Below are 72,089 nucleotides of genomic sequence, written 5' to 3'. Positions count from 1 at the left end.
GTCCTAAGACGAGGGTTAACGAGGTGGAAGAATGAGTGAGTGACATAGAAGACAAGTTGATGGCAAAGAGGGAAACTGAGGAAAAAAGAGACAGACAATTAAAAGACAATGAAGAGAGATTAAAGGAAATAAACGACAGCCTGAGGAAGAAAAACCTACGTTTAATTGGGGTTCCCGAGGGTGCCGAAAGGGCCAGAGGGCCAGAATATGTATTTGAACAAATCATAGCTGAAAACTTTCCTAATCTGGGAAGGGAAACAGGCATTCAGATCCAGGAAATAGAGAGATCCCCCCTTAAAATCAATAAAAACCATTCAACACCTCGACATTTAATAGTGAAGCTTGCAAATTCCAAAGATAAAGAGAAGATCCTTAAAGCAGCAAGAGACAAGAAATCCCTTTTATGGGGAGGAGTATTAGGGTAACAGCAGACCTCTCCACAGAGACCTGGCAGGCCAGAAAGGGCTGGCAGGATATATTCAGGGTCCTAAATGAGAAGAACATGTAACCAAGAATACTTTATTCAGCAAGGCTCTCATTGAAAATGGAAGGAGAGATAAAGAGCTTCCAAGACAGGCAGGAACTGAAAGAATATGTGACCTCCAAACCAGCTCTGCAAGAAATTTTAACGGGGACTCTTAAAATTCCCCTTTAAGAAGAAGTTCCGTGGAACAATCCACAAAAACAAGGACTGAATAGATATCATGATGACACTAAACTCATATCTGTCAATAGTAACTCTGAATGTGAACGGGCTTAATGACCCCATCAAAGGGGCAGGGTTTCAGACTGGATAAAAAAGCAGGACACATCTATTTGCTGTCTACAAGAGACTCATTTTAGACAGAAGGACACCTGAAGCCTGAAAATAAAAGGTTGGAGAACCATTTACCATTCAAATGGTCCTCAAAAGAAAGCAGGGGTAGCTATCCTTATATCAGATAAACTAAAATTTACCCCGAAGACTGTAGTGAGAGATGAAGAGGGATACTATCTCATACTTAAAGGATCTATCCAACAAGAGGACTTAACAATCCTCAATATATATGCCCCGAATGTGGGAGCTGCCAAATATTTAAACCAATTAATAACCAAAGTGAAGAAATACTTAGATAATAATACACTTATACTTGGTGAGTACAATCTAGCTCTTACTACGCTCGATAGGTCTTCTAAGCACACCATCCCAAAGGAACGAGAGCTTTAAATGACACAGTGAACCAGATGTATTTCACAGGTATCTACAGAACTTTACATCCAAACTCAACTGAATACACATTCTTCTCAAGTGCACATGGAACTTTCTCCAGAATAGACCACATACTGGGTCACAAATTGGGTCTGAACCGATACCAAAAGATTGGGATCGTCGCCTGCATATTCTCAGATCATAATGCCTTGAAATTAGAACTAAATGACAAGAAGTTTGGAAGGACCTCAAACACGTGGAAGTTAAGGACCATCCTGCTAAAACATGAAAGGGTCAACCAGGAAATTAAGGAAGAATCAAAAAAACTCATGGAAACTAATGGGAATGAAGGTACAACCGTTCAAAATCTTTGGGATGCAGTAAAAGCAGTCCTGAAGGGGAAATACATCGCAATACAAGCATCCATTCAAAAACTGGAAAGAACTCAAATACAAAAGCTAACCTTACACATAAAGGAGCTAGAGGAAAAACAGCAGATAGATCCTACACCCAGCAGAAGAAAAGAGTTAATTAAAATTCGAGAACTCAACGAAATCGAGACCAGAAGAACTGTGGAACAGATCAACAGAACCAGGAGTTGGTTCTTTGAAAGAATTAATAAGATAGATAAACCATTAGCCAACCTTATTAAAAAGAAGAGAGAGAAGACTCAAATTAATAAAATTATGAATGAGAGGGGGAGAGATCACTACCAACACCAAGGAAATACAAACGATTTTAAAAACATATTATGAACAGCTATACGCCATTAAATTAGGCAATCTAGAAGAAAAGGATGCATTTCTGGAAAGCCACAAACTACCAAAACTGGAACAGGAAGAAATAGAAAACCTGAACAGGCCAATAACCAGGGAGGAAATTGAAGCAGTCATCAAAAACCTCCCAAGACACAAGAGTCCAGGGCCTGATGGCTTCCCAGGGGAATTCTATCAAACGTTTAAAGAAGAAATCATACCTATTCTACTAAAGCTGTTTGGAAAGATAGAAAGAGATGGAGTACTTCCAAATTTGGTCTATGAGGCCACCATCACCTTTTTTTTTTTTTGAGGCCACCATCACCTTAATTCCAAAACCAGACAAAGAGCCCATCAAAAAGGAGAATTACAGACCAATATCCCTGATGAACATGGATGCAACAATTCTCAACAAGATACTAGCCAATAGGATCCAACAACACATTAAGAAAATTATGCACCATGACCAAGTAGGATTTATCCCCAGGACACAAGGCTGGTTCAACACTCGTAAAACAATCAATGTGATTCATCATATCAGCAAGAGAAAAACCAAGAACCATATGATCCTCTCATTAGATGCAGAGAAAGCATTTGACAAAATACAGCATCCATTCCTGATCAAAACTCTTCAGAGTGTAGGGATAGAGGGAACTTTCCTCGACATCTTAAAAGCCATCTATGAAAAGCCCACAGAAAATATCATTCTCAATGGGGAAGCACTGGGAGCCTTTCCCCTAAGATCAGGAACAAGACAGGGATGTCCACTCTCACCACTGCTATTCAACTAGTACTGGAAGTCCTAGCCTCAGCAATCAGACAACAGAAAGACATTAAAGGCATTCAAATTGGCAAAGAAGTCAAACTCTCCCTCTTCGCCGATGACATGATACTCTACATAGAAAACCCAAAAGCCTCCACCCCAAGATTGCTAGAACTCATACAGCAATTTGGTAGCGTGGCAGGATACAAAATCAATGCCCAGAAATCAATGGCATTTCTATACACGAACAATGAGACTGAAGAAAGAGAAATTAAGGAGTCAATCCCATTTACAATTGCACCCAAAAGCATAAGATACCTAGGAATAAACCTAACCAAAGAGGTAAAGGATCTATACCCTAACAACTATAGAACACTTCTGAAAGAAATTGAGGAAGACACAAAGAGATGGAAAAATATTCCATGCTCATGGATTGGCAGAATTAATATTGTGAAAATGTCAATGTTACCCAGGGCAATTTACACGTTCAATGCAATCCCTATCAAAATACCATGGACTTTCTTCAGAGACTTAGAACAAATTATTTTAAGATTTGTGTGGAATCAGAAAAGACCCCGAATAGCCAGGGGAATTTAAAAAAAGAAAACCATATCTGGGGGCATCACAATGCCAGATTTCAGGTTGTACTACAAAGCTGTGGTCATCAAGACAGTGTGGTACTGGCACAAAAACAGACACATAGATCGATGGAACAGAATAGAGAACCCAGAAGTGGACCCTCAACTTTATGGTCAACTAATATTCTATAAAGGAGGAAAGACTATCCATTGGAAGAAAGACAGTCTCTTCAATAAATGGTGCTGGGAAAATTGGACATCCACATGCGGAAGAATGAAACTAGACCACTCTCTTGCACCATACACAAAGATAAACTCAAAATGGATGAAAGATCTAAATGTGAGACAAGATTCCATCAAAATCCCATAGGAGAACACAGGCAACACCCTTTTTGTACTCGGCCACAGTAACTTCTTGCAAGATACATCCACGAAGGTCAAAGAAACAAAAGCAAAAATGAACTATTGGGACTTCATCAAGATAAGAAGCTTTTGCACAGCAAAGGATACAGTCAACAAAACTAAAAGACAACCTACAGAATGGGAGAAGATATTTGCAAATGACGTATCAGATAAAGGGCTAGTTCCCAAGATCTATAAAGAACATTTTTTTTAATTTTTTTTAATTTTTATTTATTTATGATAGAGAGAGAGGTAGAGACATAGGCAGAGGGAGAAGCAGGCTCCATGCACCGGGAGCCCGACGTGGGATCGATCCCGGTTCTCCAGGATCGCGCCCTGGGCCAAAGGCAGGCACCAAACCGCTGCGTCACCCAGGGATCCCTATAAAGAACTTCTTAAACTCAACACCAAAGAAAGAAACAATCCAATCATGAAATGGGCAAAAGACATGAAGAGAAATCTCACAGAGGAAGACATAGACATGGCCAACATGCACATGAGAAAATGCTCTGCTTCACTTGCCATCAGGGAAATACAAATCAAAACCACAATGAGATACCACCTCACACCAGTGAGAATGGGGAAAATTAACAAGGCAGGAAACAACAAATGTTGGAGAGGATGCGGAGAAAAGGGAACCCTCTTACACTGTTGGTGGGAATGTGAAATGGTGCAGCCACTCTGGAAAACTGGGTGGAGGTTCCTCAAAGGGTTAAAAATAGACCTGCCCTACAACCCAGCAATTGCAGTGTTGGGGATTTACCCCAAAGATTCAGATGCAATGAAACGCCGGGACACCTGCACCCCGATGTTTCTAGCAGCAATTTCCACAATATCCAAACTGTGGAAGGAGCCTCAGTGTCCATCGAAAGATGAATGGATAAAGAAGATGTGGTTTATGTATACAATGGAATATTACTCAGCCATTAGAAACGACAAATACCCACCATTTGCTTCAACATGGATGGTTCTGGACGGTATTATTCTGAGTGAAGTAAGTCAATCAGAGAAGGACAAACAGTGTATGTTCTCATTCATTTGGGGAATATAAATATCAGTAAAAGGGATTATAAGGGAAGGGAGAAGAAAAGGACTCCTAACTCGGGAAACGAACTAGGGGTGGTGGAAGGGGAGGAGGGCAGGGGGTGGGGGTGAATGGATGACGGGCACTGAGGGAGGCAGTTGATGGGATGAGCACTGGGTGTTATTCTGCATGTTGGTAAATTGAACACCAATAAAAAATTAATTTATTTAAAAAAAATAATTTAAGACAATTATAAAGATACTAGCTGGGTTGGAAAAAACATAGAAGACAATAGAGAATCCCTTACTGTAGAGACAAGGGAAATAAATCAAGTCAGCCCAAAATTAGAAATGCTATAACCAAGATGCAGTCACAAGTGGATGGCATAAAAAAGGGATGAACATAGAAGAGTGAGTCAGTAATAGAGAAAATAAAATTATGGAAAATAATTCAGATCAAAGGAAGGGGGAAAGAAAACTATTAGATTATGATGATAGACTTAGGGAACTCAGCAATGCCATAACGCAAAGTAATTATCGTTATTATACGAGTCCCAGAAGAAGAGTGGGAAAAAGTAGTAGGTTTATTTCAATAAATTATAGTGGAACATTTCCTTAATCTCTGGAAGGAAACAGGCATTCAAGTCCAAGAAGGAGAGAGAACTCCACTCAAAATCAACAAAAATAGGTCAATACCTCAACATTTATAGTGAAAATTATAAATTACAAAGATAAGCAGAAAATCCTGAAAGCAGCTCAAGACAAAAGGTCCTTAACCTACAGCCAGTATCATCCTCACTGGGGAAAAGCTGATGTCTTTTCCTCTAAGCTTAGGAACACAACAGGGATGCCCACTCTCTCCACTGTTACTCAACATAGCACTGGAAGTCTTAACCTCAGCAATCAGACAACAAAAAGAAATAAATGCGTTCAATTTGGCAAAGAAGAGGTCAAATTTTCATTCTCCCAGACAACATGATACTCTACGTAAAAAAACCTGAAAGACTACCAAAAAAATTGCTAGAACTGATACAAGAATTCAACTAAATCCTAGGATATAAAATCAATGCACAGAATTCTGTTGTATTTCTATACACTAAAAAGGATGCACCAGAAAGAGAAATCAAGGAATTGATCCACTTATAAAAGTGTACCCAAAACTATAAGGGATAAACCTACCCAAAGAGGTAAAATATCTGCACTCTGAATACTAAAGAACACTTGTGAAAGAAATTGAGAAAGATACAAAGAAATGGAGGAACATTTCATGCTCATGGATTAGATGAACAAATATTGGTAAAAGCAATACCCAAAGCAATCTACACATTCAATGCAATCCCTGCCAAATGCCATTAGCATTTTGTCACAGAGCAGGGACAGACAATCCTAAAATTTATATGGAAATGAAAAGAACCCAAGTAGCCAAAGTAGTATGTAAAAGTAAAAGAGGCATCACATTTCCAGACTTCAAGCTGTATTACAAAGCTGTAATCAAGACAGCATGGTACTAGCACAAAACAGAGACACAGATCAGTAGAACAGAACAGAGAACCCAGAAATGGACCCTCAAATAGTTAACCTCTATTATCAACTAATGTTTGACAATGCAGGAAAGAATATCCAATGAAAAAAGAAAGTCTCTTCAACAAATGCTGTAGGGAAAACTGGACAGCCACTTGCAAAGGAAAGAAATTGGACCACTGTCTTATACCGTATAGAAAAATAAACTAGAATGGATGAAAGACCTAAATGTGACATAGGAATCTATCACAATCCTAGAGGAGAACACAGGCAGCAACATCTTTGACCTTAGCTGCAGCAACTTCTTCTAGCCATATCTCCAGAGGCAAGGGAAACAAAAGCAAAAATTAAATATGGGTACTTCATCAGGATAAAATGCTGTTACACAGCAAAGGAAACAGTCAACAAAACTAAAAGGGCACTTACAGAGGGGAGAAAATATTCACAAATGATGTATCAGATAAAGGGCTAGTATCCAAAATTTATAAAGAACTTCTCAAACTCAACAAGCTCCAAATAATAAATCCAGTCTAGAAATTGGAAGAAGACATGAACAGACATTTTTCCAAAGAAGAAATGCACATATGGCTACCAGACATCTGAAAAGATGCTCAACATCACTCAGCATCAGGGAAATACAGATCAAATCCACAATAAGATACCACCTCATACCAGTCAGAATGACTGGAGTTGACACTCAGAAAACATCAGATGTTGGTAAAGATGCATAGAAAGGGGAACCCTCTTACGTTCTTGGTGGGAATACAAATTGGTGTATCCATTCTGGAAAACAGTATGGAGGTTCCTCAAAAAGTTAAAAATGGAACTACCATATGACCCAGTAATTGTACTACTAGCTATTTATCCAGAAGGCACATAAATAATGATTCAAAGGACCACATGCATCCCAATGTTTATAACAGCAATGTCCAAAATAGCCAAAATATGGAAAGAACCCAGATGTCCTTTGGCAGCTGAATGGATAAAGAAGAAGTGGTATATACACACAAAAGAATATTACTCACCCATCAAAAAGATTGAAATCTTGTTATTAGTAACCATGTGGATGGAAGTAGAGGGTATTATGCTATGTGAAATTAGAGGAACACAAATATCACATGATTTTACTCATATATGTATTTTAAGAAACAAAACAGATGAACAGAGGGGAAGGGAAGAAAAAATAAAATAAGGTATAAACAGAGAGGAAGGTAAACCATAATAGATGCTAATATAGGGAACAAACTGAGGACTGCTGGAGGGGAGGTGGGTATGGGTATGGGGTAATTAAGTGACAGGCATTAAGGAGGGTACTTCATTTAATAAGCACTGGGTGTTATATGCAAGTGACGAATCACTAAATTCTACCTACCCCTGAAACTATTAATACACTATATGTTAACTAAAATTAATTTAAATTTTTAAAAATTAATACAAGATGAAGAGTGCAAGAAATTAGATTAGAAACAGTCTTGATGCAATGAACAGCAGCCTGGAAGAAGGAGAGTAATCAATTAATGACCTAGAAGACCATGTAATTCAAAGAAATGAAGGTGAACAAAAGAGACAAAGAATTATGCAAGAGGAGAACAGACTAAGAGAACTCAGGATGCCATAAAATGTCCCAGAAGAAGAAGAGAGAGAAATGGGAGCAGAAAATTTATTTGCAGAAATAATAGCTGAAAATTTCAGAAAGGAACAGACATCCTGATCTAGGAGGTATAGAGAACATCTATCAAAATCAAAAGCAGGCCAATACCAAGACATGTATTAATTAAACTTGCAAAATAACGATTTTATTTATTTATTCATGAGAGACACAGAGATAGAAAGAGGCAGAGACACAGGCAGAGGGAGAAGCTTGATCCCAGGTCTCCAGGGTCACACCCTGGGCTGAAGGCGGCGCTAAACTGCTGAGCCACCCGGGCTGCCCAGAAAAAAAATCTTAAAAGAGTTTTTTAAATCCTTAAGATCTTAAAAGTGGCAAGACAAAAGATATTGAAAAACCCATAAGGCCAGCTAGAGATCATGATCTTTCAATAGAAAACTAGTATGGCAGAAGAGAGTGGCATGATTTATTCAAAGTGCTGAATGGGAAAAATATGCAGCCAAGAATACTTTATACAGCAAGGCTATCATTCAGAGTAGAAGGAGAGAAAAAGAATTTCTGAGACAAAATCTAAAGGGTTTCATAACCACTAACCCAGTTCTACAAGAAATATTAAAGGGGACTATGAGTGCAAAGGAGAGACCAAACTGACAAAGATAAAAAAGGATTAGAGAATATCTCAGAAAGGACAAGTAATAAAATGACAATAAATACCTATCGACTAATATTAATTTGAATGTAAGTGAGCTAAATGCTCCAATTAAGAGACATAGGGTATCAGAGTGGATTAAAAAAAAAAAAACATTTATGTCCTGCCTAGGAGAGATGAATTTTAGATCTTAAACTACCTGCAGTTCAAATGCGAAGGGGAGGGCAATAAACATTTATCATGCAAATGGATGTCAAAGAAAGGTGAAACAGCAATACTTATACTGATCAAACTAGATTTAAAACAAAACCTGTAACAAGAAGACACTATATAATAATAAAAGGGACAATCCAATAAGATATAAAGATTATAAATATTTTTGCACCCAAGACTGGAACACCCAAATATATAAAACAATAAAAAAACATAAAGGAACTAAGTGATAATAATAATAACAGTGGATTTTGACACTCCACTTATATCAAAGAAAATATCATCTAAGTAGAAAATCAACAAGGAAACATTGGCTTTGAATGACACACTGGACCGGATGGACTTAAGAGATATATTCAGAAGATTTCAGCCTAAAACAGCTGAATGCACATTCTTTTCAAGTTCACATCTGACACTGTTCAGAACAGATCACATATTAGGTCACAAAACAGGCCTCTATGAAATACAAAAACATTGAAGTCATATCTATCTTTTCCGACCACAATGCTATGAAAGCAGAAGTCAATCATAAGAAAAAAAAATCAAGAAAGGCCACAAATACAAGGAGTTTAAACAACCTGCTACTCAACAATGAATGGAAATCAAAGAAAAAATTAAAAAATACAGGATGCCTGGGTGGTTCAGTGGTTGAGCATTTGCCTTCAGCTCAGGGCACAATCCCAGGATCCCAGTATCCAGTCCCACATCGGGCTCCCTGCAGGGAGCCTGCTTCTCCCTCTGCTTATGTCTCTGCCTATGTCTCTCATGAATAAGTAAATAAAATCTTTTAAAAATTAAAAAAAAGGGACGCCTGGGTGGCCCAGTGGTTGAGCACCTGCCTTTGGCCGAGGGCGTGATCCTGGAGTCCCAGGATCCAGTCCCACATCGGGCTCCCTGCATGGAGCCTGCTTCTCCCTCTGCCTGTGTCTCTGCCTCGCTCTCTATCTCATCTCTCATGAATAAATAAATAAAATATTTTAAAAAAATTTTAAAATACATGGAAACAAATGAAATGAAAACAAGAATCTAAAACTTTTGGGATGCAGCAAAAATGATCTTAAGAGGGAAGTATAGCAATACAAGCCTATCCCAAGAAGCAAGAACAATCTCAAAGACACAACCTAACATACATTTAAAGGAACTAGAAAAAGAACAAATGAAGCCTAAATCCAGCACTAGGAAGGAAATAATAAAGGAGCAGAAATAAATGATATAGAAACTAAAACAACAGAATAGATCAATGAAGCTGGGGGTTGGTTCTTTGAAAAAAAATTAAAATTGATAAACCTCTAATTAGACTTATCAAAAAGAGATTGGATCCAAATAAATAAAATCATAAATGAGAGAGGAGAAATAACATCCAACAGCATAGAAACACAAAAAGTATAAAAGAATATTTTGTAAAATTCTGTGCCAACTAATTTGATCACTTAGAAGAGATAGATAAATTCCTAGAAACGTATAAACTACCAAAACTGAAACAGGAAAAAATAGAAAATTGAACAGAATGATAACCAGCAAAGAAATTGAATCAATAATCAAAAAGCTCCCAACAAAATTCAGGCCCAGATAGCCCACAGGTGAATTCTAAGTATTTAAAGAAGAGTTAGTATCTATTCTTCTCAAACTATTCCAAAAAATAGAAAAGGAAGGAAAATTTCCAAATTTACTCTATGAGGTCAGCATTACTCTGATACCAAAATCAGATAAAGACTCCACTAAAAAAGAGAACTACAGGTCAACATCCCTGATGAACATGGGTGCAAAAATTCTCAGTAAAATAATATACTGAATTCAAGAGTACATTTAAAAGATCATTCACCACAATCAAGTGGTATTTATTCCTGGGCTGCAAGGTGGTTCAATATTCACAAACCAATGTTATATACCACATTAATAAAAGGGTAAAAACCCCCAAAAAGGGTAAGAGCCATATGATCATTTCAAAAGATAGATGCAGAAAAAGCATTTGACAAGGTACATCCATTCATGATAAAAACTCTCAACAAAGTAGGTTTAGAGGGAGTATAATTTCAACATAATAAAGGCCATCTATGAATTTCACAGAGGAAGACATAGACATGGCCAACAAGCACATAAGAAAATGCTCCGCATCACTTGCCATCAGGAAAATACAAATCAAAACCACAATGAGATACCACCTCACACCAGTGAGAATGGGGAAAATTAACAAGGCAGGAAACCACAAATGTTAGAGAGGATGCGGAGAAAGGGAAACCCTCCTGCACTGTTGGTGGGAATGTGAACTGGTAGAGCCACTGTGGAAAACTGTGTGGAGGTTCCTCAAAGGGTTAAAAATAGACCTGCCCTACGACCCAGCAATTGCACTGCTGGGGATTTACCCCAAAGATACAGATGCAATAAAACGCTGGGACACCTGTACCCCGATGTTTATAGCAGCAATGTCCACAATAGTCAAACTGTGGAAGGAACCTCGGTGTCCATTGAAAGATGAATGGATAAAGAAGATGTGGTTTATGTATACAATGGAATATTACTCAGCCATTAGAAATGACAAATACCCACCATTTGCTTCGACGTGGATGGTCATGGAGGGTATTATGCTGAGTGAAATAAGTCAATCGGAGAAGGACAAACATTATATGGTCTCATTCATTTGAGGAATATAAAAAATAGTGAAAGGGAATAAAGGGGAAAGGAGAAAAAATGGGTGGGAAATATCAGAAAGGGAGACAGAACATGAGAGACTCCTAACTCTGGGAAATGAACTAGGGTGGAAGGGGAGGTGGGCGGGGGGTGGGCGTGACTGGGTGACAGGCACTGAGGTGGGCACTTGATGGGATGAGCACTGGATGTTATTCTAGATGTTGGCAAATTGAACACCAATAAAAATAAATTTATTAAAAAAATAAAGGCCATCTATGAAAAACCCACACCTAATAACATCCTCAGTGGGGAAATAATAAAAGCTTTTCTCCTAGGGTTAGGAACAAGTCAAGGATATCCACTTTTCCTCCTATTTTAAAAGGGCCCAAAGAAGGAGAGGTTAATTTATGCTCACAGTAACCCAATTCTGGGGGGAACATCATAAATACTGAAAAACTGTTTAAATTTGATTTAAATTCTTCAAGCTAGAATTTTATTTTATCCTCAATCTGCTGTTCATTGTATGCTGTAATAAAGCTTTTTATTCCATGTGCCAACGCCCCAGTGAAAACAGGAGTAAGACAGGTAAACAAGCATGTGGTTTACTATTTGCACAGTAACCAACACAGTGGGAATATCACAAGTACAACACCTGGGTGCACCTCAAACTCTCCATTCTGAGTGGACTTTTATTTTTTTATTTTTATTTTTAAAGATTTTATTTATTTACTCATGAGAGACACACATAGAGAGAAAGAGAGAGAGAGAGAGAGAGAGAGAGAGAGAGAGAGACAGGCAGAGACACAGGCAGAGGGAGAAGTAGGCTTCATGCAGGGAGCCCGACGCGGGACTCAATCCCGGGACTCCAGGATCACGCCCTGGGCTGAAGGCAGGCACTAAACCGCTGAGCCACCCAGGGATTGTTTTTTTAAGATTTTATTTATTTATTTATTTATTTATTTATTTATTTATTTATTCATTCATTCATTCATTCATTCATTCATGAGAGACACAGAGAGAGCTGAGTGGGCTTTTAAATTCAGGAAGGCCATATAATTTAAAGGTTAAAGTTAAGTGCACAAGCTATGGTGTTAGATTACCTAAGTTCAAATCACAGCCTCACCGCTACTGCATAATTGGGCAAATTTTTTATTCTCTCTGGGTCCATCTAAAACAATGGAAGAGATAGTACTCACCTCAAAAAGTGCATGTGAAGATTAAATAATAATCTTCATAAAGCATTTATAGGCTGACACTTAGTAAATACTCAACTAAAGATAGCAGTATTTCCATGTGGCAACTCACATAAATTTTTATGATAACCTATTGAGGTAGAAAATAAACCTGATTGAAACTGAGAAAAGCTGGCTCCCTACGTAAATCACTTCCCATACTTTATGCTTATTATGGTTTCTATTTCCAACATATTACTTATAAATAGAAGCCTCCTAGTCATTATGTTTGTCTACAACTGTGCTTCACAAACTTTTATATCACTTTGAGAATCAGTGGTCTACACTATATATATTTTACTTAGTATAATGCCTTCAACTTATCATAATAAACTTAAGTGAATATATGTTGTCCTACTCCTGCTTCTACTCTACATTTCCTCTTTACCTAAAGCAGTGGTTCCTGAAGTATAGTCCCTGGATCAGTAGGATCGATATCAGATTCACCTCCAAACTTCTGAGAAATGCAGATTTCTGGGCTCCACCCCACCTACAGAATTGAAACTCAGTGGTGCATGTGGGGTAGCAGTGTGTCTTAACAATTCCCTTTCAAGTGATTCTGATGCCTGCTCAAGTTTGAAAACTATTGCCCTAGCCTACTAACATCACTAACATAGTCTATAAAAAGCATCATTTCATTCTATCACTAATCCCATAATTTTCACATCTCTGGTTTTTATTTCATCTTTCCATTTCTGTGTATATGCTTTCACTGTGCACTTGTGTTTAATTCAGTTTCTAGGCAGTTCTATATTTGGACAGATATCTATTTCAAAATATTTTTTTGTATTCAGTGACAAAAAAGACTGGCTGGTCATTACAATGATAAAGATTAAGCCAAATCAGAACCTTATTTTTCTAATCTTTCATTCTTTTATGCATCCTGTAAGTCCAAGTTGTAACTAGAATCTGAGCAAAGGTTAGACCAAGAGCAAATAATGATAAAAGCATATTTTTTCATGCTCATCTAATTTAATGTCTATAATCTCTATCTGTTCACTTTCTAAAAAAGCAAAAAGCAAAAAACCTGCTTTTGTGTAGTTCCTTCAAATCTAACCCCAGATACTGAAGATAATGAGAACATGTCAAATCATGACTCATATTAGTCACAGAACAGACCTCCAGTTCATTTGCTTTTTTCATTCTCCTAAATATTAAGATAAAGAATAAGAAAATCTACTAAGAAACTCCTTTTTTGCAGAGGGTTAATACAACTGTTGATAAAATTAGTTCCATGAGCTTTTATTTTTTTAAGATTTTATTTATTTATTCATGAGAAACACACAGAGAGAGGTAGAGACACAGGCAGAGGGAGAAGCAGGCTCTCTGTAGGGAGCCTAATGTGGAACTCGATCCCAGGATTCTGGGGTAATGACCTGAACCAAAGGCAGATGCTCAACCACTGAGCCACCCAGGCACCCCTGTTCCATGAGCTTTTAAATGAGAATTTTAATCTACATAACGTAGGCTACCTAAAAACCATGTTCTTCACTGCTTAGTGAAAACTGTTTCTCTCAACTGGGGATGATAAGATTGGGAAAGGTGAGGTTCTGTTGGTCTGAATATTTCTTCATGACATAGAGACAAGGGAAATGAGATGAATATACTGTGCCATAGATTCCCTAAATGCTTTTGTGTTCTGTTATGACATCCATGGAAACTGAAAAAATTAGGGTTTTCAGTAATTCTAGTTAGTACTGCCAAGCTCCATTTCTCCGAGTTTACAATGCTTCATTTTTTCTTTAGGGGATGAAATAAAACAAAACTTATTGAAAAAAAATTTACTACTACTTGACTAGCATAATGAAGGCATTTCCCATTAGGTGTAATGTAATATATAAAATTAACCATTCCTGGATCATAGAGAAAGACTTGTATCTTGTATCTCATAAACCTTATCTCTTTTCTCTCAACTTTTTTATTCATGCCTTCTCCAGATGCATCCTGGAAGAGACTTTTCAACACACCTCAGGTCTACATTGTTGCCACAGCTTCCCTAACTGTCACCAGTCAGGCCATACAGTCTAGGTTAATTTTCTTTCAAAATTCCTTTCACATAATTCCCCTCCCCAAAAGCCTATAATGGTTTTTTATTTCTTATCACATTATACCTAAACACCTCTACCTATCTTTAAGGCTATAATCTGGCTATATCCTTCCTATCTAACTTTATTATGTAATATTTCCCAACAAGCAGATACCCTCCCCTAGGGTAAACGTGAAATTCATTTGCTCTTTCTTAGGGAAAGCTGAAGAAATAAGGAAAAGAAAAACAGACGCTGAAATCCCTAACAGCCTTAGTTTATTTATAATTGAAGGTAAGGAATATTTTTAATGCATGCTGAGAAAACAGTAATATTCCAAACTTGCAGCTTACTATCTGATAAGGAATACAAGATGATGTTGGGAAAGGCTTTGGCAAACACAACTATTAGAACCAGGTTATCAGAACACACACTATTAAGAATCTTGTTATCAGAACACTTATATATCACATAATTTTATGTCCCATCAAGCCCATGAACAGCTCATCTTCTAACTTCTTACTGGCTATTTTAGTTAATAGCATTCAAGGTTGAACATTAAGACTAGAGAGTGAGGAAGAAATACAGAAGTGGTAAGCATTACATTTCAGAGCCTACATATAGGAATATAATATTCATATTAATTAAGAAACAGTATTTCAAAAAAAACTGAAACATTTAGCCATGTTTAGCTCATGAGAAGACACTGCTTTGGTCCATCCACCCTTTCCAGCTTTTCAAAGTGTTTTCTGGCATTGCGGATGTTGATCAGAGTAGCTGCGGAAGCTGAGGGTAGGGGTGGAGGAGATACCCAAGAGAATAAGTACAGGCAGCCAAAGGAATGTCTAATAAAAACAAATAAATAAACAAAAGAGAGCCAAATCTCTCAATATATGTCATAGGGAACATATAGGAATAGGAAGTCCCATGTTAATCATGACTTAATTTTTCAGAATAAGATTTACTTATATTCTAAATATAACATTTCCAAAATAAAATTTCAAATTCTTTTGGTTTGGTTTACTTGTAGAATAAAACTCATCATCTTATGTTGTATTTTAATATTAACCTAAGGTAGGAAAAGCATGTGGGTTAGAGATAATTTAAACCTCGGGGAACATCCTAGAAATACTGCTAGAACCTTTATCTCAGTAGTTATGATGGATATGACTACTATGGCATGGAAGTACCAAATACCTTCCTTTATGCCCAGAACAGAAATACAGGAATATGGTACTTAGGAATATAGAGTTACATATAAAATGATTTAACATTTAATAGTTCAGAACTTTTATTAATCTTTTAAAAATATTTACTATTTGAAGCACATAAGTCATACATTTGGGTTCTTTTTTCTTTAAAATCCCTAGATTTAATAACTTGATTTTTTAATTACCATGAAGAAAAAACAAAATACCCTAGAGTCTAAATTATTCTTAAGCTTCAGAATATAAGTCTACAAAACAAAAAAAAAATTTACACTAGTACTAAAATAGCTTTCTTTATTGTAGTAAATAATACATAACAAAAAATTTCCTGTTTTAACCATTTCAAAATATACAGGTCAATGAAACTAAGTATATTCACAATGCTATGCAACCATCCCCACTTTTTTATTATATAATAAAGTACTAGTTCTAGGGCAATTAGTTTAAAGAATATGGCTATAAACCTATGTCAGTTAAGTTTGAACTTACGAATGGATGGATCAGACATCACGACCATCACATAAGTGTTGGATGTAAAGATGTCAATGAAAGCAGCAAAGTTAGAGTTCCTGACTTCCATGCTCTGAAAAGAAGCAGCTAGCTTGCTACAGCAGAAATGAGAAAAAGAAGTAAAGAACATAAAATAAAAGCAACATAAAACATTCTTACCTTTTATGTTAAACATTTTATAGCATTACACTTTGATTCCCCACTTCATTAAGACAGTTAATCACTAACCTTACTTTGTTTTCCAAGGGAACGCTAATGCTGAATTTAGTATGTTTTGGAAAGTGACTTTAGACTTTAGACTAGGAAAATAGATTAGAACTTGATATTGACTGTGAAATGGGCTTGGACCTAGGTCCATGTTGAAATATGTTATAAAAGGCTTCTTTAATATTTAAGAAGCTTAAGTTGAAATTTTCCTATAATTGTGATTAATAACTGTATTTTTAAATGTTAGTTATATTGATTATATCAATTCAAGAAATGATCCCATTTCTTCAAAACCAAACAAGGTAATTATATTTGCATGTCATTTGCTATTGCTTCTTAAAAATGTAGGCATAAATATGCCAGCAAGTCTCAGAGTGTGCTAAGGCATAAAAAGAATAAACTTATACCTGTTCTATTGTCTGGACATCAAAATTTTTACCAGGATAAGAATTTTGCTTATTAAATCTTTACTAAATTATAATGTTCCACCATTCTTTTCTTTCTATATTCACAATGTTAAGATTCAAACTGTATTTTATCAAAGGTGAGACAACAGGATTAGGCATTTCCAGAATCTATTCTGTACTATTCCTGAATCATTACCTCACTATTTTAATTACTATAGTAAATCTTATTATTTGGTGGGGTAAATTCTCCTTTGTTCTTTTTCAAAACTCTCTTGGACACGTTCTGTTTATTTCTTCCTAAATGGTATCAAGTATCTCGAAAGGGTATTCTGCTTAGATATTTTTCACATGCTGCTTATCAGTTGAGTTTGCATTAAAGGACAGTGACTTTCACCTCAATTTTAGGCTCCCTTAGAGGTTAGCTTTCTTTTTTATTAAATGATCTATTCTGTATATGTAAGTTCAGTCTAGTACAGTTATTTGAACTTCCAAAAAATGACAATAATTTCTTTCCAGATATGAATAAATCATACAACTAGATGTTGGCAAATTGAATTTAAAATTTAAAAAATTAATCAATTAGTCAATCACACAAGATCTCTTACCTGCAACTCAGCTTAAACTGCTTAATAATGTTGCTGATTTTCTCAAATCTGTGGGCATCACGCTGCTCTTTACACTGATAGTGAGAAATCACCTATGAAAAAGAGCAATGCCCTTAAATATGCAATGTAATCGTATCACTCTCTGCTACTTGCATCTCAAGGCAGACCCTTGTCAGTCTCTTGGTCACTTTGATTTTCAGGGTAGACTTGGCATCTGGCTTACTCTCTCTCCTTTTCTCCTATATGATGCCAATATTCTGTATAATTTCAACATTCCTATGGATAACCCACACAGTAGTGTTTGGCTACAATTTTATTAGAGCATTAAAGTATTATCTGTTTTGGTTCAGTGCTGTTCTTCCTCATTTACTTTAATCATCATATGTTTATCTTATTTTGGTATTTCACAGCATGTTTTTTGATTAAATAAGTACAAATTATAAAAGAAAAAAATAAAATTTTTAGCTGTTCTTTAGATGTACTTAATGTATTGATTTTAATGAAAACTGTAACTAAGTGACTTTTGGTATTACATTTAAAAATCTTCAGTATGCATTATGCAAGCCTTCACTTGTTCCTGCCTCTTTCTTATCAGTACCCTCTCCATCCTCCATCCTCCAGGTGAGCATCCCATGGGTGCTGAAGCATTTACTTTGAAATAGAGTGTTCATAGGACCATGAAGTATAAAACAGGATTTTTTCCAGAGCTACCTGCATAGGCCGCTAGGAATAATGGAATAAGACCATGGTTCTATTTTGTTGGTTTTTAGAACTGGGGGCATGGTTATGAGGAATGGCCAGAGACATACTGCACTGCTACAGGTCTAATTCTTGGACTGGATCAAGACAGAAAAGAGTGAAAACACTTGCCAAGAATAAATGTTGAAGTTTAAAGGCGATCAGATACACTGTAGTTCCAATCACAAATGATGCTGACTGGCTATACAGCAGCATTATAACCACGACCTGTGAGGTAGCTTCCAGGAAACCAAAGTCTTTGGGTTCTAGAGGGAACCTTTGGATTCCAGAGGTTACAAAGATGCAATTTAAAAGAACTGATGGGGGAATCCCTGGGTGGCTCACCGGTTTAGCACCTGCCTTTGGCCCAGGGCATGATCCTGGAGTCCCAGGTTCGAGTCGCACATTGGGCTCCCTGCATGGAGCCTGCTTATCCCTCTGCCTGTGTCTCTGTCTCTCATGAATAAATAAATAAAAATCTTTTTAAAAATAAATAAAATAAAAGAACTGATGGGAGGGCAACACCCTCCCTGGAGCCTATGGCTTAATTTGACTCAACACTGGAAACCTCACCCACACTGGACATGGACAGGATTGACATCTCTTTCCCAATTCTGTGCATGGTGGTATGTGGCTGTTATTTTGTGGAGCAATCTGCCTGGTTAATTCCTATAATGAACAAGACTCTGGCATGCTAACTAGTTATATGACCCCTAAGCTAGGAGCACCCAAATACACAAAGCAGTTAATAGCAAACATAAAGGAACTAATGAATAATACAATAGCAGTAGGGGACCTTACATAACACATCAATGGACAGATCATATAAACAGAAAATCAATAAGGAAACAATGGCTTGGCTTTCAAAGACATAATGGAACAGATGGATTTAACAGATATATTCAGAACATTCCATCCTAAAACAACAGAATACACATTCTTCTCAAATGCATGCAGAACAATTTCTAGAAGAGATCACATATTATCCCACCAAACAAACCGCAAAGAATTCAAGAATATCAAAATCACACCACGCATGTTTTCTGACCACAATGCTATGAAACTAGAAGTCAACCACAAGAAAAAAATGGGAAAGACCACAAATACATGGAGGTTAAATAACACACTACTAAACAACGAATGGGTCAACCAAAAAATCAAAGAAGAAATTAAAAAGTACCAGAAAATAAATGAAAATGAAAACACAATGGTCCAAAACCTCCAGGATGCAGCAAAACCAGCTGTAAGAGGGAAGTTTATAGCATTACAAGCCTACCTCAAGAAGAAAAATATCAAACAGGCTAACTCTACACATAAAGGATGTAAAGAACAAACAATGAACAAAACTTAAACCATCAGAAAGAAGGAAATAATAAAAATTAGAGCAGAAATAAATGATACGGAAAATTTTAAAAATAATAGAACAGATCAATGAAACCAGAAGCTGGTTCTTTAAAAAAGTTAATAAAATTGACAAAACTCTAAGCCAGACTTACCAAGGAAAAAAGAGAAAGGAGCCAAATAAATAAAGTCATAAATGAAAAGAGAAATAACCAACCATGCAAACAATCATATGAGGATATTATGAAAAACTATATGCCAACAAACTGTACAACCCAGAAGAAATGGATGAATTCCTAGAAACATATACACTATCAAAACTGAAACAGGAAGAAATAAAAACCTTGAATAGATAGATAACCAGCAAATAAACTGAATCAGGAATCAAAAATCACCCAACAAACAAAAGTTCAAGGCCAGATAGCTTTACAGGTGAATTCCACTAAACCTTTAAAGAAGAGTTAATGCCTATTCTCAAAGTATTCCAAAAAATAGAAAAGGAAGAAAAATTTCAAAATTTATTCTATGAGATATTACCCTGATACCAAAATCACATAAAGACACCAATAAAAAAGAGAACTACAGGTCAATATTCCTGATGAACACAGATGCAAAAATTACCAACAGAATACAAGCAAACCAAATTCAACAATACATTAAAAAATCATTCACCATGATCAAGTAAGATTTATTCCTGGGTTACAAGATTATTCAATAATTGCAAATCAATCAACATGATACATCACATAAATAAAAGAAAGGGTAAAAACTATATGCAGAAAAAGCATCTGACAAAGTACAACATCAATTTATTTTTAAAAAATCCTAAAAAAAAATCCTCAACAAAGTAGGTTAGAGAGAACATATCTCAATATAATAAAGGCCATACATGAAATATCCACAGCTAACATCATCCTTAATGGAGAAAAACTGAGAGCTTTCCCCCTAAGGTCAGGAACAAGACAAGGATATCCACTCACACCACTTTTATTCAACATAGCACTGGAAGTCCTAGCCACAGTAATCAGACAACAAAAAGAAATAAAAGGCATCCAAATTGGTAAAGAAGAAGTAAAACATTCATGATTGGCAGAGGACATGATTATATACATATATATCACAAAAGAATCCACCAAAAAGCTGCTAAAACTGATAAATTCATTAAAGTTGCAGGATACAAAATCAGTATGCAGAAATCCCTTGAACATCTATTCACGAGTAATGAAGCAGCAGAAAGAGAAATTACAAAAGCAATACCATTTACAATTGCAACAAAAATAAGAAAATGCCTGGGAATAAACCTAACCAAAGAGGTGAATGACCTGTACTCTGGAAACAATAAAATGTTGAAGATGACACAAAGAAATGGAAGAACACTGCATGCTCATGGATTGGAAGAGAAAATATTGCTAAAATTTCCGTACTACCCAAAGCGATCTACATATTTAATGAAATCTCTATCAACATACCAACAGCATTTTTCACAGAACTAGAAGAAGCTACTTTAATATTTGTATGGAACCACAAAAGACCTTGAATAGACAAAGCAATCTTGAAAAAGGAAAGCAAAGCTGGAGGCATCATAATTCTGGACTTCACACAAAGCTGTAGTGATCAAAACAGTGTAGTAATGGCACCAAGCAGACACAGAGATAAACAGAACAGGAAATCCAGGAATAAACCTACAATTTTATGGTCAGTTAATCTTCGACAAAGAAGGAAAAAAACATCTATTGGGGAAAAAAAAACAGTCTCTTCAACAAATGGTGTTGGGAAACCTGGGTAGTAACATGCAAAAGAATAAAACTGAACCACTTTCATATACCACACACAAAATGGATAACGAACCTAAATGTGAGACCTGTAACCATAAAAATCCTAGAAGAGAACATAAGCAGTTAACTTCCTTGACATTGGTCATACAAACTTGTTTCTAGAAATGACTCCCAATACAAGGGAAACAAAAGTAAAAATAAACTATTGGAAAAATGTTAAAATTAAAAGCTTCTGCACAGCAAAGGAAACAAACCAACAAAACTAAAAAGCAAACTATGGAATGGGAGATGATATTTGCAAATGACATATCTGATAAAGGATTAATACCTTCAAAATATAAAGAACTTATACAACCCAACACCCAAAAAGTGAATAATCCAATTAAGAAACAGGCAGATGACATGAACAGACATTTCTCCAAAGACATACAGATGGGCAACAGGCATATGAGAAGATGCCTAACATCATCATCAGGAAAATACAAATCAAAACTACAATGAGATATCACCTCACACCTGTTAGAATGGCTAAAATGAACAGCATAAGAAACAACAGATGTTAGTGAGGATGTGGAGAAAAAAGAACTTTCTTGCACTGGTGCAAACTGGTGCAGCCACTTTGGAGAACAGTATGGAGGTTCCTCAAACATTTAAAAATAGAACTACCTTATGATCCAGTAATTGCACTACTGGGTATTTACCCAAATAATACAAGAATGCTAAATTTATAGCAGCATTATTTACAATAGCTAAGATATGGAAGCAGCCCAAGAGTCCATCAATTGAAGAATGAATAAGATGTCACACACACACACACACACACACACACACACACACACAGAGGAATATTACTCAGCCATAAAAGAGAATGAAATCTTGCCATTTGCAATGACATGGATGGAGTTTCAGAGTACTATACTAAGCATAATGTCACTCAGAAAAAGACAAATACCATGATTTTACTCACATATGGAACATAAGAAACAAAACACACAAAGGGAAAATGTAAGAAAGTGAGAATGATAAATCAAGAAACATACTTTTAATTATAGAAAAAAAACTGATGGTTACTAGAGGGCAGATGGGTGGGGAGATGGATTCAATAGATGATGGGGATTAAGGGAGTACAGTTGTGGTGGTGGGCATAAGGTGATGTATGGAATTGTTGAATCACTATGTTGTATACCTAAAACTAATATAACATGTATGTTAACAGGAATTAAAATAAACATTCTAAAAATTATGAATAAAATAATAAACATAAAAAATAATAAAAATCTTAACTAAGGGATTCCCACCTCAGAGGATTTACTATTTACAAATGAACTTATTAATTATGAACACCCATGTCAGCTAAAAATATTTCCCCTAACATATTCAGATTTCAATAAAATCACATATTTCCTACAGGATGAATATTCAGATATAAAGTTTCCAGCAGGAAGCAAAAGTGAGTCATTCACCAGAAGATAATTTACAGGGCAATTTACTGAAACCATGGGAAACTTTCAAAAGGTAATTTCTAGACCAATGGTGGAACAGGTTCCCCTTGCTTGACTTCAACCCCCTCATGAAAATGGTCTATCATAACTAATCTTGGTCTTCAAGAGAAACCAAAGCCACCTGTTACTGTTAGTGAGGAATAGGGAGCTTATATTAGGTTAGATCATAGAGATTACTCTATGATCATATGTGGTGGAATACCGCTGAAAGCAGGATTCTGCTATGCCATGTACACCAAGATGATCAGAATAGCTCACTTGTTTGTTGTGATTCACATTAGTAGCAAAAGAAGATGTAGGGTAGTATAATTGCAAGCAAGTGACCCCTGCCAGTGAGCTGAGGCAGAAAGACACTCCTGGTTAGGACTCCTTGCCATAGCTATACCGCTTAGAAACAAGTATGACTCACAAACATGGCTACAGTTAAAAATGTTTTCACAAAGGAAGGGGGAAAATTATAGTCTGCATTCTCTGCCCTCTGTTGTTATAATAGCAGAAGGGACCAACATTTATTAGTTTGCCGACTATATGCTAAGCTTTGCATTAGGGATTAACATTCTTACCTTGTCCCCTTTTAAATCACACAATAAACTTAAGACATAGATATATCATCTCCATTTTATAGAAGAGGAACCAAGCTCAGATAGATTTAGAAATGTGTTTTAATAAGTCAATCCAAGAAAGACAATTTTCATATGGTTTTATTCATATGTAGAATATAAGAAACAGCACAGAGGATCATATGGGAAGGGAGGGAAAATGGAATGGGAAGTCATCAGGGAGGGAGAAAAATCATGAAAGACTCTTAACTACAGGAAACAAATTGAGGGTTGCTGGAGGGGAGGTGGGGGATGGGGTAAATGGGTGATGGGCATTAAGGAGGCCATATGAGGTCAGCCCCGGTGGCTCAGCAGTTTAGTGCCACCTTCAGCCCAGGGCCTGATCCTAGAGACCTGGGATCGAGTCCCACGTCAGGCTCCCTGCATGGAGCCTGCTTCTCCCTCTGCCTATGTCTGTCTGTCTGTCTCTCCCTCTGTCATGAATGAATAAATAAAATTTAAAAAAAAAGGACGGCATGTGATGTGATGAACACTGGGTGCTATATGCAAGTGATGAACACTACATCTGAAACTAATGATGTACTATATGTTGGCTAACTGAATTTAAATGAAAAAAATGCTTCTATATTCATTAATGTTAGTTGAAAAACAAAGAAACGTGTTTTATTTTTATTTATTTTTAAAGGTTTAATATTTATTCATGAGAGACACAGAGAGAAGGCAGATACATAGGCAGAAGGAGAAGCAGGCTCCCTGTGGGGAGCCTGGTGCGGGACTCGATCCCTGGACCCCAGGATCACGCCCTGAACTGAAGGCATATGCTCAACTGCTGAGCCACTCAGGTTTCCCAAGAAATGTTTTTTAAAATCACCAGGCATTGGTAGAGCTCAGAAACAAATTATTTACTGTGGGATGCTCTTAGGATTGTATTTATTAAACTGATCAATTACTTATGCAGTGCTTTGTGACATCTCAAATTAGTTTGTTACTACTGTTCTTTAAAATTTTACTTATAATATTGCATTCCCCTCAGTAGGCACTATAGTTAAGCTGAATTTATATAAGAAAAACAAAAATACCAAGGTGCCTCTTCCCCTTCTACCTCTCCATCTGACTTCTTAGCTATGTCACTGAGATGACCATTACACCTCTTCCATGTTAAAAGTCCTCAAATCAGTCTTTTGGAGAAAGGAGTGGGATGAGAATTTTCTCACAAGGATAATACCCCTCATTTCATAATAAAAGTCAATAGAAAATTAGGAATCCTTTAACACAAATGAATATTAGCAGAAATAATCTAAACTTTATAATAAGACATACTTATAAAAATCTAAGATTTACTAACTACTAAAGAGCTACATAGCAAAGGACTTCTTTCAGGTCACTTGTTGACAATACTACTTTGTAAATAAGGTTATACATGCTGATGTAGTGACAAAAGGGAAAAAGGTTCTTCCTATAAGTAGCAACATGTTGTTCTCTGTTCCTGGACAGAAGTAGTAAGTGTGAAGTACATATGCAGAGCAGAAAGCAGAAAGTTCTCACCAGAAAAGTAGCTCGTTCAAACAAAAGCACTTCATCCGCCTCAATAATTTCAGCAAAATTCCTTAGGTTCATTTCCAGCTGCTGAACATTGGGAATCAGCTGATAGACAATGCTGGACCAAGCCTAACAGAACAGAAGTACAGTGTAATATTACTAACAGGTAGCCAGTCTTGGACCTCTGCAAATGAGTAAGTACACTGTAACATATGGACAGCAAAATATGATAGTTGAGTCCCAAACACTTAACAACTATGATATAACACAAATGAGTAGATGAAGCTAATACTTGATTTTTTTTATCCTTCAGTAGGAATTTTTTAAAGTTTCAAACATTTACAAAATGCTGGAGAAACTTCTTTCCATTGATAATTTAAAAAAATAATAATTTAATTCCATCATGTTTGCCTTAGGAATAGTTGAAAACTCTGGTTTACTGGGCCAAATAAAAAGTTTCCAATCCAGCCATTCAACAAATATTTAAGTCCAATAATGTAGACTGCTCAAAAGATCAGAACTTAACAATTCTACATTTACCATAAATCTGAGAATAGATTTTGTAAAAAAATCAGTCACATGGAAAAATGGCCCCTCCCCTCAATGGGATAACATACAAAAGAAATTACAAGAGAAATTAGTGGCATTATCATTCCAAAAGTCTTATTGTCAGTTATATAATTATTGATCCAATTGAATTAAAAATGGTCCATTGTGTGTCTCCCTAAAACTGACTTCATCCAGAGAAGTATGACGAATGAAAGGAGTTGGAATTAACTATACCCTCCCTCTATTCTCTTAAGGCTTTTTTATTTGCATTTCCATTGTAATAATTCCTTCCAATTGTCTAGTAAGCTTTACAATGTTCTCCTCTCCCCTACTAGAGGGCAGGAACCTGGTCTTAGTAATTTGTGTGTCCAAAAACATCAAGCAGATATGCAATGAGTGCTTGTAGAATAAAACAATATAAAAATTTAAGTCAGCTCTATGCAACATTGATGTAAGAGATAGTAGTGCTATGTCTTTGTTCCAATTAAGTTTTATTACTTAGGCATGGGGGTTCAGGTTCCAAGTTCCCAGGTCGGTGTTAATGTCACTGCTGAATTTACCTTGGAGAAGGCACCAAAGCTAACCACAGCAGAGACATTGTCACTCACAGCAGTGTTGTGATTAGCCAATTGTCTTTGGTCGTGTTATGTATTGCCATCCTTCACACCGCAGTTGGTTCTTATCAGTGCGTCATGTCCATCCTTATTCACGGTTACCTGTTCTATGGGAATAAGGCTTTGAGAGAAATTCGGCCCAAATTAATCTAGAGCAGTATTTCCTAGACAGGTATCTCAAAATGATCTGTTATTAGAGTGAGGCTGGGTCAACATAATATTGGGGAAAAATGAATTAGATTAAAAAATAAATCAATGGCTATTTTTAATGTTCATTGGTTTTTCTCCTTGGCAAATCAGGTTTCTGTGCTTCTCTGGTTGTAGGTACTTGTCAGATGCAGTTGATACTGAGGCTGTAGCTACCAGTGACAGAGAAGGATGCTTTCCCACCCAGAGTCAGACTTGTCAACGGATACTAGCAGCAGTCTGAAGGAAAGGTCGACTGACCACAAGAGGACCCCAAAGAGGGCAGTTTTTCAAATCACTAGATCTCATTGGAGAAAGGGCAGCAGAATAAGGAGCCTATGTGCCAATAAGGTAATTTCAGCTTAGTCTGTAACACAGCTATTGTTGTAACCTCTATAACAACTGCAAGCAATGTGGTATCCATTCCAGCAATGGAAAAAATTCCTGGTTGAAAAGAATGCTAGTCCCCAATTTGGCATGAAAGTTGAAGCTATCATATACTAGGCAAAATGTGTCTCATTATGAGACTCCCTTCTCCAGTCTCTTCTCTATTGTTATTCTATTGCCATCTAAACTGAGGCAGACTAGTTTATATCCTAAAGAGGTACCTGAATATTAGATATAGCTCCAATCAGCATTGAGACCACAACAGGTCACAATGGATGATGGCAGTGAAACCTCTGCTGTCACAAAACATCAGTATCAAATTAATCATCATAAAACTGGCTAATTCAGTGTGACTTGGTAAGTATCTCAACATAATCTAAGATCAAAATAAAAATCTCTTAAGGTTAAATTTGATGTTTTTCAAAAAGTTTATTGTAGATAATTTCTTTTTTTTTAATTCAACTCATCTAAATAGGTATAACAGAGTTTAAAATCTTTTACTTTTGACAATACTCTTTTTAGCTCTTTTTCATGTTCTTAAAATGAGGGATCTCAGGGAAACATACACACCTTATAGAGAGTTTCATCCCAGATAGATGTTCGGAAACAAGCACATTCCAATGGGCGAGACAAGCGCCTCAGATCTTCTTCTCGCTCTTTAAAAATCTGAATTAAAAAGTCCATGTATAGATCAGCATATAACAGCTCTTCTCTTTCATTGCAAAATCTGAGATGTAATTATTTCAGTGTATCTTAAACAGGAGCATTTCCTCTGAGGAATTTTTTAGTGTGTACATTACTTCATGAACTAGGATGGCAGAAGTTATTTCAGGTCAGGTCTAAAAGTACAACAGCTACTAGAATTCTCCAGGCCTCTGGTGTTTGTGTGAGTACTCACTGAGAGCACTGTGATGGGAAAAAAATTTTACCATACAGAGTAATGTTACATTCTAAATCACCTATCTGCGTCATTTTAAGATAGTGATATTGTAACTTAAAATACTTTAACCTTTGTAGATATATTTCTCTCACACAAATATGTGCATACACTCATATATATTAATTCTGAATGGACTGTATTTATTTGGTTATATAGATATAACCCACACACACACACAATCTATTTATCTTGGATACGTATCTATGTATATATGCCCACATACACTTTGAAGAATATCTATTTGTACAAATATACAGATACACAGATATAAATACAAATACACAGATATTTTCGATGACTGGGTGGATTTATAGTGAGTGTGTGTACACACTGTGATGGTTAATTTTATATATCAACGTGGCTAGGCCACAATATCCAGACATCTGGTCAAATACCAGTTAGATCTTGCTGTGAGGGGTTTTTAAATAAGATTAATATTTATATTAGTAGACTAAGTAAAGCACATTCCCCTCCATAATGTGGGTTGGCTTTATGCAATCAACTGAAGGCCTTAAGAGAAAAAAAAAAACGCCATCCCACAGAAACAGGTAATTTTACCTCCAACCTGACTTCTAACTCATGATACAACAATTACTCTTTCTTGTGTCTCCAGCCTACTAGCCTGCCCTGCAAAATTTAGACTTGCCAGTCTCAATAATTGTATAAGTCAACTCTTTAAAACAAACCAGTCAATCAGCCAATCCCTCTCCCCTCACCTTGACCCCCCCACACACACACACACATACACTTACTGGCTCTGTTTATCTGGGGATCCCATACACACAGAGAGAAGTATCTATCTAGCTTGAAACTGATATTTGGGGAAGTGCCCTAGCCACTTTGACTTCTAGACTTGGAAGTTTGAATCTTTACTGAAATGGAGTATACTTTTATTAATTAAGCTTAGAATCCCACAAAAAACATTAATGTATCTTTGAGGATATATTATATAAGCATTTAGGAAATGGTAAGTTGATTAATAAAAAGTAATTTAAAAAATCCATAAGGACCTCATTTATTGGAATGCTCTGTTTTTCTACTGCAAATTTGGCCAGGGAATGAAATGATTTTTAAAAGAAACAGAACAGAAAACAAAAAAACAGCGAGAATAACAGTAACACAGCCCTCAAAATCTCAAAACCCAACCTACACACAGAATTTTCTGCTGAATTACAACAGAATTAATACTTAGTGGGAAAAAGAGGGATTGAACGAAAAAATACTACTCAAAACTACTAATTTTCAGAGTCAAATACAGAACCCTGTGAAATCATCTGTGAAAGCCTGTAAGCTTACTTTAGAAACACCAAATCATGCCCAAACACTGAAATACTGGAGGCAATACTATAACTAGTTACAGAAAAAAAGTATTCCTGACCACAGCTGTTACCAAAAAAATCCTTTAAATAAAGAGGTATCCTTGGACTCCTAGGCTCCAACTCAAAAAGGAACTGAATTCTTCTACATCACCAAAATATTCTAAAACTGCTTTTCTTACCTTTATCCTTAGAGGATCTTCTCTTTCAGCTTAGACTTTAAAATCAAATCCTCTTTATTTTATACTGCATAAACTAAAAAGATGGACTATATTTGTTACTTGCCAGTCCTGGGTCTCATAGCTAGCTAGCTAGGAGTCTCCTCTTTCTACTGTGTCTTCTTTGGTTTAAATTTACATATACTAATCCACATGCTATAAAAGAAGGCAAAGATACCGTATCAATGCAATTAAAGGGGGACATGGCAGTGAGGTTAATACAATATGATTGGTACTCCCATTGGTGCATATGTATTTCCTAAGGCAACCCAATGATAGCTTTAACCTTTCTTCATCTCACCTCTGGTGGGTCTTCCAGCCTGGACAATAACTACCTATTCTGAAGGACAATAAAATGGGCAGCAAACAGAAAGATATATAAAGAAGGATATAAATGGAGAAGGTAGTGGAGTAGGAGGATACTAAGCTCACTTTGTCCCACAGACATGCATAAATAACAGCCACATGAGTGCCACCAACCCAAAAAATGGCCCAAAGACTGGAAAACAGACTTTCCACAGTTAAAGACAAGAACACACTGAAAATGGCAGGAGGGGCAGAGATGTGGGGAACCAAACTCTCAGCTAGACTAACCACAAATGGGAGGGATACTACAAGAATGAAGAAGGGAAAGGGGCATGCCTGGGTGGCTCAGTGGTTGAGCATGTGCCTTCAGCTCAGGGAGTGATCCTGGAGTCCTGGGATGGAGTCCCACATCAAGATCTCTGTAGGGAGCCTGCCTCTCCCTCTGCCTATGTCTCTGCCATTCTCTATATGTCTCTCATGAATAAATAAATAACATCTTAAAAAAAGAAGGGAAAGGAACAGACCCCTCACTAGGTACCCCACTTAGTTACACTAGGATGTAGTAGAAAGATGAGCCCCAATAACATTTGGCTTTGAAAACATGCAGGGCTTAACTTTGTGAATTTTTGTAACCAGAGAGTTTAACCTCATGTAAAATCAGCTGGCTCAGCTCTGAGGTGAAACACAATAGGAAACTAAATCTTCATCCTCAAAGAGCCAGCATATCAAACATCTCCACTGAAATACAGCATAAAAGCAGCAGTGTGAAAAGTGCCTAGGGTACACAAGAAGGAGACTTATTTACTAATCTCAGAACATGTGAAAGAGGGCAAGGGATCTTTCAGAAACTTTTCCAAGAACAAAAGAACTGGTGAGCACCATTTCTCTCCACACCCCCAGCCCAGATAGCTGGATACTTGCAGAAAACACCACCAACACTCTCCGCTTTGCTTGCTAACACTATGCACCTTGCCACCACAATCTCCTGCAGATCAATCCTATCCAACCTCCCCTACACAGCAGTAGTCTCTCTAAGTCAGCTCCTGCATGTCTTATCCTGCAAGAAGCCATGGAAAGGGCCAGAACCACTCCAAAGTGACTCCTGTCTTAGGAAGAGGAGAAGATAATAAATACAGCCCTAGCAGCCAAACCTTGTAACTGGTAGTGCAAATATAGTGTCTTGCCAAACAGTACATAGGCAGCCCCTGCAGGAATCTGGCCTGATTCTTGGCCCCAAACACCAACAAAAACCTCTCAGGGGACAAGGCAGAGAGGGCGCCCTGGAGGTAGGTGCTATCTCAGCCCTAATGGACATACTGATGGCAGAGAGCTGGTTTGTTTGCAGACTCTGTCCACCAACGAAAGCCTCTCAGTAGACAATGCAAGGAGAGCACCCAGCAGTTTGGTGCTACTGTAGACCCTGCAAACAAACCTGACCACTGAAACCATCCAATGATAAACCCACAACAGCCTCAGACTGGCCCCTTAACAGCACAGGGACCAAATCCTACCCAGTGTGTGTGCAACAGGTACGGTGGACCATTGCATCATACTGATCTGAAGGCAAACACAGCTCAAACAGAAGAGTAGGGTTCATACAATACACATAGAAGAAACTCCTGAAGCACCTGGTTCTGTTAAACAGGGGATATTGTGCTACAGGCCACCATGGGACTTTTTCCTCATAGAACCATTACTTTCAATATTGGGAAACATAACCGATGTTCCTAATACATAGAAACAAGCACAGAAAGTTAGATAAAATGAAGAGACAGAGGAATATGTGCCAAATGAGAAAACAGTACAAAACAACAGCAAAACAGCTAAATGAAACGATGATAAGCAATATGCATGATATGGTCATAAAGATATTGGATTTCAGAAAAAGAGTGGAAGATCTTAGTGACACCCTCAACAGAGAGACAGAAAAGCAAATAAGAAATGAAGAACTCAATGACTGAAATTAAAAATACATGAGAGGGAATCAATAGCAGATTAAAGGAGGCAGAAGAATGGATCAGAGAGCTGGAAGACAGTAGTTAATGGAAAGCAACCAAACTAAATAGGAAAAAAAAGGGTAATAAAAAATAATAATAGGTTAAGGAAGCTGCAATATCATCAAGTGTAGTAACACTTACATTATGGGGATTCAAGAAGAAAGAGAGAAGGGGGCACAAAATTTTTTTGAAGAAATAATAGCTGAAAAATTCCTTAATCTGGAGAAACAGATATCCAGATCCAGGAGACACAGAGAGCACCCCCCAAGAAACAACCTGAGGGAGTCCACACCAAAACACATAAAAATTAAAATGGAGTGGGATGCCTGGGTTGTTTGGTGGTTGGGTGTCTGCCTTAGGCTCAGGGTATGATCCTGGTCTGGGGATCGGGTCCCACATCGGGCTCCCTGCAAGGAGCCTGCTTCTCCCTCTGTCTGTGTTTCTGCCTCTCTCTGTGTCTCTCATGAATAAGTAAAATATTTAAAAAAAAATAAAATGAAAAAGGAGTAGTAAAGAGAGAATTTTTAAAGCAGCATGAGAAAAATTATATACAAGGGAAATCCCATAAGTTTTTCAGCAGAAACTTGGCAGACCAGAAGGCAGTGGCAGGACATATTCAAAGTACTAAAAGGAAAAAATCTACAACCAAGAATACTTTACCAAACATAATAAAAGTAGTAAACTAATCACTTACAAAACCAGTATGGAGGTTAAACACAAAAGGAATAAAGTCAATTGCATCTATAAAAATCAGTCTATGGATTTAGAAATTAAAAAGATGAGGCAGCTCCAGTGGCTCAGCGGTTTAGCGCCACCCCTAGCCCAGGGCGTGATCCTGGACACCCGGGATCGCGTCCCATGTCAGGCTCCCTGCATGGAGCCTGCTTCTCCCTCTGCCTGTGTCTCTGCCTCTGTGTGTGTGTGTGTGTGTCTCTCGTGAATAAATAAATAAATAAATCTTAAAAAAAGAATAAAATCCTAAAAAAGAAAAAGATGTAAATTATGACATACACATGAAACATTGTTTTTTTTACATTGTTTTTTTTAAGATTTTATTTATTTATTCATGAGAGACACAGAGAGAGAGAGAGGCAGAGACACAGGCAGAGGGAGAAGCAGGCTCCATGCAGGGAGCCCTACATGGGACTCGATCCCAGGTCTCCAGGATCACGCTCTGGGCCGAAGGCGGCTCTAAACTGCTAAGCCACCCGGGCTGCCCTCACATAAAACATTGTTTAAGGGACGTAAAAATTTAGTACTTTGAGAATGGGTGCAAACTTAAATGACCATCTACTTGATATAGACTGCTATAGGCATCAGATGTTATATATGAGCTTAATGGTAACCATAAATCAAATACCTGTAATAGATAACCAAAAAAAAAAGAAAGGAATCCAAGCATTAAAGAAAGCCATCAAACCACACAGAGAGCAAGAGAAGAAAAAAATACAGATAAAACTATAAAAACTTTGCAAAACAAGTAACAAAATGACAATAGGTACATATTAATCAATAATTACTTTGAATTTAAATGGACTAAGTACTACAATCAAAAGACACAGGGTGAATGAATGTATAAAAAGCAAGACCCATCTATATCCTGCCTACAAGAGACTCATTTCATACCTAAAGACATATGCAGGTTGAACATGAAGGGATGGAAAAACATTTACCATGCAAATGGTAATGAAAACAAAGATGGAGTAGCAATGCTTTACATAAGACAAAATAGACTTTAAAACACTGTAACAAAGAGACAACGAAGCACACTACATTATGACAAAGGGAACAATCCAACAAGAGGATAGAACAATGTAATATATATTGTTATAAATATGTACTCAACACAGGAGTGCCTAAATACAAGGAGAAACATAAACACAGGGGTGCCTGGATGGCTCAGTGGGTTGAATATCGGACTCTTGGTTTATGCTCAGGTCATAATCTCAGGGTTGTGAGACTGAGCCCTGCATCAGGCTCCACGTGGAGCCTGCTTAGGATTCTCTCTCTCCCTCTGCAACACCCCCCCCCATACTCATGCTCTTGCTCTCTTTAAAAATAAAAGAAACATAAACACATAAACACATAAACAAACACAAAGACAAGTATTGAGAGTAATAAAATAATAAAATAACAGTAGGGGACTTCAACACCCCCACTTGCATCAATGGATATTTTATCCAGACAGAAAAACACCAAAAAACAGTGGCTTTGAACATCGGACCAGATATAACAGATATATTCAGAACATTCCATCCAAAAACAGAATACACTCTTCTGAAGTATACATGAAACATTCTCCAGAATACATGATATGCCACAAAACAAGTCTCAATAAATTAAAAAAGAGTGAAAGCATATCATGCATGTTTTCTAACCACAATAGTACAAAACTAGAAATCAATCACAAGAAAAAATCTGGAAAAAAGACAAATACATGAAGGCTAAATGACATGGTAATAGAGAGTGAATGGGTCAACCAAGAAATAAAAGATGAAGTAAAAAAAAACATGGAGATAAATGAAAATGAAAACACAATGATCCAAAATATCTGGAATGCAACAAAAGCAGTTATAAAAGGGAAGATAATCGCAACACAGACCTATCTCAAGAAGCAGGAAAAATCTCAGATACACAACCAAACCTTACACTTACAAGAACTAGAGGGGTGCAGGATGGATTAGTTGGTTGGGCATCCAACTCTTGGTTTCAGCTCAGGTTGTGATCTCAATAAGGAATAAAACCCTACAATTCTTTACCCTCCTCCCTCCTCTTCCCCCTCTCCTCCTCCCAAACTTGTGCTCTCTCTAAAAGAAATAAGTAAAATCTAAAAAAAAATTAATAAAGGAACTAGAAAAAATGCTCAAGGGCAATTAAAAAGAAATAATAAAGACTAGAGCAGAAATAAAATAGTGACTAGAAAAAAAACAACAGTATAGGTCAATGAAACTAGGAGCTAGATTCAGGGGCAAGATGGCGGAAGAGCAGGGTCCCCAAGTCACCTGTCCCCACCAAATTACCTAGATAACCTTCAAACCATCCTGAAAATTTACGAATTCGGCCTGAGATGTAAAGAGAGACCAGCTGGAACGCTACAGTGAGAAGAGTCCGCGCTTCTATCAAGGTAGGAAGACGGGGAAAGAGAAATAAAGGAACAAAAGGCCTCCGAGGGGGAGGGGCCCCGCGAGGAGCCGGGCTGAGGCCGGGGCGAGTGTCCCCAGGACAGGAGAGCCCCGTCCCGGAGGAGCAGGAGCTGCACCAACCTTCCCGGGCGGGCGGAAAGGGGCTCGCAGGGAGGTGGAGCAGGACCCAGGAGGGCGGGGATGCCCTCGGGCTCCCGGGGACACTAACAGACACCTGCGAGCACAGGAGAGTGCGCCGAGCTCCCTAAGGGCTGCAGCGCGCACGGCGGTGACCGACCGGAGCAGCTCGGAGGGGCTCGGGCGGCGGCTCCGCGGAGGGGGTTGCGGGGCGGGAGCGCGAATCCACCAGCGCAGGCCCCGGAGCACAGGGCGCCGGGACACAGCCCAGGATCCGGCCTCCCCCGGGACAGGCAGAGGCCGGGAGGGCCCAGGACAGCAAGGACGCTCCTGCCCCGAGCTGAGCAGATCAGCGGCCCCGCCCCGGAGCCTCCAGGCCCTGCGGACGGAGAGCCGAGAGCCCCGAGCCCCGTAGTTCCTGCGGAGGCTGAATCCAGGCTTCCAGAGTTGCCATAGCAACTGCGACTGTTCCTCCTGGGGCCTGGCGGGGTAAACAACCCCCGCAGAGCCCTGCAGCAGGCAGGGGCAGAGCAGCTCCCCCAAGTGCTAACACCTGAAAATCAGCGCAGCAGGCCCCTCCCCCAGAAGACCAGCTGGACGGACCAGTGATACTCCCCCGTGTTCCAATACAACTTGTTTTTGGCCACTCTGCACTGAGCAAAATGACTAGAAGGAAAACCTCACTTCAAAAGAAAGAATCAGAAACAGCCCTCTTTCCCACAGAGTTACAAAATCTGGATTACACTTCAATGTCAGAAAGCCAATTCAGAAGCACTATTCTACAGCTACTGGTGGCTCTAGAAAAAAGCATTAAGGCCTCACGAGACTTCATGACTGCAGAATTTAGATCCAATCAGGCAGAAATTAAAAATCAATTGAATGAGATGCAATCCAAACTAGAAGTCCTAACGACGAGGGTTAACGAGGTGGAAGAACGAGTGAGTGACATAGAAGACAAGTTAATGGCAAAGAGGGAAACTGAGGAAAAAAGAGACAATCAATTAAGGGACCATGAAGACAGATTAAGGCAAATAAATGACACTCTAAGGAAGAAAAACCTACGTTTAATTGGGGTTCCCGATGGCGCCGAAAGGGACAGAGGGCCAGAATATGTATTTGAACAAATCCTAGCTGAAAACTTTCCCAATCTGGGAAGGGAAACAGGCATTCAGATCCAGGAAATAGAGAGATCCCCCCCTAAAATCAATAAAAACCGTTCAACACCTCGACATCTAATAGTGAAGCTTGCAAATTCCAAAGATAAAGAGAAGATCCTTAAAGCAGCAAGAGACAAGAAGTCCCTGACTTTCATGGGGAGGAATATTAGGGTAACAGCAGACCTCTCCACAGAGACCTGGCAGGCCAGAAAGGGCTGGCAGGATATATTCAGGGTCCTAAATGAGAAGAACATGCAACCAAGAATACTTTATCCAGCAAGGCTCTCATTCAAAATAGAAGGAGAGATAAAGAGCTTCCAAGACAGGCAGGAACTGAAAGAATATGTGACCTCCAAACCAGCTCTGCAAGAAATTTTAAGGGGGACTCTTAAAACTCCCCTTTAAGAAGAAGTTCAAGTAACTCTGAACGTGAATGGGCTTAATGACCCCATCAAAAGGCGCAGAGTTTCAGACTGGATAAAAAAACAGGACCCATCTATTTGCTGTCTACAAGAGACTCATTTTAGACAGAAGGACACCTACAACCTGAAAATAAAAGGTTGGAGAACCATTTACCATTCAAATGGTTCTCAAAATATACCCTAAAAACTACAGAACACTTCTGAAAGAAATTGAGGAAGACACAAAGAGATGGAAAAATATTCCATGCTCATGGATTGACAGAATTAATATTGTGAAAATGTCAATGTTACCCAGGGCAATTTACACGTAAAATGCAATCCCTATCAAAATACCATGGACTTTCTTCAGAGACTTAGAACAAATTATTTTAAGATTTGTGTGGAATCAGAAAAGACCCCAAACAGCCAGGGGAATTTTAAAAAAAGAAAACCATATCTGGGGGCATCACAATGCCAGATTTCAGGTTGTACTACAAAGCTGTGTTCATCAAGACAGTGTGGTACTGGCACAAAAACAGACATATAGATCAATGGAACAGAACAGAGAACCCAGAAGTGGACCCTGAACTTTATGCTCAACTAATATACGATAAAGGAGGAAAGACGATCCACTGGAAGAAAGACACTCTCTTCAATAAATGGTGCTGGGAAAATTGGACATCCACATGCAGAAGAATGAAACTGGACCACTCTCTTGCACCATACACAAAGATAAACTCAAAATGGATGAAAGATCTAAATGTGAGACAAGATTCCATCAAAATCCCAGAGAAGAACTCAGACAACACCCTTTTTGAACTTGGCCACAGTAACCGGAGAAGGACAAACAGTGTATGTTCTCATTCATTTGGGGAATATGAATAATAGCGAAAGGGAATATATGGGAAGGGAGAAGAAATGTGTGAGAAATATCAGAAAGGGAGACAGAACATAAAGACTTCTAACTCTGGGAAATGAACTAGGGGTGGTGGAGGGGGAGGAGGGTGGGGGGTGGGGGTGAATGGGTGACGGGCACTGAGGGGTACACTTGACGGGATGAGCACTGGGTGTTATTCTGTATGTTGGTAAATTGAACACCAATAAAAATTAATTTATAAAAAAAAAAAAAAAGAAACTAGGAGCTAGTTCTTCAAAAAGCAGAACAGAATTGATAAACATTTTTAAGCCAGACTTATCCAGAAAAAAAAAACAGGAATCAAATAAATAAAACCACCAATGAAAGAGAAGAAATAAAATCAACATCACAGAAATATAAGTGATTATAAGACACTACTATAAGAACTTACAGGCAAACAAACTGAACAACCTAGAAGAAATGGATAAATTCCAAAAAACATGTAATTTCACAAAAGGAAGAAATGGAAAATATGAACAGACCAATTACTAGCAACGCAAGTGAATCTGTAATCAATTAAAATCCCAATAACAAAAAAGTGCAGGATGAGATGTTTCACAGTTGAATTCTACCAAACATTTAAAGAAGAGTTAATGTCTATTCTTCTCAAAGTATTAAAAAAAAATAGATGGGGAAGGAACACTCCCAAATTCATTTTATGAGGCCAGCATTTCCTTGATACCAAAACCACATAAAAACACTACAGAAAAGGGACACCTGAGTGGCTCAGTGGTTTAAGCACCTGCCTTTGGCTCAGGGCATGATCCTGGGGTCCTGCAATGAAGTCCTGCATCGGGCTCCCCTCAGGGAGCCTGCTTCTCTCTCAGCCAATGTCTCTGCCTCTCTTGTGAATAAATAAAATCTTAAAAAAACATTACAGAAAAGAAAACTACAGGCAAAATCACTGATGAACACAGATGCAAAAATCCTCAAATAAAATATTAACAAACTGAATCTAACAATACATTAAAAATGTATTTATGTAATGTAATATAATACATCATTCACCATAATCAAGTGGCATTCATTTCTGGGATGCAAGGGTGGTTTAATATTTGCAAACCAATGTGACATATCACATTAGTAAGAGAAAGGAGAAGAACTATATGATCATTTCAATAGTTGCAGTCAAAGCATCTGACAAAATATAGTATCAATTCATGATAAAAACTCTCAATGGAGTAGGTTGAGAGGAAACACACTTCAACATAATAAAGGCCATACATGAAATACTCAAAGCTAACATCATTCTCAATGTTGCAAAACTGAGAACTTCCCTCTATGATCAGGAACAAGACAGGGATGTCCACTCTCCTACTTTTATTCAACGTAGTATTGGAAGTCCTAGGCAGAGCAATCAAACAAGAAAAAGAAATAAAAGGCATCCATATCGGTAAGGAAGAAGTAAGACTTTCACTACTGATGACATGAAACTACATAGCGAAATCCAAAAGAATCCACAAAAAACTACTAGAACTGATAAATAAATTCAGTTAAGTTTCAAGATACAAAATTAATATACAGAAATCTATTGCATTTTTATATAATAATAATAATGAAGAAGGAGAAATTAAGAAAATAATCCCATTTATATTTGCACCAAAAAATAATAAAATTCATAGGAGTAAACTTAACCAAGGAGGTAAAAAACCTGTACTCTGAAAACTGTAACACATTGAAGAAGGAAACTGAAGATGACACTAACAAATGGAAAAGATATTCCACGCTTATGAATTGGAAGAACAAGTATTGTTGAAATGTCCAAATTACCTAACGCAATCTACAGATTTAATGCAATCCTATCAAAATACCAACAGGATTTTTTTTTTTTGCCAACAGGATTTTTAACAAAACTAGAACAAATAATCCTAAAACTTATACGGAACCACAGAAGACCCCAAATAGTCCAAGCAATACTGAAGAAGAAGAAAACCAGAGGTATCAGAATCCCAGGTTTCAATATACATTACAAAGTTATAGTAATCCAAACAGTAAGGTACTGGCACAAAAACAGACACATAGATCCATGGAACAGAATTCAGCACAAATACACCCATGTTTATATGATCAATTAATGTTCCATAACAGAGGCAAGAATATACAATAGAAAATAGTTTCTTCAACAAATGTTGTTGGGAAAATTGGGCAGCAACATATGAAAGAATGAAACTGAACCACCTTCTTCCATGATACACAAAAATGAACTCAAAATAGATTAAAGACCTAAATGTGAGACTTGAAATCATAAAATTCCTAAAAGAAAACAGAGGCAGTGATTTCTTTGATATTGGCCATAGAAGCATTTTTCTAGGTAAGTTTGTTCTGGCAAGAGACACAAAGGCAAAATCAAATTATTGGGACTACACAAAAATAAAAAGCTTTTGCACAGTACAGGAAACCATCAACAAAACAAAAAGGCAACCTACCAAATGGAAGAAAATATTTGCAAATGATATATCTAATAGAGTTAGTATCTAAAATATATAAAGAATTTAAACAATTCAAGCCCCCCCAAAAAACAAATAATCTAAGGAATGGGTAGAGGATCTGAATAGACATTTTTCCAAAGAAGACAGACATACTGATGGAAACACATGCAAAAAGATGTTCAGCATCACTAACCATCAAGGAAGTATAAAATAAAACGAGAACATGGTACCTCTTTACACCTCTCAGAACAGCTAAGCTAAACTCTCAGAATGGCTAAACTAAAAAAACAAAATATAACAAGTGTTGATGAGGATGTGAAGAAAAAGGTATACTGGTGGGAATGCATATTTGTGCAGCCACTGTGGAAAACAGTATGGAGGTTCCTGAAAATATTAAAGATAGATTTACCACAGGATCCAGTAATTCCACTACTGAGTATTTACACAAAGAAAAGAAAAATACAAATGCAAAAAGATATATGGGTCCCTATATTGCAGCATTATTTATAACAGCCAAGATATAGATGCAACCCAAGTGTGCATCCATAGATGAATGGATAAAGAAGATATGTTATATACACACATACACACATGCAGTATTATTCAGCCATAAAAAAGAATAAGATTTTGCCATTTTCAAGAATATGGATCAACCTCCCCGGGTGGCGCAGCGGTTTAGCGCCTGCCTTTGGCCCAGGGCGCAATCCTGTAGACCCGGGATCGAATCTCATGTCGGGCTCCTGGTGCATGGAGCCTGCTTTTCCCTCTGCCTGTGTCTCTGCCTCTCTCTCTCTCTCTCTCTCTGTGTGTGTGACTATCATAAATAAATAAAAATTAAAAAAAATACCTTTAAAAAAAGAATATGGATCAACCTAGAGAGTATAATGCTAATTGAAATAAGTCAGAGAAATATATAAACCATATGACTTCACTAGCTTGTGGAATTTAAGAAACAAAACAAAGCAATACACAGAAAAAAAAAGAGAGACAAACAAGAAAACAGACTCTTAAATACAGGAACAAACTCCTGGTGACACAGAGGAGGGATGGAGAAATGGATGAAATAGATAAAGGGGATTAAGAAAACACTTATCTTGGTAAGCAGTAAGAACTATAAAGAACTGGTGAATCATTATACAGTACATCTGAAATATAACATTATATGTTAATTTTATTCAAATAAAAAACATAAAAAATGCTTAATGATATCACATTGACAAGTTCCTTACCTAAATCTGAAAAATATTTGCCAAATGGGCATATTACTCTTATGATGGAAAATTTATGAGTATTTTTAAAAACATGACAGAACTTTACTTATGCTGAGATTTATTCTTCCTGAAAATAATCATACTATTTACCTATACCTCTACAAAAGAAATTCAGAAAGCAAGTCAACCACTTCATGCAGTATCCTTTATGTTTCTTACCAGGTCCCGTTGGTCCTCCTGTACCAGATCCATTTTGTGTACCAAGCAAAAGATTTTGGCATCTGGAGAATTCTGCAGAATGGCCTCTAGGCATGATTGGTAATAGTGCATATCCTTTTCCAGTTCACGGCTTTCCACATCAAACACATATATCAGAACTTCCACATTTCGGAAGATGTTGTCTCGTTGGCTAGTGAAATAATTTTCCATGAAGGTATCCTGTCTAGTAGGAAAAAAACATCTAGGTAATAAACAAGTCCTCAGTTTAGTCACTCCTACTTACAATTTATTTTTGTTGGTTTAATCAATGTGAAAGATAATCTTAAAGCTTCAAATTAATAGGCAAATAATAGTAAACTGGTACAGCTTCACCTTCTTAGTTCTGTGTTTTTGTCCCTCTTTCTTTTATTTAAATTCAATTTGCCAAGATATAGTGTAACAACCAATGCTCATCTCATCACGTGCCCTCTTTAATGCCCGTCACCCAGTTACCCTATGTCCCCGTCCACCTCCCCTTCTGCAACAACCCTTTATTTCCCAAACCACAATGAGATACCACCTCACACCAGTAGGAATGGGGAAAATTAACAAGGCAGGAAACCACAAATGATGGAGAGGATGCAGAGAAAAGGGAACCCTCTTACACTGTTGGTGGGAATGTGAAATGGTGCAGACACTCTGGAAAACTGTGTGGAGGTTCCTCAAAGAGTTAAAAATAGACCTGCCCTACGACCCAGCAATTGCACTGTTAGGGATTTACCCCAAAGATACAGATGCAATGAAACACTGGGACACCTGCACCCCGATGTTTATAGCAGCAATGTCCACAAATAGCCAAACTGTGGAAGGAGCCTCGGCGTCCATCGAAAGATGAATGGATAAAGAAGATGTGGTTTATGTATACAATGGAATATTACTCAGCCATTAGAAATGACAAATACCCACCATTTGCTTCAACGTGATGGAACTGGAGGGTATTATATGCTGAGTGAAGTAAGTCAATCAGAGAAGGACAAACAGTGTATGTTCTCATTCATTTGGGGAATATAAATAATAGTGAAAGGGAATATAAAGGAAGGGAGAAGAAATGTGTGGGAAATATCAGAAAGGGAGACAGAACATAAAGACTCCTAACTCTGGGAAACGAACTAGGGGTGGTAGAAGGGGAGGAGGGCGGGGGGTGGGGGTGAACGGGTGACGGGCACTGAGGGGGGGCACTTGACTTGATGAGCACTGGGTGTTATTCTGTATGTTGGCAAACTGAACACCAATAAAAAATAAATTTATTATTTTTTAAAAAAAAAGGAATCTCTCACGGTTTGTCCTAATTTTTCGCCAGTTTTCCCACTTCCCTTATGGTCCCTTTCACTACTCACCTTCTTAGTTCTTGCACCACCCTTTGACCCTCTCCTTGTGTTCCAAATACACTTTGACCTCTCTCAGTTCCATTGGCCTGTAGTATATCCACTAAGGGGGCATTTATATATGCGATTTACTCTGTTTCACATGCTATTCCCCTATACCTACATCTAATTAACTCCTACTTGTCCCTTTAGAGTTCAGTTCAATCCATATTTCCTCACAGAAACCATTTCCAACCTTTCTTTTAAAAAAAAAAGATTTTACTTACTCACAAGAGACAGAGAGAGGCAGAGACAGGAGAAGCAGGCTCCGTGCAAGAAGCCCAATATGGGACCTGATCCCGGGACTCTGGGATCACGCCCTGACCCAAAGGCTCAACCACTGAGCCACCCAGGCATCCCTCTAATGTCTCTATCTTGAGCAAATCCAGTCACCACAGGCTTTAATACCATTACATTGTTGTTATTTTTAAGACTTAACCACAAGTCTGATGTTACATGTGTTTGTGAGTTTTTAATGAATGGAATTCATTTCCCTCAAGTGTAAGTTCCATGTCTGTTACTGTCCACCACTGTTTCCTAGCTTTAAGCAAAGAGTCTTCCATAGGGTAGTAGGTGCTCAGTGAATATTTATTGAATAACTAGTCAATACTACTCTAAACTATATGGAAATGACTTCAAGATAGCTTTTTAGCAGTTTTGTTCTTTGATCCTTAGGCTGTGTGCTGCTTCCCAGAAGTTCTCAATTACCAAGAACCCAGCAAAAAAAATTACTTTTGTTGAAATTTAAGAAATAAAACAAATGATCAAAGGAAAAAGAGAGAGAGATACAGAGAGACAAACCAACAAATAGACTCTTGAAAACAAACTGATGGTTAGTGGAGGGGAGGGGATAGGTGATATAGGTGATGAGGATTAAGGAGTGCACTTATCATGATGAGCACCAGGTATTATATGGAATTGTTGAATCACTATATTGTACAGCTGAAATTAATATAATACTGTATATTAACTATACTGGAATTAAAAACATAAATTTTTAAAAAGTAGTTTTGTCATGAAAAAGAGAAATCATGAACCTAGCTTTTAGTCTTGTACTTTGCTATTAATTAGCTGTGTGACCTTTGGGAATTCTTAGTATCACTGTACTCAGCTGCCTTACCTGCAAACTTAATGATAATATCTTAGGGCCTAAAACCAAGAAACTGGGACTAATCTCTTGAAAGAGATTACAGAATTAGAAGAATGATAAGGAGGAAGGATTTGTATAGAGAGCTGCTAGAGCATCAAGTGACCCATCTGCTAGCAATAATGGGTCATTTTATTCTAGAATATTTGGCTATTTCATTATTCTTTCAAAATATAACTCATTGAGCCCTTGTTCCATGGTTGGTTCTATGCTAGGAGCTAGTAAACACATAGCTAACAATAAATTTTGTGAGGAACTTTGCTATGCATCTATATGTCATCTTACTTAATCATCAAAACAACCCTATCATTTAGTACCATCATTATCCCTATTGTATAGATGAAGAAACTGGCTCAGAGAGTTTAAATGATCTATATAAGATAACACAGCTAACAGAGCTGTGCTACAAATCCCAATCTAAATCCAGAGTCAAGGGTCCTAACCACCATGCACTACACACTGTTGCTGCAGCATGGAGACACAAATAGCCATAAGGTAAGGAGCAATACCTACATATAAGCACAGTGAATGTGCATTTGTGATGGAATACTCTAGAACTACCTCAGCCATGAAAGAAAAAACTGTTTCCTATCCCTCCAACAGTTGATAACTCAGCTAGAGAATATATGGTTAGGGCTGATCCACAGTGCTTAGATTGCCTGGAGATTGAAATAATAAAGAATGAGGTGATATGGTATGATGGCTAAGAGCTCAATATTGGTGTTATGCCACTTGAGATAAAAAAAAAACTAATTTCTTCACCTGTAAAAAAGGGAGATAATCTTTCCCATACTACAGATACCTAGACACAGCTTGTGTTAGTACTGATGAAATATGTCAGAGTAGGCATTTTCACAATTACATAAAAGTCAGAGATCTTTATTTAACCAAGTGCCAATTCTGAAGCAATTTCTATCAAATGTATCTATTACAAATGATAGCTACTGTAATGTATTTTCCATGCTGATTATACTAGATTATACTAGCCATGGTTACTGCCACTGGCCCCACAAACAAGCAGATAGTACTTACCCACCACAGTCCCACAGGTTCAATACCAGGTTTCCCAGAAATCGAACATGAGAATGTTCTACATCAACTGGAAGACAAATATGACAAATCTAGTAATTGTAGCATGTAAGGTGAATTTCAAAATAAGCAAAGAACTAACCCATGGAATTTAGAAGGACCAAAGTGGAGTGAAATGCTCAAAGCTACAACAAGGAGGTGACTTCCAGTTTAGTAACAAGGTGGGCACCTAAACTACTCTGAGCTATAGAACTGGCTCTCAATGTAAGTCATTTTACTTTTTAGTTTAGTGCTTAGAGCAGAAACAATCTCCAATTATAATATTGATGTTAAAATTTCAACATGTAAGACAGAGACATATACCATGTAATAGCTCTTTACCAAACCAACACCCTCCACAAAAATTTAAAATATGACAACAAACACCAAATACAAAACAAGCATAAAACATAACCTAACTTGTTCCCTCTACTGATTTCTTTATTTCAGTTAATGACCCTATCATTGTCCCATTTCAGGAGAAGTGGTTATTTTTGACTCTATGTTCACATTCATTGCTATTCCTTTGTAATTTCTCGATCCACGTGTTTTACAACATGCCACTAACAATAAGGAAGGCCTTTACTTCTTAAGCCTACACAACTACAATAGCTCCATAATTACCTCCCACCAGGAAGCCTTACCCACTTTACTTCATCCTACAGGCTACTGTCAGATTCATCTTCTTAACACTACTTTGAACATGTCACTCCCCATTCAAAAATCTTTCAGTGGTTCCTCCATGCCTAGAGGGGGGCATTCAAGGTCCTTCAAATTTGGCTTCCAATCTACCCTTATATTCCCCAGTGAGTCACATGAATAAAGACTTTTGTTCCAGTCCAATTTGGTTTATTCATAGTCCTCCCCAACCCCACTACCTCCCCAACACCCAATATACCTTACATCAGGGGTCGCAAACTTGCTAATATGGGCCAGGCCAGTAAATTTGCAAAAGCAAAGATGACCATGTACAGAAAGTAAACATCCATCCGAGAGGATGATAGAGTGGGTGGCAATGAGTAATTCTAGCTTATTTGTCAGGCAGGAATGTGGGATCAAGATGATCATGTCTTTACATCTTTCAATAGTAGTGGGAAACCAGATTTTTATAGAAACTTTTACATATTAATAATTCATTCCAATTTTTCTAAAACATTGTACAGGCCAAACAAAACGTATCTGGAGGCCTTATCCAGTTTATAGACTGCCTGTTTGCGACCTCTGCCTTACACTTCCCTCCCCACTCTATACTTTGCCTACTCTCTTCATCTGCCTAGAAAATCCTCCCCACCTTTCTTTTGAAGTTATATTCATCTATTAAGACCCAGTGTAAATTCACTGCTTCTAAAAGCCCTACCTGGCCACCCCCACTTACCGTCATCACTCCCTCTGAATTCATTCAAACATTTATTAAGCATCTACTCTCTGCCAGGCACCAAAAATCACAAGGAGGAATAATGAAAGTTCTTATCCTGAAAATTTCTTAAAGTCTAGCAATTATCATTTTTACAATTTATTACAACAATCATACAGTGGGGTTTCTTCTATTACTATCTTGAATCTATTGCTTAAATTGACTGCTATCTAACTTTTGTGCAATTTTATCTTCTTATAACCTAGATCATAAGCAGCAAAGCATTAAAACATGGGCATTAAAAAAAACATGGGCATTGGAGTCAAACAGTTCTTAGTTTGAATACCAGCTGTGCCTCTCTCTGTGACCTTGGGCAAGTCACTTAACCTCGAGTATTAGCTTCCTACTCTGTTACAAAAGGTGGAAGACATGCTATTGACCTCACAGGATTGTTGTGAGGATTGAAGGCGTTATTATACTTAAAGTGCCTGGCACGTAGTAGGTGCTCAAACTACTTCCCTTCTCCCCTTACTTCCCCCTCCTTGGAAAAGGAATCATATCTTACATGTCTTTGTATTTCCAACAGAGTCTACGAGAGAGTAGGTGCTGAAACTGCTATTAATTTGAAGACTATGTAAACGGTCTAGTACTAAAAAAAAAATGGAAAGAAGTACTACTGAGAAAGGGAAAGACAATAACAAAAGTGACAGGATTCAGTGACTGTTTAGATATGAAGCACATGGGATAAAAATCTGGTTTCTACTCCCATATCAAAGAAATTGTTCTCATCAAATGATCAATGGCCCATTACCAAATCCAGTGGACATTCTGGTCCTTGTCTTACTTTCTGCAGCATGACACTGTTGACTACTCTCTTCTCAAAAAATTCTCTTCTCTTGGCCTCTGATATCATACCTATAACCTCTCTGGTATATCTTCCTATTCTTCTTTCTGTCCCTTAAATGTTGGTGCTCTTCAGGATTTCACCTTTGGCTACCTACTTTTCTCTATACTTTTCACCCAGGTAAGATAATCTGAATAGATTTTTTTAATAATATTTTTATTTTTTTTATTTATGATAGTCGCGCACAGAGAGAGAGAGAGAGAGAGAGAGAGAGAGAGAGAGAGAGAGGCAGAGACACAGGCAGAGGGAGAAGCAGGCTTCATGCACCGGGAGCCTGACGCGGGATTCGATCCCGGGTCTCCAGGACCGCGCCCCGGGCCAAAGGCAGGCGCTAAACCGCTGCGCCACCCAGGGATCCCCTGAATAGATTTTTATTCATGTTATTTTATTTACCATTTGGATACTGATAACTCATAAATGTTTATCTCTACACAGATGTCTCTCTGCCTTTCTGAAACATATATTGAACATCTTCACTTGAATAATGCATAAGTATCCCAAACTCAGTGCATCCACATATAACTCATCTCCCCATTTTTCTTACAAAATCTATTCTTCTTTAGCCTTCTCCATCTCAGTGAATTTAACCAGTTGCCTTAGCCAAAACCTTATTTTGATCCTTGAGTCTACTCTTTCCTCCACTATTCCATGCAAACCTATCAACAAGTCCTACTGACACTATCTCTTAAATACCCAAATGCATTTGCTTCTGAATATACTCACTACCACTACCCTAACTGAAGTTAAGATCCCATCATCTCTTACCTAGTCTACTAAAATAGTTTTATAACTTGTCAACTTGTTTCTATCCTTGCCTCGCTCCAATCTATCCTCAATATTAGATATAATCATCTCTCCAAAATGAAGATTTTACTCCATTATTCTTTAAAAAGAAAAAAAAGTCTCTGTGCATATTCATATATGTATACACCCTGAAAAAAAAAAGGCCAGAAGGACAATCTCAAACTACTAATGGTGGTTGTCCCCAGAAAGCAGGCCTGAGAATGAGGGAAGGAGCAGATTTTCTACACTTCTGCAATGTCTGAATTTTTCACAAGTTTTACTTTTATAATTAAAATTGAAAATTAAAAATAATAAAATCTGACATGTCACTTTTCCATTTAAAATTCCTTATGGACTGCTAACCATAAAGTTCAAACTACTTGACTTAGTTTATAAGGCATTCTATGATCTAACCACCATGCTCTGTCTTCCTTTTTAGTCTCATGTCTCCTGTATGGCCCTGTGGCTCTCCTAATCTTCCTGTCCTGCTGTCAAAAGAGCAACTGAAAAGAAAAGAACTAGAACAGAGCTTTAGGAAATCACATACACTTATGGAGCAGAAAGAAGAAAATATTTTTTAAAGGGGTAGAAATGGTTAAAGATAAAGGAAGAAAACCAGAGTGATAAAGCATTAAATAAAAGCCAAGGGAACAGAGAATTTTGAGAAGGTAGGAAATCTGGGAGCTGTCAACAGTGTTTGTGACTAAAATACTTCATAATCACATTTTTATTGACAAGTTTACTATTCCAACAAACAGATTTTAACAGCCCACTAATAAATTAATTGTATCATCATTTTGTACCCTTACCTCAAATTTTAAAACACAGTAGGCTCTAAGTTTAACAAATATAATTCGATTTTTTTCAGCAATGACAACTAGAAAAACACTAAAACATTAAAGGTAATATATTTTAGAAGTACTCTTTTTGCTAATTTTAAAGAAAATCAGCAACTGCATTAGAAGGAACAGTAAGTAAAAATCAATGCACTATATGTATTTTCAAATAGTCTATAAATTTAGCAGTAGAACCCAGACCTTTCTTCAGCAATGACAAATTAGCTAATGATACATTAAAGCAATAAATCCAACATATTTTAAAGCACACTTTTACTACTTTTAAGGAAATACATTAATTGTTAACAAAGTATATCAATAAAGGTCCCATTTAAGACAAAAGCCCCGTCCTACTCAGTGCCTGGCATACAGGACGGTCCAGAAAAGCACTTGTTGAATAAATGGGACTGTTTAAATGTATAGGGTTCATATAATTTGCAAGATTCTGTTCATAATTTTTAATGATGCTGCTAGATTACTTCAAAACTATTTCAAGTAGCTTGAACAGTTCTGAAATTTGGGTTGCATAACTATTCACTAGACTCAAGGTAGTAAATCAACTCTGCTGATCAGCCAAAACCAAAAATATAAATTGACTAGAAAATTGACTGTTGCTTCAGTAAAATGTACAGAATTTAAAACACAGAGAAATAAATCCTCCAGGAATGGTGGCTATGGCACAATGGATAGAGCAGGAGCATAGAGCGACAATCCAGCTCTAACGCCTGTTAGTTAAGTAAGCTCAACTTCCAGGTCATGTATCAAAATGAAGTTAATATAACAACTAAAGTAAATAAAAAAGCATATAATAAACAGAAGCTTCCTCTAATCTACTAAAACCATATGACTATTAGATCCAGATTTTTAACTTGGGAGAATAGAAAAACAATTAAAATCTAGCAAACCAAGATATAAAGAAGTTTAGACAGGTACTTTCTAGAAGGAAGTCTCTCAAGGCATGACAGGCCATAGGATGCTGTCCTGACCAAAATTTTTGAAGAATGACTTAGATGAAAACTAGATGAGATGCTTATCAAATGTACAAAATGCACGAAGCTAGGAAGAATAGCTAACATACCAGATGAGACAATAAGCACATAAAATGAAAACAGATATAATCTCTTTTTCTACAGATAAGGAAACTAAGGCCCTGAGAAATAATGAGTTTCCCTGAACTTCACAGCTAACAAACAGTGGGTATAGAACACAGGTGCTAAAACAAAACTGAATAATTCAATAAAGATAAGAATTTATTCTTAGATTCAAAATATTAGCTGCACAAGAATCAGAAAAATTATGTGTCTTAATAACAATGTATGTGAAAAGGAATTTTTTTTAGTATGACTCAGAATAATTAAAGCCACTCCAAAAAATAAAGCATAGGGGACTACACTGTGCTAACAGCAGCGTGAGGCCTAGAATAAGAGATATAATAGTCTTACTCTGCCCTGATCATATCACACTTTTATTCAAGTCTCAGCACTTTTAGAAAAATACACAAAGTCTTTAAAATGTTTCACAAAATGATGTCATATGAGGAATAAAGGGAGGAAATGGAGATGTTTAAATTAAGAAAGATAAGATTTGGGAAGCAAGGATGGCTAGGATAGACCAAGACATTAATCATACTCAAATATTTGTAGAGACTCAAAGGAACAGAAAGTGGACCAGCTAACAGAGATAAAGGAAAAGAGATCCAGGGTTCTAACTAAGAAATAGCTTTCTAACCATTAAAGCTGCCCCAACTATAAGAGTATATACTCCAAGCACTTTATGAACCAAAATGAGGTCTCCTTCTTTATATCCAGGGTATAGTGCAGAAGTTGTTTTTGTTTTTAAAATGTTTGTTTTTCTTAGAACCAGAGTGAGATACCCTATGAAGTAGTGGGTGACTTGTCCCTAAAAGTGTTCAAGATGCTAGAAAACCAAATCAGAAATCTTTAAAAGCCAGTAGGGCAATGCTTTCATCACTGAGAGGCCAAGGACCATGGCAGAATCCAGAAATGCAGGCATGCTATAAAACAAAATGGCATTACAGTCTATAGACAGAAGAGGTCTCCTAGAAGCACAGATCCACTGGACTCACAGCTATGTAAGCCCAGTTAGCCCATATTAAGAAGCCAGATTTAACATTCAAACAATAAAGTGCAATGAAACATTCCTCAAGTTAAAGCTGGAACTCCAGTGAGAACATCTATGTGTATCTAGGAAGAGAAGCAGCAGAGTACACATCAAGTTAACCTCCCACCCACAGCTCTCTGACCCAGAATCTACCTTTTAATGAAGACTAGAACTAACTATAGCTTTAAAAAATCTTAGATTTTATTGTTATGCTTGTTACTACCTATCAATTAATTTCCCTTTCTATAATAAATTAAAAACAACCCCCTCAAAAAAACAAATAAGCAAACAAAAGGGTCCCTATGTTAGATTAATAAAGAGCAGAATAAAAAAAAAGTTGGACAAGAGTACCCCATTTGGTAAACAACCTAGAAAGAACCTCCCCAAGAGAGCAAGCAGTAATAACCAGAATTCGGCCACATGCCTCTGAAATGAAAAAAAACAGGGAAAACATGCTCTAAAACAAATCTCTCAACCTCTGCATCCCTAAGTTACTGCAATCAAGTGTTTTATGTACATTATTAATAGTTAAGATCACCTGATTTTACAATAAGATAAAACATCTTACTTGTTGCACCAAGGCGACGTGTATCTCTGGCAATATAATTTGCAAAGATAATAGATCTCATGCTGGTCTTACCAGACCCACTTTTACCCATCAACAGCACCTAAGGACAAAGTAAGAAACAACAACAAAGTTAGAAATCTAGAGCAAATCAAATCTAAAGAGATCTATTTCTCTTGTATTTGATGTTTTACTGAAGTGACAGTACCAACAACCTGTTGCAGATACCTATAACTACTAGTTCCCTGACCAATGGTAAATGCAGAGATACCTAAAGTTCCTGGAGCCAGGCACTTACCTGTCATGGGTCACACATATTCTTTGCAATAAAATCACATGAATTTATTATGCTAACCATTACATATTATCATATATTTAGAACTATGTTAGAGAAATAACAACTTGAGGAAATCGAATACTGATCTCTCATAATCTTTTTTTTAATTTTTTTTAATTTTTTTATGATAGTCACACACACAGAGAGAGAGGCAGAGGGAGAAGCAGGCTCCATGCACCGGGAGCCCGATGTGGGACTCGATCCCGGGTCTCCAGGATCGCGCCCTGGGCCAAAGGCAGGCGCTAAACCGCTGCGCCACCCAGGGATCCCCTGATCTCTCATAATCTAATGTGTCATGCACTGAACTACCTGGCAGGGGATTTCATTATAACTGAAAGTTCTTCCTTCTACTCAAGGTCAACCTTTCCACTTCTGCCCTTAATCTCATCCCTTCTACTTACTCTGATTTTATTCATTAACTACTCTGAATCTTTTTTTCTTTTTCTTTTTTAAAGATTTTACTTATTTATTCATGAGACAGACAGACACACACACACACACGGTGGTGAGGGGGAGAGAGGGAGAGAGGCAGAGACACAGGCAGAGGGAGAAGCAGGCTCCATGCAGGGAGCCCTACATGGGACTCGATCCCAGGTCTTCAGGATCAGGGCCGAAGGCAGCGCTAAACCGCTGAGCCACCTGGACTGCCCTCTTTTTTTTCTTTATAAGTTTCCCATGGCCTACAAGATCAAGTCCTTAAACTACATATAAAACCTTTCTTGATCTGGCTTTTCTACTCCTCTGCCCTCACCTCCTGACCCTCCTGGCCTAGAACTTATAGAGCCCAGCCATACTGAACTGAATCCCTTTATAATCCTTCTTACTGCTCCCAGAACTCTAGGGAGCCAGTTCTGTCTTTGCTTCATGGTGCACTCTCTGCTAGTAGCTTTCCATTCCTTTTTCTTCCTTCAGTTAAGCTCCACTTATCCCTCAAGACTTGGTTCAGTAACCATCCCCCAAGAAGCTCCTCTAACCCCAATGCCCTAGGCTGGCTTAGGTGTGTCTCACCTCTTTCCTCCCATGGCACTCCTATAGCATTGCAAAGGCCATAATGCACTGCAGTTATCTGGGATTTTTTTTTTTGTCTGTTTCTCACAAGACTCTGAGTTCTTGGAAGGGCAGGGAGAATCCCCTTTCTATCTCCAGTGCCTAACATATAACAGATGGTTAAAAATATGTTCATCAAAAGAATAAGAAAGCTATCTAAACAAAGATATAAAACAAGCCAGTTTTTAACGATGAGAACTGTCCAATGGAAAAGGTGGCCTTATGAAGGCAAACAGCCTTCATGTCAACATCAGCACCTAATAAAAACAGAAAACACCTATCAAAGATACTGTTGATTCTTACACTAGGAGGGAATTGGTTGAGGTGACTTTTCAGCCTTTTCAAACTTTAACATTTATGGACTATAGTTCCAATTACCTTGCTTTTCAAATGAAGGGGTTACAGGTTGTATCTTCAGTCCCAAGGATTTTTTTTAAAAGTTCTAATTACAAATTAGAATACAGGGAATATTAATGAAAGTATACTTTACTCAGGCTCAATTTAATCTAGTCATTTAGACACGTAACTTTATCTAAGGAAATGGTACTGACAAGTCAGTCAAAGTAGTTAAAAATTGTTTTATTCTTGGGCAGCCTGGGTGGCTCAGCGGTTTAGCACCAAGGCCTGATCCTGGAGACCCGGGACTGAGTCCCATGTCAGGCTCCCTACATGGAACCTGCTTCTCCCTCTGCCTGCCTGTCTGTCTGTCTCTCTCTCTGTGTAACTCATGAATAAATAAATAAAATATGTTTTTAAAATTGTTTTATTCTTAATCACATAGCAATTTCTGGTATTTTAGCTATGCTTGTGGACAGCATTTTTAGATAGGATTATCAAGAACATTCCTTTAGGAAATTAAGTTATATAGCTGAGTTTAAGGGTAAATATGGCATATTTCTTCTGTTTTTTTTATTTAACAAATCTTCAACTGCTTATGAAAGAGTAACCAATGATAATTGCGTTAAGCACTTAAGTGCTTCACATTTACTCATTTAAACTTCATAACAACCCTATGAGATAGGTAATATTATTATCTCCATTTTACAAATAAAGAAACTAAAAGCCACAAAGATTTACTCCAGAATTGTGCCCTTATTGATTCTGCCTAAACCCCAAGGTAAGGCACAGTACCATAAGAACATAAGGGAGGGGTGCCTGGCAGTGCAGGCATGATCTCAGGGTCCTGGTGATCAAACCCCATGTAGAGCTCCCTGCTCAGTGGGGAATCTCCCTTCTCCTTCTCCCTCTGCCCCTCCCTCTCCTCATACTTGTTCTCTCTCTCTCTCTCTCTCTCTCTCTCTCTCTCTCTCAATTAAATAAATAAAATCTTTAAAAAAAGAGCACAAGGAAAGGAATGCCCAATTCCACCTGGAAAACTCAAAGATCTTATATAGGTAACACTTAAGTTGGGTTCTAAATAAATGTGCAGGAAGAGGCCTGCAGTGTAGTATTTGTGTATGGCTTGCACAAAATGCAAATTAATTTGTAAATTTGGAGAAAAACAGATTCTCTTTGGCTATAATAGGGTGGTACAGGGGTCACAGATCAGTTTAGTCAGGAACAGATTTTTAAAGGGCATTCTATACTATGGAATCATTTCAATTTTATTCTATGGTTTTGGTAAAGTTATGAAAAGGCCTTAAGTATGTGACTGACCCAATTAGATTTAAATATTAGAAAAATCAAATCTGATAGCAAAGATGAAGACAAGAGTCAAAGAGAACACATTGAGGATTCCTGCAATGGTCCAGGAAAGATGGTGTATATAAACCACAAATATATTTCCTGAACTGTAACTTCTTACCTTTACTTTCATGTATCTGGAGTACGTAATATGTCTTACCTTTTTCTTCATGGCTGTATTTGGTAGTACCCACCTGCAGATATAAACCAAAAGACAGTTTCCAGGGTCCATTGCCTTACATTGGAATTTAAAAAATAAAATAAATGTGGAGGTGCAAAAGAACATGTTTAGCACAACAGCTGAGTACAGCTGTATGAACTCAGTTAAAGTGGCTCTTGTTTTCCTAAATTATAAAACTGGGTTCAAGCTCCCTATCCCCTAATTAAAATACTCAGGATATGACTCCTAAGAAGACTAGCCTAGTAATATAAATGAGCGAAAAAATTCAAGATTCAATTTTTTTACCATCCTAAAGAATTTATCAAAGTAACATATACAAGTGCTTTAATAAGCCAAAAAATATTACCTTATTTGATTGTCCTTTATTATTTTTAAGTTAGCCTATTTTTAAAAGCTGGAAGTATGTTTAGCCAGCTGTCCTTCCAAGTCAGATTGCACTCCTTACAGGTACAAGGTATACACAATACAAATCTCAAATTCAGGTACAAAAAGGCACCGAAAGCACTTTTCAAGCCACTGTTCTCTGCCCCAGAAATACCAACCTTTTCCCTAGTCTTATCCTCAACATGATGTTAAATCTCCTATACTGATAATTCAAAGGAACTCAGAATTACCTTCTCAAATAGAATGCCCCCCAAAAAACCTCAGGACTGATATCAAGCCCACCCCAAATGCTGTTTCTACCCAGTTAACCGCCAACCAGTCCTCTTGCCAGTTTATCCTGTCACCAAAAGCATGAAATATATCAACCTTAAGGGTAAATGAAAGCAATTTATCATAGGTGGGGTGTTCTAATTCACAATATTATCTTCAGTTAGAACCCACCGCCTTTCAGGTTTGACATAATAAACTTCACCCACCCAAGCGATCCTTCTGGTTCCCCTATGGGAGGATCCATTCTTGGCCCCAGATTCTCTTTCTCCGTTTTTCTCTCAGACTCAGATTCTTCCATCGTGCAACAAGTCCTTTCCAGTTCTTTCTAAACTGCAGTACTCTTTTCCTTTCTTTTTCTTTTCCTTGTTCACACCCTCAGTCGCCTATTTTTATTGCCTGTGGCCGCTAGGCCTGCTCTATTCTTGCCTCCGCCTTTGTCCACTGAGGGACTGTTTTCCCCACGGTTACTTAACCTCTTCGAACTTGGCCTCAAGGCAAAGCCGATTTGGCCAGCTCGAAGGCTAAATGATATGGTGGTTCAGAGGAAAAGACGGGGGATGAGTGGGAAAGGGGGGGGGTCGTGTCGAGTTTGGGCCTCAGGCCCAAAACGCAAAGGTGACTTCCCCCGCAAAGAGGTGGGGACGGCGGAGGTGGCAGAAAGAGCAGACCCGTGCGGTAGGCACCAAGAGCCAAACGCTTCCGCCGGCTTATTGTTACCGAGCCTGGTCGCGGGAGAGCGTCCGCCGTTAGCGGCAGTTACAACCTAACCGCCAGCCCTGCAGGATCCCAGGTACCTCACCGCAGGCACAGACTGCAGGCCAGGATCACGTGGGCACCTGCCGTAAACCCGGACTCCGTCACGTGACTGCTCTACCCAAGGGGCGGGTGAACTGGGAAGAATACCATAGAGACTGTGAGGGGGAAAGATAGAGTGCCGCCAGTCGCGGTCATGTGCTTCCAGCTCTCCCTAGGCCTTGAGCCGGTGGGGAGCTAGCTACCAGTATTTAGTCGCTTTCTTAATGGGCCTTCTTGGCCCAGCCTGTCAGGCACACAGAATTAAAGGGGAAGTTTTCAATTTCAGAACTTAAAGGCTAGCCTCTGAATGTGTGTGTGTATGTGTGTGTGTGTGTGCGGTGGTCATCGTGGTGGTGGTGGTTTTTAACTGCTATTTTATCCTTAACATTTTTTGGTGAGGGAGGCCAAGCATTGTTTTTGTCTTCCTGTTAAGTCTTTGTATTCCTGTTTTTTATTACTAGTTCCTGTAACCAGACTTGTAATGAAATGAATTAATATATCCAAAGTGATTACAACTGTATTCTTCCACATACTAAGCACACAATGAAAGTTATTGCTGGGGCCAGGGATTTGTTAGGAATTTTAGGACACATACTCATCTCCCCATTTGTTTAAAACTGGAAGTAAGGTAAATAAATTCTCATAGATCACAGCATGAAGACAGTAAAGTCTAGAATTGATAACTGAAGGGCTATTGTTAGGTATTTACATACTATAGATATAGAGACCTCCAAATAAAATGGCCAAAAAAATTCAAAATTGTTGCTTCAGGAGAGGAGCAGGGGATAGGAAATGAGAGGACTAATGCTTCTCATCTTAAGTCCCTTTGTACTCTATCATCAATCATCTATCTACCTGTAGGTAGATGTATCATGTATATATGTTATTTAATAAGAAAGGAAAGGAAAAAAATGATGGAAGGGAGGGAGGGAGGAAGAAAAGTAAGAAGGGAAGGGAAACTGGATAGAACCAGGATGCTATCTGATTCAAGATTTCCCCAGTTGCAGGGCAGCCCAGGTGGCTCAGTGGTTTAGCACCACCTTTGGTCCAGGGCCTGATCCTTGGAGACCCAGGATTGAGTCCCATGTCAGGCTCCCTGATTGGAGCCTACTTCTCTCTCTCTCTCTCTCTCTCTATATATATATATATATATATATATATATATATATATATATATATATATTATTCTTATATATATATATATATATATATCATGAATAAATAAATTCTTATAAAAAGAAAGCCTTAAAAAAAAGATTTCCTCAGTTGTGGTTCTACATGGTCCCTTCTCATCAGAACTGCCATGCCTTAAGAAAAATTTATTTTATTCTGATCACAGCTTCCTTAGCCCTATCACTCCCTAGTCTCCTCTTTCCTTTCTATGAGCTGCCCCTAAACAAGCTCTTGTTCTAGTTTTTTTTAATGTGGTGAAATATTTTGAGCTCCAAACCATGAAAACACTTTAGATTCATTACCCTCCATACCAGACAGTGAAAACACATTCTGAGTTAAAGCAGTGAAAGCAGACTTTAATCAAGAACTACTGACAATAGTGGGGAAAGCTGAGCTCTATTCCAATATGCACAGAGGTAATTGGGCCTTTTATTTATTTTTAAAAGATTTTATTTAGTTATTTTAAAGAGAGAGAGAAGGAAGGAGAGACAGAATGCAGGGATAGGAGCAGAGGGAGAGACACAAGCAGTCTCTATGCTGAGTGCAGAGCCCCATACAGGGCTTGATCTCATGACCCTGAGGTCAGGACCTGAGCTGAAATCAAGAGTAGGAGGTTTAACCGACTAAGCTACCCAGGAGCCCCAATTGGGCCTTTTAAAGGCACAATGAGGAAGGGGGGAAGAACTAGGCCTCATTTGAGTCAGAGAAATGAAAAATTATAAAAGGTTGTTCAGAGTAAATATAATTAAGCTGTTTGTTAGCTGACAGTTATCAAAGTTAGGAATCTTCCTTCCCACAGAGACTTGAAAACAAAAGCCCTATCCTTCCTGGGATGACTCTCAAGTCCTTGAAAAAGACACTTCTGAGTTTTAATAGATACATATTCACAATTGTAAGCCCTTTATAGTAAATGATATGAGAAAAGTAGGTCAGGGGCCTACCATGAGTGTAGAACAAACAGTAAATTATCTTTGCTGTGTTGAGTTTTCTCAGTCAGGCATTTTAGTGGAAGGTTGGGATCTACAGAGAGCTGGGGGTTAATCCTAGGGGTATGGTGAGTCTCTTGGTGCAGAGGTTTGGACAAAGTTATGTGCTGAGAGGTCTGCTGTTCTCATTAATCCATTTTCTACAATCTCCCTGTTCCTCCCTACTCTTCTTCTATTTTTATTCCAGCTGTTATTTATATCTGGTCTGGATAATTGCAATAGACTGCTAAGTGATTTTCCTACAGTGACAGCTGCAAAGTTGTTAGGAGTGGGAGTAATAATCTTCATCAGTCATCTCACCCCCCAAAAAAGTATTCATTGGAAGTAATATGTGCACGTTATGTAAAGGCAGCTTTCAAACATATCCTCCAGCCTGCACTACCACTATGCATCACCAGCCAAATTGTTCCCTTACACTGTTCTATTATAGAAATTCACTTTCTGTTGCCAGTCTCCCTTTTGACCCCTCCAATCACATTTATCTACCCAGTGTGACTATTTCCCTCAAGGTCATGAAGAACAGATGAAGAAAGGGAGGGGGAAGGGATGAAGAAGAAAAGAGGGAGAAGTGAGGAGAGGAGAAGAGGGAAGAGAAAGAGAAGAAAGGAGAAGATAAAGAGGAGTAGAAGGATGGGAGTGGAAGAAAGAGATTTGAAAAAAGATAGACGAAATTAGCCAGATTAAGAGTTAATTCCAAAGAAATTGAATAAGACTGTTGATATATTGCATTTCTATATGGTCTGAAGGTTGAGATTCTGATTTCCACCCAGGCATCCTGGACTGCTTATTTTCACATTTTCATTGAAGAATCTTAGAGATAAAAAATAAACTTTGTGTTAAAATAATTTTTAGCTTTAATTATACATACTTTCCAAAAAGTGTTGGTTAAACTCTGCAGTTATTCATGCATCCATTTAGTAAATATTTATTGAGCAGCCATTCAGTTCCAGAAACTATAGACACTACATATACAAACTTCTATTTCCAGTCCTACCGCATGTCAGATGTTTATATCTGACACTTCAGCACCACTATACTCATATACACATACACACACACACACACACACACACAAATACATTATCATTTTGTCTATCCAGATCCCACATCATATTTTTTTCAACATCCATCTCAGCAAGAAAAAGTAATAGACCCCTAAGATCCAGTAAGATGTGTTTCCTTATACTCCTTAAATTCATTCTAGTCACTTTTATCCTCAACCACATCCATGGATGCCCAATTTGAAACTGTTCCTCATAATTTCCCTCTCTTTTGTTTTCTCCATTCCCCTTTCTTTCTGTTTCCATAGCTCACTGATATTTACCAGAAACCCATGAGCTTCTTCCTCCTATTATTTTGAAACAGACTAGAATTTTCTGTTCTTCTAAACAAGGCTGGCCCTCAGAGGAAACTTTTACCAGAGGCTAACTTGCTGGGTTTTATCAGTGCATAGCCTGATACAAAACTCCAGCCCACTTTAGACATACTTTTCCCACCCAGAGGAAGAAAAAGCCTGAGAAGCACTGGTAAAGATCACAGTCTAGAGACACAGGTTCAGCAAAGATAGACATAATCATAGAACTATAGATTGTAGCCCCTCAAACACACACATACATTCATACCACCACACTACTGAAAACCTATTTGCCAAAGTCCCTATCACCTCTACATTATGTCCACCTTCCAAAAAAATTAAAAGTCATACAAAAAGGCAAAAACAAAGTTTGAAGAGACAGATAAAGGATCATAACCAGAGTCAGATGATGGCAAAAATTCTAGAAAACCGAATTGTGAATTTAAAATAACTATGATTAATATGCTAACGACTCTAATGGAAAAAAGCAGACAACATACAATAACTGATAAGTGATGTAAACAGAGATGGAAATTCTATGAAAGAAGAAAAAAGAAATGTGTGAAATAAAACCACTGTAATAGAAATGAAGAATGCCTTGGTTGGACTCATTAGTAGACAAGACACAGCTGAAGAAAGAATCTCTGACCTTGAAGATATGTAAAAGAAACTTCCAAAACTGAAAAGCAAATATTAAAAAGACAAAAAAATAGAAAGATGTGGGATAACAAAAAAAGGTAAAATATGCATAATGGGAATACCAGAAGGAGAAGAAAAAGAGAAAGGAACAAAAACAATATTTGAAGGAATAATTATTGAGAATTTCCCCCAACTTAATGTCAGACATCATGTCACAGATTCAATAAAAGGAATAAAAGGAAAAAACTATATGTATGGTGTAAGAAAACGATCCAGTTTCATTCTTCTACACGTGGCTGTCCAGTGTTCCCAGGACTGTTTATTGAAGTGACTGTCTTTTTTCCATTGGATATTCTTTCCTGCTTTGCTGAAGATCAGTTGATCATTGGGTTGAGGGTCCATACTAAATGTGAGACAGGAATCCATCAAAATGCTAGAGGAGAACACAGACAGCAACCTCTTTGACCTCAGCTATAGCAACTTCTTGCTAGACACGTCTCCAAAGGCAAGGGAAAGAAAAGCAAAAATGAACTATTGGTATTTCATCAAGATAAAAAGCTCCTGCACAGCAAAGGAAACAGTCAACAAAACCAAAAGACATGGGATCCCTGCATGGCGCAGCGGTTTGGCGCCTGCCTTTGGCCCAGGGCGCGATCCTGGAGACCCGGGATCGAATCCCACATCGGGCTCCCGGTGCATGGAGCCTGCTTCTCCCTCTGCCTGTGTCTCTGCCTCTCTCTCTCTATCTGTGTGTGACTATCATAAATAAAAAAAAAAAAACAAAAGACAACCTATGAAATGGGAGAAGATATTTGCAAATAACATACCAGATAGATCCAAGATCTATAAAGAACTTATTGAACTCAACACCCAAAAACCAAAGAGTCCAGTCAAGAAATCGGCAGAAGACATGAACAGACATTTCTCCAAAGAAAACATACAAATGGCCAACAGACACATGAAAAAATGTTCCACATCACTAGATATCAGGGAAATATAAATCAAAACTACAATGAGAAACCACCTCACGCCAGTCAGAATGGCTAAAATTAACAAGAGAGGAAACAACAAATGTTAGAGAGGATGTGGAGAAAGGGGAACCCTCTTACACTGTTGGTGGGAATGCAAGCTGGTACAGCTACTCTGGAAAATGGTATGGAGGTTCCTCATGAACTTAAAAATAGAGCTACTCTATGACCCAACAATTGCACTACTAGGCGTTTACCCCAAATATACAAATGTAGTGATCAGAAGGGGCACCTGCACCACAATATTCATAGCAGTAATGTCCACAATATACAAACTTTGGAAAAAGCCATAATGTCCATCAACAGATGAATGGATAGGGCAGCCCGAGTGGCTCAGTGGTTTAGCGCTGCCTTCAGCCCAGGGCCTGACCCTGGAGACCCGGGATCGAGTCCCACATCAGGCTCCCTGCATGGAGCCTGCATCTTCCTCTGCCTGTGTCTCTGCCTCTCTCTCACTCTCTCTCTCACTCTGTCTCTCACTCTCTCTCTCTCTCTTTCTCTCTGTGTGTGTGGCTCTTATGAATAAATAAATAAAATCTTTAAAAAAAACCCAGATGGATGGATAAAGGAGAAGTTATGTATATATCAGCCATCAGAAAGGATTAATACCGGAACACCTTTGGCTCGGGTCGTGATCCCAGGGTCCTGGGATTGAGTCCCTCATCAGTCTCCCTTCAAGGAGCCTGCTTCTCCCTCTGCTTATGTCTCTGTCTCTCTTTCTGTGTGTCATGAATAAATAAATAAAATCTTTTTTTTTAAAAAAAAGAATGAATACCTGCCACTTTCATTGACATGGATGGAACCGGAGGGTATTATGCTGAGCAAAATGAGTCAGAGAGGGACAATTAGCATACAATTATCATATAGTCATTCATATATGGAACATAAGAAATAGCATACTCATATGTGAAATATGAGAAACAGCACAGAGGATCATAAGGGAGTGAAAACTGAAGGGGAAGTTATCAGAGAGGGAGAAAAAACATGAGAGACTTAACTATAGGAGATAAACTGAAGGAAGATTTATATTTCTTATACTTACTTGCTTTAGGAGATAACAGTTTATTCAAAATAATAATGGTAGCAAAGATAGTAGAGTAATAGGACACCCTAGGCTTGCCTAGTCACTTGACCACAGCTACATAAATATCAAATAATTCTGAATACCCAGGAAATAAATCCAAGGACTGAAAAAAAAATTGCACAATTAGAAGGAGAGAAGAGGCCACATTGTGGAATTTAGGAGGTGTACAGACCTTATTTGGGGGATAAATGGATCACAGATGCTTGCAGAGGGGAGAGATCCCTGGTCATGGAGAGAGGAGAGAGGGCAGGGGGTGGGGCACCCAGGAGATCACATAAGGAAAACACTTCCCCAAAGGGGAATGAATGCATACTGGGAAAATCAGAGGGGCTGATTTTTGTGAGGATTTACAATGAGTGGGGCTCAAAGACTGGAGTTTTAGAGGTCCATGGGCATGACAGATGTGGAGCCCTGAGGGCACTGCAGTGGTCTTGTAGAGAAGGAAGGCAGAAGCCCAGTAGCAGACAGCTAAGCTGAGGATCCCCTGGGATGCACTGGGAGAGATGGTTCTCCTTTCTTCAGCATATACGGGAGAGGTGGCATTGTTTCTCTTAGGACAAAAGAGCCAGTGGGCACCATTACGTTCTTCTCCTATCTCTTAGCACAGATGCAGAGATACCTGCTAAGGGCAGCTAACCTGGACACTGGCTTCTTGCTACACTTTTCTCAAAACCTCAAGCTCCTGCACTTTGGTGCAGATATTCTCTGGGTCAAACCTACATCAGTCCCAGTGCAGACAGACATTCTCTCAGAGGACCAGTGCATTTCCATGCCATGTCATATCCCTAAAATTTGAAGTAGTACAACTCATCTGGCCTGCCTAGAATAGAACACAGGTGCACTCTGCTGCTGGGCATGCAGACAGCCTGGACACAGACAGGGTGAAGGCAGAGATCTGAGGGATGTCTGGGACACACGAGGGGAGATTGCTCACTCTTCTGAGAGGGTCCCCAGACAGCAATGGACATGAAATCCCCTCTCCAGGGAAGAGGAGAGGACTGGCACAATTTCCTTCCCTGCCCCTCAGAATATAGTAACTTCAGTAAGCAGCATAGACAGCACCAACAGTGAGGGCTTAAACCAGTTACACCAAGCCATGTCCCCCAAGTGCTCTGCAGGTGTTGCTTTTCTCTGGCAAGTGTGCCTGAGAACCAGAGCAGTAAGCCCCTCCCCCCAGAAGACCAGCACAAATACCCTGCACACATCATGTCTACTGACCATAGTTTTGCAAAGCTTCAGTTCTAGTGGAAATAGCATCAAGTCTCTTTTAACAGATTAAGTGTGCAAACCAGAGCACACTTAATCAAAACTTACCACACTCTGGTCAAGGTCCAAATACTCCCCACAGCAGGCAAGGAGAAACTGCGGAGGACTGATCTGAGGGAAAGAGTAGCCAAAACAGCAGCAGAATGTATACGGCATTTGCAAGAGACAATTCCTGACATGCCAGGTGCTTCACAGTGTAAGACCTCTTCAAAAAGCCAATACTCTCAGTAGCAAGAAATATCATAGGTTTTCCTAACACAGAGAAGGTAGAGGCCTAAACAAAATGCCAAGATGGGGGAATTCATCCCAAAAGAAAGAAAAATAAAAAGTCACAGCCAGATGTGTCACATGCACACAGAGAAAGGCAAAATCTCAGGTGTGACACCATGGTTTGAGGATCCCCTGAGTCACAAGAAGAATGGGTGGCATCTAAGGGCTGCACTGTTTCCAGGCATAGGAGCATGGAAGCCAGCAGAAAACAGCGAGTCTAGGTGCCACCTTCTGCTCTGTATTACCATAAAACTTGAACCACTCAGTCACGTGACCACTTTCATGGGATGGGTCCAGCAAACAGCAGAAGTGTAAGTGACAAAGACTGTACCTAGCCTCAGCAATCAGAAAACAGAAAGGGATAAAAGGCATCCAAATTGGCAGAGAAGAAGAAGTCTAACTTTCATTATTTGCAGAGGACATAATACCATATATAGGAAACCCTAAGGACTCCACCAAAAATTTGCTAGAACTGATATATGAATTCAGCAGTCTCAGGATACAAAATCAACATACAGAAAACTGTTGCATTTCTATACACTCATAATGAAGCAGTAGAAAGAGAACTTAAACATTCAGTATCATTTACAATTGCACTGAAAACTTTAAGATAACTAGGAATAAACCTAACCAAAGAAGTAAAAGATCTATTCTCTGAAAACTACAGAACACTTACAAAGTAATTGTACTTTGTACACACACACAATGGAAAAACATCCCATGCTCAGGTCAGGTATTGGAAGAACATATATTATTAAGATGTTTATATCACCCAAAGCAACCTACACATTTAATGCAATCCCTCTCAAAATGCCACCAGCATTTTTCACAGACATAGAAGAAACAACCTTGAATTTTGTATATGGAAGCACAAAGGATCCAGAATAGCCAAAGTAATCTTGCAAAAGCAAAGCAAAACTGGGACATCACAATTCCCAACTTCAAGCAATATAACAAAGCTGTAGTGATCAAAATGGTATGGTACTGGTACAAAGACAGACACATAGATCAATGGAACAGGATGGAAACCCATAAATAAACCCTTATGTAAATGGTCAACTTATCTTCAACAAAGCAAGAAGGAACATCCAATGGGGAAAAAAGGGTCTCTTCAATAAATGGTGTTGGGAAAACTGGACAGGCACATGCAAAAGAATGAAATGACCACTTTCTCATACCACACACAAAAATAAATTCAAAATGTATTAAAGACCTAAATATGAGCCAAGAAACTATCCAAATGCTAGAGAAGAACACAGGCAGCAATCTCTTTGACCTCAACATCAGCAACTTCTTACTAGACACGTCACAGGAAGCACAGGAATCAAAAGTAAAAATGAAGTCTTTGGATTTCATCAAGATTAGATGCTTATGCACAGCAAGGAAAACAATAAAAAAAAAAACCTAAAAGGCAATCTTCAGAATGGGAGAACTTATTTGCAAATGACATACTAATAAAGGGTTAGTATCCAAAATCTATAAAGAATTTATCAAACTCAACACCCAAAGTCAAATAACCCAGTTAAGAAATGGAAATGAACAAGGGGTAGTGGAAGGCGAGGCGGGCAGGGAGATGGGGTTGACTGGGTGATGGTCACTGAGGAGGGCACTTGATGGGATGAGCACTGGGTGTCATACTATATGTTGGCAAATTGAACTTCAATTATGAATAGACATTTTTCCAAAGAAGACATCCAGATGGCTAACAGACACATGAAAAGATGGTCAATATCACTCATCATCAGGGAAATACAAATCAAAACCACAGTGATATACCACATCACCCTGTCAGAATGGCTAAAATTAACAACACAGGAAAAAACAGATTTTGGAGAAGATATAGAGAAAGGGGAACACTTTTACACTATTGGTGGGAATGCAAACTGATGCAGGGAGTTTGGAGAACATTTTGAAGTTTCCTCAGAAAGTTAACAATTGAACTACCCTATGACCCAGCAATTGTACTACTAGGTATTTACACAAAGGATGCAAAAATACTGATTTAAAGGGAAACATGCACCCTGATGTTTATAGCAGCATTTTCAACAATAGCCAAGTTATGGAAGGAACCCAAATGTCCATCTCTTGATTAATGGATATAGAAGAAGTGGTACATTTATATGAGGGAATATTATTCAGCCATCAAAAAGAATGAAATCTTGCCTTTTGCAATAATGTTGATGGAGCTAGAGTGTGTTATGCTAAGCAAAATAAGTCTGTCAGAGAAAGAAAAATACTACATGATTTCACTAATGTGTGGAATTTAAGAAACAAAACAGGTGAACATATGGAAAGGGAAGAAAAAGAGTAGTAAGCCAGAAGAGACTCTTAACTATAGAGAAAAAATTGAGGGTTGATGGAGGCATGCTTGGTGGGGAATGAGCTAAATGGGTGATGGGTATTAAGGGTATTAAGCAGTTAGGTATTAAGGAGAGCACTTGTGATGAACACTGGGTGTTATATGTAAGTGATGAATCGCTAAATTCTACTGCTGACAACAGTATTATACTATATGTTTACTAGGTGGAATTTTAAAACAATTTGAAAAATTTTAAATATAGCATACCTCAAAATAAAAAAAAAACAAGAGACTATGAAGGACACTATATAATCATAAACTCAACAAAGCAATAAGAATGTATATCAACTGCAAAGATTTACAAACCCAACGTGGGAGCACCCAAATATGTAAAGCATCTAATAACAACACAACAATAGTAATATATAGGTGGTTTAAAGGGCACATTGGACCAGATAGATCTAACAGCTATATACAGAACATTCCATCCTAAAAGAGCAGAATATACATTACTTTCAAGTGCACATGGAACATTCTCCAGGACAGACACATATTAGGCCACAAATGAAGTCTCCACAAATTCAAAAAGATTGAGTTCATACCATGCATCTTTTATGACCATAAGACTATGAAACTAGAAATCGATCACAGGAGAAGTTTTGGAAAGTACACAAATACGTGGAAGTTAAATATCATGTTATTAAACAATGAATGGGTCAAATACAAAATTAAAGAGGAAATAAAAATACATTGGGACAAGTGAAAATGAAATCACAATGGTCAAAAATCTTCAGGATGCAGTAAAAGCTGTTCTAAGAAGGCAGTTTCTAGCAATACAGGTATATCTCAAGAAGCAAGAAAAAGCTCAAATAAACAACCAAGGTCTACATCTACATGAGCTAAAAAAAGAAGTCAAACAAACTCAATACCAGTTGAACAAAGGAAATAATAAAGATTAGAGCAGAAACAAACAATATAGAAACTAAATAAATAGAGCAGAACAATAAAACTAGGAGCCGGTTCTCTGAAAAGATTAACAAAATGGATACTTTAGGCAAACTCATCAATAGAAAAAAGAGAGAGGACTCAAATAAATAAAGGCAGAAATCAAAGAGGAGAAATAGCAATGAACACCACAGAAACACAAAATTTTGTAAGAGAAATTTATGAAAAATTACATGCTCACAATTTGAACAGCCTAGAAGAAATTAATAAATTCATAGAAATATGTAACCTATGAAAACTGAAGCAGGAAGAAATAGAAAATTTGAACAGATTTATTATCAGCAAGGAAATTGAATAAAAAACCTAACAAAAATCAAGGAACAGATGATTTCACAGGTAAATTCTACCAAACATTTAAAAAAGTGTTAATAGGATGAGCACTGGGTGTTATGCTATGTGTTGGCAAATCGAACTCCAATGAAAAATATATACAAAAAAAAATGAGAAGCACATCAGGCCCCAGGAACAGAGCTTCCAGCAAACACGTGGCTGGCAGATTTAGGAAGGATGGTCTGGCACATGCTCGTTCGAGGCTCATGTCTTGTTGGGTGGGGACAGGAGGTCGCCAGCAGGCAGCTGTGTGCTCCCACCTGCTGTGTTCTTCACTGCACTTTGCCTAGGAGCAGGGTGGAGCTCAGCAAAGGGGAACACCTGTCCTTCTGCATCTAACTAGGGTTGAGAGCTGCTACTTTAATACAGTCACAGTCAGACACTGCAGATGCTGCTCAAGCAATTCAGAGGAAGCCTCTCCAAAATCAAACACGCTGACACATAGACCATTTTGAGCTGAAGACAGTCAAGATCCTGCAGGCTCAAGAGAAACTGTGGCCCATCCCTTAACTACCTAGAAGAATCTAAATTCGGGATCTTTCTCAGAATGAGAGTTATTATCAGAGATAAATATTATCTGAGTGACCCATCTGTTTGGCAGGGCAAACATCTAATTACCAAATATTCTGATTGCCCTGTGAACTGCCCTCCTTACCTTCTGGGCCCTCATCCCATTCCTTAGCTCATGATGGCACAGATACCTCATTTTAACCTTTCTGACATGGAATCTCTCATGGGTGGGGAGCTCCTGTATCGATGAAATAAAATCTGATTTTTCTCCGGTTCATCTGTCTCATGTCAAGTTAATTTTGAGAGCAGCTGGAAGAATCTATGAAACGTTAGGTAAAATTCCTCCTCCACAACATTGCCATTATGGATTTATACCCAAGTGTATGAGAAAAAAATAAATGAATAAAAATACAAGATTTAATAAAAGGTTAACACTCTACTCAAATTATTGTAAAAAGTAGAAGAGGAGGGAAAATTTCCAAATTCATTCTATGAGGCCAGAATTATTCTAATCCTAAAACCAGACAAAGACACCACAAAAAAAGAGAACTATGGGCCAATATATCAGGTAAACCTAGATGCAAATATTCTTAACAAAACGGCAAACCAAATGAAACAACCTACTTTTTAAAATTATTTATTGGAGTTCAGTTTGACAACATATAGCATAACACCCAATGCTCATCCCGTCAAGTGCCACTCTCAGTGCCTGTCATGTCAACCAGTCACTCGAAACACCCACACACCTCCCTTTCCGTCACCCCTTGTTCATTTTCCAGAGTTAGGTGTCTCTCATGTTCTGTCACCCTCTCTGATATTTCCCATTCATTTTCTCTCCTATCCCCTTTATTCCCTTTCACTAATTTCTATATTCCCCAAACGAATGAGACCATATACTGTTTGTCCTTCTCCGATTGACTTACTTCCCTCAGCATAATACCCTCCAGGTCCATCCACGTTGAAGGAAACGGTGGGTATTCATACTTTCAGATGGCTGAGTAATATTCCATTGTGTACATACACCACATCTTTACCGATTCATCTTTTGATGGACACCGAGGCTCCTTCCACAGTTTGGCTATTGTGGACATTGCTGCTATAAATATTGGGGTGAAGGTGTCCTGCCGTTTCACTACATCTGTATCTTTGGGATAAATCCCCAGCAGTGCAATTACTGGATGGTAGGGCAGGTCTATTTTTAACTCTTTGAGGAACCTCCACACAGTTTTCCAGAGTGGCTGCACTAGTTCACATTCCCACCAACAGTGCAAGAGGGTTCCCCTTTCTCCACATGCTCTCCAAAACTTGCTGTTTCCTGCCTTGTTAATTTCACCACTCTCACTGGTGTGAGGTGGTACCTCATTGTGGTTTTGATTTCTATTTCCCTGATGGCCAGTGATCTGGAGCATTTTCTAATGTGGTTGTTGGCCATGTCTAAGTCTTCCTCTGTGAGATTTCTGTTCATGTCTTTTGCCCATTTTATGATTGGATTGTTTGTCTCTTTGCTGTTCAGTTTAATAAGTTCTTTATAGATCTTAGATACTAGCCCTTTATCTGATAGGTCATTTGCAATTATCTTCTTCCATTCTGTAGGTTGTCTTTTAGTTTTGTGGACTGTTTCTTTTGCTGTGCAAAAGCTTCTTATCTTGATGAAGTCCCAATAGTTCATTTTTGCTTTTGTTTCTTTTGCCTTTGCGGATGTATCTTGCAAGAAGTTACTGTGGCCAAGTTCAAAAAGGGTGTTGCCTGTGTTCTCCTCTAGGATTTTGATGGAATCTTGTCTCACATTTAGATCTTTCATCCATTTTGATTATCTTTGTGTATGGTGCAAGAGAGTGGTCTAGTTTCATTCTTCCGCATGTGGATGTCCAATATTCCCAGCACCATTTATTGAAGAGACTGTCTTTCTTCCAATGGATAGTCTTTCCTCCTTTATCGAATATTAGTTGACCATAAATTTCAGGGTCCATTTCTGGGTTCTCTATTCTGTTCCATTGATCTATGTGTCTGTTTTTATCCCAGTACCAAACTGTCTTGATGACCACAGCTTGGTAGCACAACCTGAAGTCTGGCATTGTGATGCCCCCAGATATGGTTTTCTTTTTTAAAATTCCCCTGACTATTCGGGGTCTTTTCTGATTCCACACAAATCTTAAAATAATTTGTTCTAACTCTCTGAAGAAAGTCCACGGTATTTTTTTAATAAATTAATTTTTTATTGATGTTCAATTTACCAACATACAGAATAACACCCAGTGCTCATCCCGTCAAGTGTCCCCCTCAGTCCATGGTATTTTGATAGGGATTGCATTAAACGTGTACATTGCCCTGGGTAACATTGACATTTTCACAATATTAATTCTGCGAATCCATGAGCATGGAATATTTTTCCATCTCTTTGTGTCTTCCTCAATTTCTTTCAGAAGTGTTCTATAGTTTTTAGGGTATAGATCCTTTACATCTTTGGTTAGGTTTATTCCTAGGTATCTTATGCTTTTGGGTGCAATTGTAAATGGGATTGACTCCTTAGTTTCTCTTCTTCAGTCTCATTGTTCGTGTATAGAAATGCCATTGATTTCTGGGCATTGATTTTGTATCCTGCCACGCTACCAAATTGCTGAATGAGTTCTAGCAATCTTGGGGTGGAGGCTTTTGGTTTTTCTATGTAGAGTATCATGTCATCGGCGAAGGGAGAGTTTGACTTCTTCTTTGCCAATTTGAATACCTTTAATGTCTTTTTGTTGTCTGATTGCTGAGGCTAGGACTTCCAGTACTATGTTGAATAGCAGTGGTGAGAGTGGACATCCCTGTCTTCTTCCTGATCTTAGGGGAAAGGCTCCCAGTGCTTCCCCATTGAGAATGATATTTGCTGTGGGCTTTTCGTAGATGGCTTTTAAGATGTCGAGGAATGTTCCCTCTATCCCTACACTCTGAAGAGTTTTGATCAGGAATGGATGCTGTATTTTGTCAAATGCTTTCTCTGCATCTAATGAGAGGATCATATGGTTCTTGGTTTTTCTCTTGCTGATATGATGAATCACTGATTGTTTTACGAGTGTTGAACCAGCCTTGTGTCCCGGGGATAAATCCTACTTGGTCATGGTGAATAGTCTTCTTAATGTACTGTTGTATCCTATTGGCTAGTATCTTGTTGAGAATTTTTGCATCCATGTTCATCAGGGAAATTGGTCTGTAATTCTCCTTTTTGGTGGCGTCGTTGTCTGGTTTTGGAATTAAGGTGATGCTGGCCTCATAGAATGAATTTGGAAGTACTCCATCTCTTTCTATCTTTCCAAACCGCTTTAGTAGATTAGGTATGGTTTCTTCTTTAAACGTTTGATAGCATTCCCCTGGGAAGCCATCTGGCCCTGGACTTTTGTGTCTTGGGAGGTTTTGATGACTGCTTCAATTTCCTCCCTGGTTATTGGCCTCTTCAGGTTTTGTATTTCTTCCTGTTCCAGTTTTGGTACTTTGTGGTTTTCCAGGAATCCGTCCATTTCTTCTAGATTGCCTAATTTATTGCCGTATAGCTGTTCATAATATGTTTTTAAAATCGTTTGTATTTCCTTGGTGTTGGTAGTGATCTCTCCTTTCTCATTCATGATTTTATTAATTTGAGTCTTCTCTCTCTTCTTTTTAATAAGGCTGGCTAATGCTTGATCTTTCTTATTAATTCTTTCAAAGAACCACCTCCTGGTTTTGTTTTTTTAAAATTTTTTAAAGATTTATTTATTTATTTATGACATAGAGAGAAAGAGAGAGAGGGGCAGAGACACAGGCAGAGGGAGAAGCAGGCAGAGGGAGAAGCAGGCTCCATGCCAGGAGCCTGACGTGGGACTTGATCCCGGGACTCCAGGATCGCGCCCTGGGCCAAAGGCAGGCGCTAAACCGCGAGCCACCCAGGGATCCCCGGTTTTGTTGATCTCTTCCACAGTTCTTCTGTTCTTGATTTCATTGAGTTCTGCTTGAATCTTTATTAACTCTCTTCTTCTGCTGGGTGTAGGATCTCTTTGGTGTTTTTCCTCTAGCTCCTTTAGCTGTAACGTTACTTTTGTATTTGAGTTCTTTCCAGTTTTTGGATGGATGCTTGTATTGCAATGTATTTCCCCCTCAGGACTGCTTTTGCTGCATCCCAAAGATTTTGAATGGTTGTATCTTCATTCTCATTAGTTTCCATGAATCT

At 38.1% G+C, this 72,089-nt stretch overlaps 1 protein-coding gene across 5 annotated transcripts; it reads right to left on the bottom strand.

Moving 5' to 3' along the window:
- Positions 1–14,462: 14,462 nt before the first annotated feature.
- RRAGB (Ras related GTP binding B) lies at positions 14,463–55,973 on the bottom strand. 5 transcript variants are annotated; one of them, XM_055338810.1, is made up of 11 exons: positions 55,885–55,973; positions 54,493–54,526; positions 51,269–51,368; positions 46,622–46,705; positions 44,667–44,733; positions 41,085–41,307; positions 27,285–27,380; positions 24,985–25,107; positions 17,524–17,615; positions 16,284–16,399; positions 14,463–15,372 (listed from the first exon to the last, which is right to left on the bottom strand). In XM_055338810.1, exons 2-11 carry the CDS (start codon positions 54,502–54,504, stop codon positions 15,275–15,277), a joined length of 1,011 nt encoding a protein of 336 aa, XP_055194785.1. In that variant the 5' UTR covers positions 54,505–54,526; positions 55,885–55,973; the 3' UTR covers positions 14,463–15,274. The 5 variants fall into 5 exon arrangements, with proteins under 5 accessions (XP_055194785.1, XP_055194786.1, XP_055194783.1 ...); XM_055338811.1 differs by having other exon boundaries at positions 51,341–51,368; XM_055338808.1 differs by having other exon boundaries at positions 14,463–15,431; positions 55,374–55,966.
- Positions 55,974–72,089: the final 16,116 nt, after the last annotated feature.

Source organism: Nyctereutes procyonoides, unplaced genomic scaffold (genome assembly GCF_905146905.1).
Source record: "Nyctereutes procyonoides isolate TBG_1078 unplaced genomic scaffold, NYPRO_anot_genome, whole genome shotgun sequence".
Taxonomy (NCBI): Eukaryota; Metazoa; Chordata; class Mammalia; order Carnivora; family Canidae; genus Nyctereutes; species Nyctereutes procyonoides.
This window is presented reverse-complemented; position numbering and strand designations above follow the sequence as displayed.

Excerpts from the sequence above, each read along its gene's own strand:
- RRAGB (XM_055338807.1), bottom strand. The coding sequence starts at position 55,465 with ATGGAAGAATCTGAGTCTGAGAGAAAAACGGAGAAAGAGAATCTGGGG. Across the intron at positions 41,308-44,666 it reads AACCTGTGGGACTGTGGTGG|ACAGGATACCTTCATGGAAA; the intron begins GTAAGTACTATC and ends TTTTCCTACTAG. Across the intron at positions 25,108-27,284 it reads GGGATGAAACTCTCTATAAG|GCTTGGTCCAGCATTGTCTA; the intron begins GTGTGTATGTTT and ends CTGTTCTGTTAG.